This window comes from Triturus cristatus, chromosome 9 (genome assembly GCF_964204655.1).
Source record: "Triturus cristatus chromosome 9, aTriCri1.1, whole genome shotgun sequence".
Classification (NCBI taxonomy): Eukaryota; Metazoa; Chordata; class Amphibia; order Caudata; family Salamandridae; genus Triturus; species Triturus cristatus.
Genome location: NC_140592.1, coordinates 310,777,353 through 310,842,359, shown reverse-complemented (window position 1 = coordinate 310,842,359; position 65,007 = coordinate 310,777,353). Strand labels below are relative to the sequence as shown.

Below are 65,007 nucleotides of genomic sequence, written 5' to 3'. Positions count from 1 at the left end.
CAAACTAAAGAGATCAATGCAACAAAGGCTATTAGACCACTACCTTTCACTTGAAATGATGATTCCTCCAAAATGGATTGTAAGACCATTACCTCCTGCCAACACTGAGAGACCAACCCAAGAGGGGATGTACGGGTATATTGTGCATCGACAATAATAGGACAAACCCAGCAGGGAACATAAAAGTATTGCTTTCTCTGGTGATAGGGAGTGTCTGTGTATGCATGAGCTCTGTGCACATGTTTTGGAATGTTGAATGTGGTCTGATAATGTAATGATGCATTAAATAGTGGGATTGTTGTCCCTAAGCTAGCCTGACCCTTAATTACAGTGGAGTTAGGTGGAAGCCTGACCAGAGCTAGGATGATGATACTTTTTCTAAAAGCATAATATGCCACCAGTAATTTACCTTTCAGCCTCCCGACTTATTAGTATGAAGACCCGGTCATCCAGCAACATGTAGCAGTCATCCCATGCACACCACTTAGAAGAAATGCTCTTCTCTGTGTCACTGTAGAATCAAACAGCTAAGAATGTACAGACACTACATTCATTGTTACCAATTCAACTAACCCAGAGTGGATTTTAAGAGCACTAGCCCCTCGCAAACCTACAGAACTTTGAAAGGGCCGGAAGAGTGCTACCCTACACTACCACCCATAGAACAGTATGCAGGAAGACTGCCCCTGGAAAAATGAACCCAACATTAACTGTATGGGCAATACTTATCGGCCTATTGATTTTACATGTAATGGAAGTGTGCTATAGTCCACAGATATCTTGACACCTACGCCCCCCCAAAGGTACCATAGGGAATCAGAGTCTACCTAGGACCGGTCCAGCTGGACGTCTGATTGTGGCACCTATCAACAATCTATGCAGAGTAAAATTGTGTGAGCTGTAAAAAGCACTAGCTATCAAAACCTGGTGAGGAACACAAAGGAAAACTACACAAATACTAGCTCTTATTGACATTGATACCTTCAGACTCTCAACCCACTGGCAAATGTAAAAACATCAATTATTGCAGATTTTTATAGAGCCATTCAATTCGAGATTATAGCAGCATTCCTGAATGGGACTCTTAAGACATCACCGATACACCACCTCTAGAACAACCTCACTGGAATTGATAAGAACACTACCTCGGGCACACAACTTCAAAAGTAATGAAGATCTGTCCGTTACAGCAAGTCAGTTATATCGTCAACCCCATAGGGATGTAAGAACAAGAGCACGCCCTATCTTTCGTCGATACCTACAGAAACACACATTAAAATCACAAGATACGAGTAAAACAATATGAATCTTTCCTAAAAGGCACTATAAATACACTAAATCATCTGGGAACTAATGAACAACACGAGATAGGGTTCTAACAGCTTTCTTTTCAACGCAAAATAGGACAAGATTCCATCAGTGAACAAGTAACCACTTATTCCCCTTGAGATCACCGCAATGCAATATTAAGCACACTAGGTATAAAAAAATATCCAAACAAGACCCCAAAAAACCTGTTAGTGTGGTAATCCCCACCAATAGTATCAAAACATTTTGGTAGTGAGTGTAGGACAATTATTATCCACTACCCACCAACCAGACCACTGGAAATGAGCCTGAAATTACCGTAGATCTTCCCTATGCAAGGCAACTGTTCTGCCAGGTCCACATTGAGGTATATATCCAAGTCCCGTCTGACTGCTTCTGCAACAAGACTATTGTACCAGTGAAATCTACACAGCTGTCAGTGATAAGTTCCTGAGATGGGTCTACCGACACAACTAGACACTCTTTGTAATGATGACCCTAAACACCTAGCTCTACACACTATGTCGGAAAGACCCTATTATTGGTGAATTTAAGCAATTCATTTCTCTTACAATTTATATATGGGACTCGATCAGTGGAAAAAGTAAGAGCTGTATTCTTCCTGTAGCAGCATTGCCCTGCTGCTGGTAAATGTAACAGCTCCATATCTACCATGTATTCCTAGCACAGCTTCCGTGGTAAATAGAAGACCACGACTCGAGTGAAGTAAGAGGACTGTGTCCATAGAAAATAGAAGAGCTCTATCTCCCCTGGATATATATGACTGTTGTGACTGTGTGAGCTCTACCTCTCCATGCCTACAAGAAGACTGTAAGAGCTCTACCTCTCCTGTGCCTACAAAACAACTTTATGATCTCTACCTAACCTGTGCCTACACAACTGTATAAGCGCTACCTCGTGTGTGCCTACAAGAAGACTGCATGAGCTCTACCCCGTTTGTGCCTACAGGGAGACTGTAAGAGGTCTACCTCTGCTGTGCCTCCAACATGTCTGTGGGAGCTCTTCCTCTGCTGTGTCTACAAGAAAGCTGTATGAGCTCTACCTCCAGGGACGTTTCTAGGTTTTTTGCCGCCCTAGGCAAGAATTGAAAAATGCTGCCCCCTCCCTTTTACTACTATCACTCTCTCCCCCTGTCATCCAGGCTAGAAGAATTAATGCATTAGATATTCCCAAACTCATGTTTTTTGCCGCCCTAGGCGGCTGCCTAGTCTTGTCCAATGGTAGACACAGCCCTGTCTACCTCTGCTGTATCTACAAGATGTCTGTATGAGCTCTACATCTCCTGTGCCTACAAGAAGATTGTATGAGCTCAACCTCTGCTGTGCCAAAAATTTGGCTGTAAGAGCTCTACCTCGTGTGCCTACAAGACGACTTTAAGACCGGTACTTCTTCTTCATCCACGAAACCTGTCAGAAGCAACTGGAACAGCTCTATCTATCCTATACCTAGAAGGACCCCTAAATGCCAACATTTCAGAACAGGAAATTTGAGATTTTGAAAATGAATTGGGCAATAGATTTCCCCTATGACTTCTAGTGGAGCAGAGGCAACTTTAGACGGGAGACAGCTAAAATAAATCAAGTTTTGCCTTAAAAATTCGGAAGACTTCTGCCTGAACCGGGTCTGTTGGCATGTCCACGCCCCAGGCCGGTTCTAGGATTTTTGGGGTCCCGGGCGAAGGAGAATGTGAGAGGCCCCTCTAATTTACATAAGTGACACCATCAGGGCTCTGGATGGTGCTTTGTGCAGACTCCTCCTGGGCCTGCAGCTCCCCTCTCTGCTGCCTACAAGCACCTCTTTCACAGCTCATATCCAGCTGAAGGTGTGAGAATAGCTTGGGGGCTGAGAGTTAAAACAGTGCAGACTGTAAAGTGCTGACAATGGGTGACCCAGGGTGTCTCTCGATGGGCAGCCAGGCAAGAGGCCTAATTGCAGGGCACACCTGCAAAATGCATCTCCTTGCAACTGGCACAAGATGAAATGTCCCCCACACCATCCCTGAGAGGCCCAGGGAGGGGTCCCCCTCCTGTAAACCCAATAGAAAACAGAAGCCTTTCTTCAAAGGGCTCGGCAGGGGCACAAGAGGTTTGGTGGTATGTTGCGCTGATGCGGGCCCCATGCTGGTGGGCAGAGAGCGACGCCCTGGGCAGACAGCGACGCCCTGGGCAGCTGGCCATGCTTAGCGACGGCCCTGACCCTCCCACTCAAGCAGTGTCGCATCAGAGATCATTTTATGCCTGACGTATGGTTGCCTCCCCAGATTATGGCCTTGCAGAGATCTGCTGCAGATATTATGGCTCGTGCTCCCCGCACAGTTTGCTGTTATTGCTTTTATAGACGGAAAATACTACCCTTGCGCCTTCTATACGAATTAACGGGGTGCTAGCTGGGCATTCTAAAAGGGCAATAGCGCCCTCCAGCGCTGAGGCATTGTGGTGCTCTACTGGGCGTAGGCCCCAATGCTAGGTTCTGACTTGCGGCATAATAAAACATCATAGCTCTAGCAGGGTTTGTGTACCCCATTCCTCCCCTCGAATCCCTTCCGGCTGAGCCTCCAAATTCTATTCCTCGGCTACATTCTTGTGCTGGAACTTTGCCTTTTCTAGGTACTCGGTGCCCTCCAATGTTCTCCGTTCGGTCTGTGCCGGAGACCCTTGAGACTCCGCGATATTCCTTGTTTCGTTACCAGGGCAACCGGCCTTCCATGTCTGCCAGAGCCTGAGGTAAATTTAGACGTGGAAGTAGGGCGACGTGCAGAGCTCAATCATGGGGGGGGGGGGGGGGGGGGGGGGCAGGGGGAGAAGTTCCTCCTATTCCCCCTTTAGTTTACTGCTGACCCACCCTAACCTGACACAAAAAGTTCTCCGCCATCCAAGTTTCAGTCAGAGCAAAAAAGAGAAATTATAATAAGTCAAAAAACACGCGACCGCTGCTGGCTGGCGGCAGGACGCGGCTCCATTACTGATCTGTGAGGACGGCTCGCTCCACAGAGCAGGCCAGGCGAGGATTAGAGGAAAGACCCTAGAGTCGTTCGAGGAGTGTATTGAAAGGTACGAGGAATGTCCTGTTATCCTCAATAAATATATATCCACACCAACGCACACCTGAGTGGCGCTGATAATGGTATTGATTTGTGAATTAATCATTTTATTTTGCTTCTTTTCTTTATTGAATTTAAGAAAGCTGAAGCTCTTGGCCTTTACTCCCCTGCCCATCCGTCGCCCCCAACTGTAGGCCTCTCGACAACACTTAGGTTCAGGAGGGGCGAGTTGAGACGTGCCAATGAAATACATGGATGAGCATGGATTTAAAGTGGTACAAACCCTAATAAATGCACAAGAAAATGGACACCCAAGCCTTGAAAATAAGTGCTGCCCCTGCTGAACCGGAATCTGGGGGGTGTCTGGCAAGGGTGCTATGTGGCCTGAAGCAAGCTGGGAACATGCGCCCCTCCCCTCGCCTGCGGTAGCAAAAGGAATCCTTTACTTGGGGTGCAGAGGGCCCCTAACACTCCACCCGTGCCACTCCACCTGCTAAACCAGTGACAGCTGCCATACCGTTCAACCACAGGAAGGAATCTGCCATACCTTTCAACCCCAGGAAGGAAGCTTTCATACCTTTAAACCACAGGAAGGAATGTGCCATACCTTTCAACCCCAGGAAGGAAGCTTTCTGGGGTTGAAAATAAGTGCTGCCCCTGCTGAACCGGAATCTGGGGGGTGTCTGGCAAGGGTGCTATGTGGCCTGAAGCAAGCTGGGAAAATGCGCCCCTCCCGTCGCCTGCGGTAGCAAAAGGAATCCTTTACTTGGGGTGCAGCGGGCCCCTAACACTCCACCCGTGCCACTACACCTGCTAAACCAGTGACAGCTGCCATGCCGTTCAACCACAGGAAGGAATCTGCCATACCTTTCAACCCCAGGAAGGAAGCTTTCATACCTTTCAACCCCAGGAAGGAAGCTGCCATACCTTTCAACCCCAGGAAGGAAGCTGCCATACCTTTCAACCCCAGGAAGGAAGCTGCCATTCCTTTCAAACCAGCCAACCAACAGATGCCTTTTTGAGAACACATCACAACCAAGAGAACAATTGAGTGAATGATACAAAAAAGCTTTTGTCTCCCCCCACCCCCCATTTTCCAAAGTCATATCAGTGTTTCACTAAAATCGAGTAGACCCCCCCCAACCTCTATACCCCAAAGCCATCCACGGATTGGGGAGTGGCCTTTGGGGAAGGTATAGAGTGATTAAGAGTTTATAGTTTTCAGTGCAAAACAATTTCCCCCGAATGGAAAGCCTCCTTAGGGTGCTTTATGCAGACTCCACCCCCGCGGAGCGCTGGGATGGGTGATACGTCGCAGTCCCAAGAGACCCTGATCCTGCAAGCGGCAAAGGGTTCATACACACACAGACGGTGCGCGCGACACCAGGCCTAGGTGATGCGTCTATGGAAACATAAAAAAACAGTGCATTGCCAGTAGAGAAAAGGAAAGTGCAAGGAGCTCTTAAAAGGAGGAAAAACGAGGTGACAAGTGTATCGACAGGAGGTTTTCGGCACTCGGGGTTTGAGCCCCGGGGACTTGCCCTGCCAGGAGTCAACCCCTGTGCAGCTCTCGCAGTTTCTCTGCCGCCTTTTTCAGCTCATATTCGATGTCTTCAAGGTTCTCTAGCTCCCGACCCTGTGAAAGAAGAAGAAAGAGCGTTCAGAAAAGTAGGGAAGCACCAACGTTCCAACCAGAGGGCGAACACTGGAATCGGCTCCTCCCTCCCCGGGACAGCACTTGGAGGGTCATCGCATAACCATGGTAACATCATATGACCGTTGACTCAGTGGAAATCCAAAGAGGCTATCTTCATCAAAATACAACTAAAACAAATTACCAGTGTAAAACTAATAAAATATTTAAAATGGATTTCATGCAAATAAAATCTATTTTATTTGTCAATGGTGCATTAGCAAGGATTCTAGCATTATATAATACAGGTGCAATATAAGATGCAAGGGGCACAGCTATCATAAAAATAAATAATCTTGTATTGGTGAAGCACGTATTAATCCCGCATAAGGGTCTCAAGGCGCTGGGGGCTTTCAGGGAGATTAAGTGAGCTATTGCCCAGAGTCACATGGTGCTGAGCTGATCTGCCTCTGGCGCTGGGGATTGAACCATGAACCAGAGTCAACCACCCTGGCCGCTGTGCCACACCTCTCCTATTAAAATCTAGATACAGCCATCATCTGCCAAGCTCACTTTTAATACTACGATCCACCTTCGAAACCCAATTGCAGCTATTTAATTATTTTGCATTGATTCAAACATATCAAAGCGCTTGGAGTTCTAAAAGAAGCAGGCTGCAAGAAGAAACTGTGGTTAGCAGAAGAACAAAGGCTTCAGGCATTTGCAAAAAAAAAAAAAGCGAAATCGGTGGTGTGCCAAACCAGAACCGAGAAAGCTCGACCACCACAACATATCCACACGAAGCAAAACGGAGCCTGATCTCCGGGCCCCTGCATGGGTCTTTGGAACTAGCAGATCAGAAAGGAAGACAGGACTCCTATGTATAGAAGTGGTAGACGAAAGAACTCTGGACCTTATGCTCTGCTTGACTGGTCACCTGCAAAAGGGATTGAAAGTAGGAAACACACAGTCATGCCCACACAGGCCCAACACAGGTCTTTTGGACATATTTTGTAGCATTATAGTCAATTTGTTGATTAATGCTGCAGGAATCCCTATGTAGATAGTATTACACTAAGACGTAAGCGTCCACCACCAAGGATTGAGCAGAAGAAAGCAGAAAAGGGAGAATGTTGTGCAGCAGCCTAAGCAGCAGAAAGGCTGCAGACTTCATTGTCTGAACTTGTGTATGAAAGGAGAGAGCCTGATCAAACATAATGGCCATGTTTTTGGTATCGTAAAATAGAGTTGGCAGGGGACCATGTTCTAACTCTCCACAGCGGTCTACCTGATTCTGTAACTCTTATCACCAACTCTCTGCAAACGAAATTTCAGAGATGTCACATTTTAACGGCTTTGTTTCAACCTGAATCGAAATTCTAGTTTTCCGTTCACAAATGAAAACAAGTGCCCCAGGTGTGTCCCAGGTCACATGGACACTGCCACGGCCTAAATGAGGGGTCTCCAACCAGTAGCTCGTGAGCTACTGTAGCTCTCCAGTGACCTCTGAGTAGTTCACCTGTGTGCAGCCCGGCTTATTAAATTAGGAAGGTTATGCTTGGTAGAATTATTATACATATAAAAAGATGGAGATTATACAACACTAATAATATTAGTAGCTCTAAATGGATTTCATTGAACATAAGTAGCTCTCAGTACAGAAAAGGTTTGAGACCCTTGAGTTTATAAAATACGTGCCCGAACATTTGGTAGACTGAAGACCTACTCATGGTGCTAGTCCATTTCCACCACCACAAGTCCTCCTCGTTAGCCCATTGAACCCCTCTGATCTCTTACATCTTGCATCAAAGGCACGTAAGAAACTAAGACAAAGAGCGGATGTAGCACAGCTTACTTGCTAAATTTGTATCAGGCTTCCAAGGTCAATCAAGAACTCACAAGTGTTTCGTTCACAGCTAACACTGACACGTAGACGTCAGTGTTATCCTGAATTATAATGCCTTACCATCCACTCACTATTACCTTATTTGGGATAGTCTTTGAGCTCAGGGGGTTATGAATGTTGTAATTCAAGACCAATAATCTTTTAATGACAGAGGGGCAAATGTTCAAAATAGTTACTCATGAAGCCTTTTCTGCCTTTGTCTTGTCAACTTGCCTTGCATGAGGGATGTCACTGCACCTCTTCTGTACATACAAAACTACATAGAGATTGTTAGGAGGTATATTTGAAAGTGGTGGACCCACCAGAGTGTAATGAACAATAATAAAATGGCTCATAATAAAATCAAAAGGGCTTCAATTATCATTGCCTGAGCAGTATGGAGACTTCATGACAGTTAGCAATATTTTCACCTTCACTCATAAATGGAAATTACTTTTATCGCAGTTCTCATGCCTTTTACTGACCTCTTTTTTAGCTGCTTCCTTCTCTTCCATCTCTTCCTCACCCTCCTCTCGTTCCTCCTCGTCTTCAAGGTGCTTTTTAAGGTAGGGATCCTCCTCGTGGTGCCTTTTCCTCAACTCCTCTTCACTGTCGCTCTCATGATTGTGAAAGTGCCTCTTATCCTCCCATGGCTTCTCGCTCAGATGCCCCCCTCCGTGACTGCCATGCAAGTGACTCTTCATGTTGGAGATCTTTACTCCTTTTTCTTCAGCCTCAAATTGTGCTGTTTCTTCATCGCTGGCTTTCTCATCTACCCTCTTCCTGACACTCCTCTGTTGGGGTCCAGATTTCTTCTCCTCCTCTTCTTCGTCTTCCCAGTTCTCATGATCTCTGTGGTGGCCTCCATGATGACCCTCATGGAAACCGCCATGATGGAAATTGTCTTCCTCTGAGCTATCTTCGTCGCTGAAGTGTTTCTTAACGTCGGCCATCTTTTTGTTGGCATGATGGGCATCCTTGCTAAGCCTCTCTAGGATTTCATTTAGGGCTGCTCCATGGTTATCCTTCTCATGCTCTCTCCTTTTCTCATCTTCAAAATATTCCCTTGACCTTTTACCAGGGGCATTCCTCTTCTTCTTGTCCTCATCCTCTTCGTCTTCATCCTCCAAGAGTTCTTTGGCCTCCTCCATTCGGACTTTGGTGTCATCCTCTGCATGCAATACTTTTTCCTCTTTCACTTTCTCTTCTATCTTCTCGGTCTTCTCAAACTCCTTGACATCTTCATGTTCCCGTTTACTCTTGCCGCCTTCCCTCTTTACCTCTTTTCCGCTACTGTCAGTCCCCCTCTTCTCGGGGTCTCTTTGGTGAGCTGCTCCTGCCTCCTGGTTCCGCTTCTTTAGTTCCTCTTCATCACTGTCCTCTCCCTGCTCCTCCCATCCACCGTGGCCTCCTTCCTGGCCAAATCTGTGTTTAGAATTCTCTGCAGAGCAAAATATTACAATTATTATCAGTGGCAGAAAATTCACTATACATGTTTGCCTATTGTGTGGAAAGAAGTCGAAGCTGGGTCTTGAACTGCATCTCCTAACAACTGTTTCACTTTAGGGCTCACTTAGAGATGGCGATTTTGTCATAGTAATTGCACAATTCTGTAAATGCATCATACAAACAAAAAATGGAAAGCTAGCACCAGGTTTTAGCAGGTGCAAAATTTGACATGGTTTCTATTCAGTGCTGTGGCATTACCTCATTTGTTGATAAGGTATGCCATCAGAAAGTTTGGCTTTTTTAGTTACTCTTCACGAGGCAAATTTTGCACAGGTACGTTGGGATATGCTAGGAAGTGTTACGGAAAGGTTTCCAATAGCCAAAGGGGTACGCCAAGGGTGCGTTTTAGCACCAACCCTTTTTCATTATACATCAATAGGGTAGTCCAGTATTTCCAGAATTTCCCTACTGACGCTCCCACTCTAGCAGGCTTGAAGATCCCCCTCCTTATGTTTGTAGATGACACCCTAATACTCTCCAAGACTCGGAAGGGTTTACAATCTGCTCTGGGGAGATTTGAGGAGTTTTGCCAGGACCATGATCTCCTTGGGAATGTGGAAAAAACAAAATTTATGGTCTTACACAGGCATAGGGTGATAAATGGAGTGGAAATGAAAGGAGGTATTCTGGAACAGACCCAGAATTTTACTTATTTAGGGGTAACTATTGATAGTAAACTCTATAAGCTCAACTACATTTACATATGCATATACAGCACATGAAACACAATTTTTTTCCCTTGCAATCTTCTGCAAATGACTGACTACATTAGTACACAGATGGATGAATTTGCTGTTTGTATGGCATTACTGGAGGTTGCTTAGTCGCAGCGACGTGCAGATGTGAAAGGTAGCCATCGCTAATTATAAGGTTATGCATTATTTTAACCACTTAGGAGTATATTTACAAGAAGATAGTGCCACCAGAATGTCACTTTTTTCGACGTTCTGGTGGCGCTATCTCCTTCTCCATATTTACAAAGCTAACGCGCCTTGTAAATATGGCCCCTTTACATGCATCACTTAGCGTGAAAGGGGCGTGCAATGGGTGTTGCTGTTGGCATTCCACTTCAAAACCCATTGATTTTTGACCCTGCCACAGATTTACACAGATGTGTAAATCTGAGACAGCGCCCAAAACTAACACCATGCAAGAGCAGGCATTAGAATGATGTAACAAGGAGAAATACTTTTATTTCTCCTCGTTTTAGCTTTTTCTCGCAAGAGCAAAACACCATTAATGATTGTTAATGTGCAGGAAGATGTCCCTTCCCGCACATAAACAATCATCAAATAATGAAGCTTTGCTACTTCTATGTGTGCGAATTCAGCACATATAGAAGTAACAAATTACCATTGTGGATTGTTTATGTGCAGGGAGGAGCACCTTATTGCACATAAACAATAATTCCCTGCAATGCATGCACCCTTGCACTATGGTGTTGGTGCTAGGCAGCTAATTGTAGCGCCAGCCCTAGGGAATATACAGGGGTGAACTGTATTGTTGTAAATATGGCGCATTCGTGCGTTTTGGAAATGTCAGTGCATGGCGCTGCCAAATTTGTCGCAGCTTTGCACGCTCACATTTCGTTGTAAATATGCCCCTCAGTTTCTGCAGACCCCTGGGAGGGTTGAAAGAGGGATGCAATAACCACCGATCACTTCCAAGGGGGTATGCTGCTGAAATAAAATGGATAGTGGACTCACATTTTTGTGCTGTTTTATATAGCACAAACTTGACCCAAAGCCATGAGAGCACCAGATTGCTTTACACATTTTTAGGTCGGGTAGATGAACTGATTTGCCTAGAACCACAGGATGTTAAGCCAAGGCCAGGACTCAAACCTGGATTCCCTGTTCCAAAGTTGGCAGCTCTGGCCTTAAGCCACATCTCCTCCCTACTATCACCACATGTCCTGGTCTCCTGCTGAAAGAGGAAGACCGATACTTTGTAGACATTCAGAACTTTGGACACTTGCTTACTGTATGTGTAAAGAACCTGTTTTAAGAAAAAAAAAATCTTTATTCTGTCGAAATAAAATGTTGCTGACCATAAAATGCCAGGCTAGTTAGGCCACCATTGAAATTTAAAGATTAAAATGCCTATGAAGAATATATGTGAAGAAAATAAAGGGAGAGGGGCCAGTAAATCGAAGATACTTTAGACTCCACTGAAGGTGACAACGGAAATTGGCATAAATAAATTTAGGAAAGTATTGTTTGATTATTTGTGAAAACATTTTTCCACGAAATGTATTTTCTTGTAGAAAATGTGCATTTGTCCCAAAAGATGTGGACACAATTGATATCTGCTAGAAAATAAATGCCAAACTGATGATACTGATTTTCCATTTTAAAAAAAATTCTAATTCATCATTTTGAACTGCTGTCTTGATTGATTTATTTCCAGGTTGAAAATGCCCATTAAGAATGCCCCAACTAATTATCCTATCCACTACTAAAATGTAATTGTGGGAGGCTTTCTTGTCACAAAGCCTGTTGCCCTGTATTTTTGTTTATAATGTTGGGGAGTAGTGTACAACATTTAGAGACAGATTTCAAAAGATGTCAACCAAATGTGAAGCACTGCGCAGTGTTGCAGGAGAGGGAGAGAGTAGGAAAGCACAATAACAGATTTGGCTCTGACCTGCTCTCTCCCTAGTGCTGGTGCACAATCAGGTTGCCTAGTGTCACACATACACACCTTTGCACTATAGGTCTAGCATAGGTTTTGTACTGGAAAGCTACTCTTGGAAAATGCGGAGAAATAAAAGCATTTCTCCAAGTTAACGCCAGTGTCAAAGAGGCATTATCTTTGGCCAAAAAACCCGCCCTACTACTGATAGTACATACAGCCCTTCGTCATAAACCCATGGGTGGTTGCATGGGAACGCCCATGTACCACTCATGGAACGCCCCTGATTCAAATTAATGCAAACCAGTGTTTAGCAATGCTTTGAATTACTTTGGAGCAACTTTCCAGCTCTAAACTTATTTTGCACTGAAAGGATTCAAAGTAAACATTTGCACTGGTGTGTGTCAATTTTGTGATGCAAACTCAGTGCAAAATATTAGTATATCTGCCCCCTAGTCTGGGTCTTGTGTCCTTGAATCTACTAGAATTTCAGTAGGTGTTAATGTAGGTCTTAACAGTTTGTGCTATTTGTCAATATGTTGCATTGAGCGAACTAGGAATTAGAGAAAGTAACTCCAGGGCCTCTTTCTGAAACATAAGCATGTAGGTATTTAGTGGATTTTTGTCTTTACTCTTGTTCAGGGGACATCCTACAGTGCAATGTTCCTGGGAAATGTCTTCCCCGCCCTCACAGCAACTTTTCTAACTATCCTTAATCACAACTCCCTGCCCCCATTTTGATGGGTCTAGCCATTCGATACCTTCATCTTGGCCCCCCATTTTGGCTTCTATTCTTCTGTATAACAGTTACTTTGATGGAAATATCAGTGATAGATTTGTGGATAACGTTTGCCTTGGAATAGTGTCTTATCTTTAAGAAGCATTACCTCGATGATTAAGGTCTTCCAGTTCCCTCATAAGGTGTTGATGGTGAAGCATTGACACAATTCTTTCATCTGTAAAACAAAATCATTGAAATTGTGAAAGGTTTAAACTCAGATCAGTATTCTCAACTGGTCCAAATTTACTTGAATTTAGGCCTTAATCCAGATGATGGTCTATTTGCCACAAAATATCAGCAGCACCTACCACTGACCTCTGTCTGTACATGCCCCATTTAGAAAATGGGTATAAGCTTGTGAATGATCACGAAGCCGTAATTGGCTTCAGCATGAGGGAAGACAGTCGATAGTCGTGGAGGTACTGAAAATGGTGTCAGACCAGCAGCTCCATTTAGAGTAACACATCTGCCACTATTTGCAGTGTTGCCCCACCCATGAAAGATCAGCATAACCCATTGTGCAAGACCACCTTTCTCCCAGTATGTCAGGCAAACTTATAATGTGGGTACCATAAGCGTTGCCTTCATTTGTGGGTACCTTTCCATTACTCATATTCTGGGCATCAGTTCCGCTTTGCCGCTAGGAAATGAAGGGCCTTCCACAGTTGAGATTTTATATGTTGGGGCTCATAGAAGAGCTCTGCCTCCACAGTAGAATGCCCAAAACACAGGTGTGGTGATGATTTCTATGCTGCACCAATAGGAGGTTTGAGTACCAAAGAATAAAGAAGTCCTTTAAAGTTTGCGAGCTAAATTAAACAAAAATATACATCTATCTCATCTGGTCCACGGTCCAGAATGTATAAAGCCATTTACATGGGTTCAAAATCATTTTTAAACAACAGTTATTGCAAATAAGCAAGTTCAGTGGGTTGCGCTGAACGAACTAAAATATATAGATAAGTTAAAATGAACAATAATACATTATAAAAAGTATTTAATGAGTAAGGCAATGAGAAATGATGATGAATGTCAAATGATAATGATATGAATCGTTGAGACCAAAAGAATTTCAGGGGTCACAGCACTCCTTGTGGCTAGAGTATATTCATTGCAGAGGGGGATCAGCAATTCTGCACTTATCGCAGTAGTTTTGAGCTGACATTTTCATTGATCACCCAGTGCAACATTTTGTTTTCAGCAAAAGTTGTTCCAATATTTGTCAGTCTGTGCAAATTTCATATGGCTCTAATCTGACCGTGCAAATGTCAGTGCAAAATTGCCTTGTCACAAGTGCAATTTGCTCAGTTACCAGAGCAATTCCTGTAATCCAGCTGGTGAAAGCCTAGGCATATCAGACTGTATACATAACTACTTCCACCAGGTTGAGAATTCTGGTCCTTTTGCCTTGCATAGCCTGATTTTCTTAGTGTGTACCATACTTACAGCTCTTACGCAAGCAAATCAATTCTTCTGCTACAGTCTTCAACATTTTCTTTGAAAGGGGGCCTATCCCGCGAGAAGGCCCAAGGGCAGCTCTTCCGTTTAAGCCTAGGATCATTACCCCTCAGGCCAGAGTTAAATCTTATTTATTATACTTTTATTTTTCAACAACTGACCCGTCCTGAACTGAGTGACAGGACGGGGCAGAGCCAGTGCTGCTGAGTGGCAGCAGTAAGTAGTGCACTTTAAAATGCGCATGTCTCTTTGGCCGGCAATCTTGGAACGGCCAGCCAGACATGTGCCTTTTAAGGTTCTCTAACCTAGTTTTCTTAGACAGCTGGGTTAGAGAAACTGCAGGCCTCCAGTGCTCTTAGGAGCGCTGAGAGAGCCTGCTCATGCTGTGAGAGCAGTGCTAGGATTGGTTAGTGCAGTTTCCTTGTCCCGCATTGGTGCCTGCCTGGAAGGGAGACGGCTGGTGGAGGAGGACATCGGATTGCGCCTCAAGGTAAGTGTTTTATTATTTTTTTTAAATGTTTGCGCCATACCCCCCTCGGTACATGGCAGCCGCCACTGGTAGGTCTGGTATGGCATGCTGCAAAAGAATTGGAATATTCATGCTTGCCCTTTCAGAATTTCCAGGTATTACCCAATTTATGTGAAAATTATGCTGCTATGTAAAATGCACTATTTGGCCCTATATGTGTCAAGATTTTCTTCGGAGGCAAAATCCCTTCCTGAACCCTCTGAAAGGACAAATGGCTCATTTGCTTTGCTTGCTCAGCCTATTTTGAGAAATGTATTTGTATTCAACCAATTTCAAAGTCAACCAACCATTTCTGGAAATCAGTACAGTTCCTGTGTAGGTTGAGAATGGAGTCTGGCTGTCTTTTTGATGGCGAAGCCTCCAAAGGGTACGCTGATGAGAATGTTATATTTCTGCTCCTCTGATTTTAATTCTGTTTGTTAATGGAAGTCTCTTAAGTATATTCAGTTCCAACGTGAAGTCTTGATTCTTACATGACCTAGGCGATTACTCGTAGTAACAGTGGTCATGAATAGTATGTACACACAGCGTCCGCAGAGTTTCATGGCGACTGCTGCATATGTGGGCATGGATTATGTCCATCACAAACGACCTTGTAGGATTTAATTGATGGATCCGTGCCAGCCTCTTTCTGGGTGTCCTTTGTAAACTGGTTTACTACCCATGTTGGGAGTGACATTACACATGCCCTTGGCCTAATATGTATTTTCCAAAACCTTACATTACTTGTGAGGAATGATTTCTTGTAGAACACACCATGACTCACTGGGGGCAGTGAGTAACATGGTAACTTGAGTCTAGAGACTGTTTTTAATGTTCCGATTGATGACTCTGTGGCAAATGTAGTCTTAGCAGTGAAAAACGTTGACTACCATTATGGAGTTTACACATGTACTGTATGCCTTTAGAATGGCGCTGACACATTCCCATTGAAGCATTCGCCAAAATGATCTGACACCTTTACTTCTGCTTTATGTCCATACACCTAGCATTCCTTGTGGCACCAGTAGTATTATTAGGGACAGTGTTTAGGTGACACACTTCCATTCCTTTAGCTAGGACTAGTAGCAAGGTAAAGCATTTAGGTTAGTGCAGGGGTTCCCAAACTGGGGTCCGGGGACCCCTGGGGTCCCCGAAGCCTCCTCAGGGGGTCCACGACTACTTTGAAAATCAAATAATAATAACAGATCAATAAAGTGTAGGTATATAAAGAGGCTAAATGTACAATTGAACATTTTAAAACATACTGTAAATGTGAAGGAATTTGAAACTGGAGGCTAAAAATTAAATTGGTATCCTCAGATTGATTTGCAGGAGCAGTGCAAGGGCATCAAACTGAATATAGCATGGATGATGAGCGGCCTCAATTGAATTTAGAAAAGCTCCAACAATTCTATTAAAATTACATTTTGATTTCTGCTTTAATTCTATGTTATCTAATTAAATAAAATGTGTTATGTATGTATTTGTTTGATGAATGCTTTTTTTGTATTTTTGTGTATTGTTTTGAGTTTCAAATCATCAACATTGCTTAGGCCAGGGTCCCCGACTTCCAGTAATGACTTGTGGGCCCCCCGGATTCGAATATTGATTCAGTTGGGGTCCCCGGGTTCCAATAATGATTAAGTGCGTGTCCCCAGAAGTCAAAAGTTTGGGAACCACTGGGTTAGTGCACCCACGGTGACCTTGCCACCTTCCAAGGACCCTCAAAAGATATGAAGCCTGGATGGTGTTCCTATCTTGACATGAAACCCCTCCACCTCCACTCGACAATAGTCTTCCTGTGAAGTGTATTGTTTACGTTTTTTCACAACACCACATGTGTGGCACGGTTTGGCCTTCTAGAAACCATTCCTATTCCCCTGATACCTTTATAGTTGAAGGATTCTCCTAATGTGTTACCTTTTCCTTAGAGGTAGGTTTATGCCTTGACACACCCGCTTGACTGTACTGTGTCATTTTTGAAGAATGTTTTGTGCTTACCTTCCTTCAGTATTCTTCTGCAGTCACTGCTGATTTGGGCTGGAATCGGGTTGGACAGGGTATCCGCCAGTACCTCCATGATGCACTTACTGACCTGGCAGGCGAAAAGACAAAAGAGACACTTCTGTAATTATGTGTTGTGGATGACTGGACACACTGAGAACTGTGTTTTATCACACAAGGGTCTTGAATACATTTGACCAAGCCCCTTTGCAACAGGGTATCATTTTCGCTATGCTGCAAAGCCTTTCTCATTTACAGCTGGGCGGACCATGGGTATGTTAAGGGAGGAGACTACCCCGTCTCTGCACTGACATACTCTTCCAACTGCCCGACAGAGTAAAAGTCAACTGAGGTTTTGCCATTTGTCCATCCTCGCCATTTAGAGTGATCAGACAAATGGCAAGTTTTCACCATCACTTACCGGCATCCAAAATGTGAATAAGTGAAAGTAAAAAGAATCCAACCCCCCCATGCCTATGGAGAAAACTCCCATTGGGAAGGGTGAATGTTTTTTTTATTTTCAAAAAGAAAATCCCTCTTTGGGATTTTTCTTTTGAAAATGAAAAACGAAATTGAAAGTGTGCTTTACAACATGACAGAGCTGAATGGCATGCTTTCAACGTATTGACATGAACCGCAGTGATAGCAGTTCCTGTAAATGTAAGAAGTGTTTGCTAGGGCAGCAGACATCTCTAAATTTGGAGTGTGGTTACTTCATCAGGGCCATGGAGTAAAATGGACTAACAGTACTGTAAAATAGGCCCTAAATCCGGCCCTATGTGCCTGTGCTCAAGCAGCAGAACCTATGTTTGATAACAAAATGGCAGACTGAGGAATAGTTAAGTGGGCAGAGGTGCCACGGAATGAGCCCCTGATGACAAAGAAGAGTTTGGATTATGGAAATGAAGGTCATCCGTTTAAATATGGGGCAAGGGTTACCAACCCACTGCTAAAGACTCATCAGTGACAGAGGAGTGACAGTGAACGTAAAGCCAACTTGACAGGATTTAGCCCCCTAGATGTGGACACGGATCTCGGTGGCCTATTTGAAGCCCTCCAATGATGATGCAATGACCTTGCAGCTAGGATAGATGCCTCAGTTATAGTCAAAACTGGCTACAGTGAACGAATTTACAAATCTACCATTGTTAAATAATCTCCCGCTTTTCTCACTTACCTTCTCCTCTTCTTCGGAGAGCTGGGTGGAGAGTGGTAGGGAGTTGGCTGGAGAGAAAAAAAGAATATATTCAAAGTATATCCAGGAATCGAATTTCACATTCTACATCCAACAGATTTTGGAATCAGACTGGGGACAAAAGGTCCACCTATCAGTGTGGCCTGGGGTTTTGCTGACCCCATTGTTTTGTACATCACAAGTACACATAACGTTCAAAGGCAAGTGAAGATTTTCTGAGAAGCGATGACAACTGTTTAAGGGGCATATTATCAAGCACGGCGTTAAAATTATCGCCGCTTTAGCTGCAGAAAACTGCCACTAAAGAGGCGATAATGGGCTTGATAATATGCCGCAGAGAATTCCAATAGAAGCCCATGTTCACACCAGAACATGGGCTTCTATGGAAATTCTCAAGGGCATATTATCAAGCCCATTATCGCCGCCTTAGCGGCAGTTTTCTCCCGCTAAGGCGGCGATAATTTTAACGCCATGTCTTGATAATATGCCCCTAAGTTCCTATGGACTTGCATTTGAGATTCAACATTCGGTTAAGAGTTTAACCTCTCCGTCAGACAGCAGCCTCCCCTATGCAAACCTGTGCGCTCACGGTGCCCCCTTGACTGAGGAACACCCGAGCCTTCATCGGCAGGAGTTCTATCAACCAATAGCACGTGGTTTCCAATGGGTGCCCCTGCTGTCGTGGATCTTCTATTAGAGTACAACCACATTTTCAGACTCGACACTCATTACTAATGTTGTCTTTTGATTTCACTTAGGATTTGTTTTTTAGCCAGTAGAATTTCCTATATTTTTCTGGTCGACCTACAAGACCCAATGTCAAGTGCTTGAAATGGAAAAATAGAAGTGCAGGTACTCTGTAACAGAGTACCCGTTTGTTTCTGAGAAGTGCAGGTACTCTGTAACAGAGTACCCGTTTGTTTCTGAGAAGTGCAGGTACTCTCCGAATAAAAGTATTACATTTCTCTTGAGAAGTGCCGGTACTCTCCCTCTCAAAATAAAAAAAAGTGCCGGTACTCTGTACCGGACAGTACCGGCCCATTTAAAGCTCTGCCAATGTCCAGAACTCCTAATGCAGAGACAGACAGACACACACACGCACCCACGCGCACACACACACACACAAACACCTCCACACCCTCCGCACATACACAAACACCTCCACACCCTCCCCAGTAGGGTTGACTTTGCATAGAATTGCACTGTCCCTGCAGTACTATAGACATGTAATAATAATGAGCTAGCTAGAATTGTGTTTCATTTTGTAGTAGCTTGGTTTTTCAATCTTTGGTATTAGTTTAAAGCAGCTATTTGATATTTAATAAGCTGTTCGAAGGCAGAGGAGTTTAATATTGGCATTTGTTACCGGAGGATGGTGTTATTTTTCTTATAACACAATATTCAGGAATAGTTCTATCTGTAATGAAACACTTAGAATGGGCATACATTGAAGGTCTGCTGTAGCCACTGAGTCCAATGGCACACCAGAAGTCAAATGATATCACCTGACATCACATCCTGAATACTTGACTTTTCAATGAACCAACCTACCCTAGGCAGCGCTAGGTACACACACCTGCTCAGCGCGAGCACAGGCTCGCGGGTGATAGTGCGCTTTACAAATACACATAACATAATATGACCCATGCTGTCAGTTATATCCCAGGGAGTGACGCCCGAAGAACCCTTTCTGTGGCGGGTAGCCACACAATTCGTTTTCTTACAAACTGGTATGGTAGCTGCACACTGGTGCAACAAAGACTGTGCGCATGAGAAAGTGGAGCCAAGCCACACTGGCTGCTCAGGGTCCTTGGCATGGAGGCCAGTGTGATTTAGCATGAACTCTGCTCTGCACTCTTTTCAGGCCCCCTACCAAATCCTTTGCTAACCTTGCTATATATAAGCAAGTCTTGCTGCTTGTAGTTATTGGCAGCAGAAAAGGCATGCATGTCTGGCAGTGCCAAAAGACACCATTTATTTTATGACCCCCAGTTTGGCCCCAGACTTTCTCCAGTTCATTTTCAAATACGGACAAACATCCTTGACCTGCTTAAGTGACCTCTGTTTGCAATAAGTTGTAGCAAGAGTTGACTTTCAAGGTCAAAAGAGCTCCCCCACACTCTTTTAGCACATCAGTAAATGCATCAGCTTCTTTTAACCAGCTTAGATGCACAATGTTCCTTGTTAACTTTAGTTTTAATTGAAGAGGGCTGGGCAGTAAGCAAGGAGCAAAGTACAGGACCGAGCTGCATGCTTTGCATCTCGGAGGCTGCTAGTCAGTTTCTGGCAGCCGGTCGTGTTTTTCAAAATTTGGCTAGCCATATTTTATACAGTCCCTTCTCGAATTGCACGTGTTTGTAATTCATCATAAGGGATTGCTTTGCAGGCCGGCAGAGCTGAATTCCACAGCCGTCCAGCATTGTAAGTTAAAGCTCCCTGTCTTAGAAGGAGGATGATTCATACTAGTTCTTCACAGAAACCTTAGGAGGGAAGCAGTGCAGACCAAACTGAATCGTTTGCATTTCATCCTTATAAAAAAAAACAATATTATATTATCATTTTAATGGATTGCATGAGAATCCTTTCGTGGAATTTCTATAGCCAAAACAGGCAAGCTGCTAAGAAGTTTGTATCCGCCCAAAGGAAGGTCTGAATACATGTCATTTTGTATGCAGGTCTGTCATCTAGACTGTTACCCAGTGGCGGTTCCTCGGCTAAGGCGTAGGAGCGTTGCCCCACTGCACAGAAAGGAAAAATAAAATGACAATAACGTATCCCTATTGTCAATTTATTTTTCCTATTGCATGCAGTCAGCAGTGGCGGCTGGTGACATTTGAAAGTGGTGAGGCGTAAAAAGTTCAGGTAAGTATCTGGTGGCAAAAGGGCCAGGGTTCTTCCCCTGAGCGAATTTTCAAAAATTAGTTGGCAAATGGTGCATTTTCAAGCATAATTGAGGAAGCAAAAGGTGAATAAAGCAGTTGTTAAAGTGTTTGCCTGCAGATATGTATCCCAGCAACTGACAAACATTTTAAACCAGACATGACTTTTGGCTTTGTCAATGGAGAGTAACAATGATTTTGTTGTAAATAATATCGAAAATATGTTTCAGTTCTGAAATTGTGAGACTGTGAATAAAACATTACTGAGGCATGTGGAAGGGGTAGTGGTCTTCAAAATGCCTCATTCAAGCCTGTTATGCTCGTACCACATTAGACATTTGCACCCATATCTCGTCCATATGCATATCTTATCTCCCATAGCTTCTTTTCACAGACTCCCGGATGCGCTTCCTCACCAATTAAGTCGGATGGAGTGTGTGAGCCAATATATGTGGGAGTGGAAAGAAGTGCGCCTGAGTGACTAGTCGGTGAGTGTGTAAGTTTGAGGAGTTTTTTAGGGTGTGTGGATAAGTGTGATATTGTGTGCAAGTATGCGTGAGTCACCTGATCCTGCTCTCCTTTTTTAACAGGAGTTATAGCATATTAGATATTGTTAACTAATGCATACTGTGTATTGGTCTAAGCACGCTGTTCAACAATGTGTGGCTGTGTGTTCGCTTTATTATTTAATGGAAAAAATATGTATGAAAACAATTCTCCCTTGCGTGAACCAAGCGTGCAGTATTTCTTCACACTTTACATAGTGGACATGCACTCTGCACGTCCCACATACTTCACTATGCACCAAAGAACAGCATTGAAAGAAAGCTCCTTAATGCGCAATATAGCAACTCTCAAAAATAAAATGTAATTATTGTGATGGCAACTCGTCTGTCGCGGCTCGCTTGGTTAATGCAAGAGGTCAGAGTGTGACCTAATACTTAGGTTCGAATCCCAGCATGGCCAGATCAGACATTGTTTTCATCCTTCCGACCCAGTGGCAGCTGGTTACATTCGCGGGGGGAGGTGTCGGGTGGGGGGCGGGGGGGGTGTCGCGCGTGGGTGCAGGGGAGTTTTAAAATAAAATAAAAATCCATTCCTAAGTGACCAGGCAGGTCCACGCCGCCTCGCCGGGTCCGTTGGCGCCTACCTACACCCAGGAACAGCCACATCACTGCTGGCAAGTGGGTGGCAACCCCTCTCAGCCAATCCTGGCGCTTCCAGCAGCGCCAGGATTGGCTGAGGGCACGGTTACTCTCCGCCCGCCTGCCCATTAGGAGACTGAGGTTTGAGCCTTTGCTCAACCCTCGCTCTCCTAATGGGCATGCGCCAGCCTGTGCAGCCACTAGTGCGCATGACTGGGCACGGAGGAAAAAATTTCCGACCTTCCCCACTCATGCGCACTTGTGCATTGTGCACTGCTGCTGCATGCCCCTAGTGACGTCTGACTGACAATGCATGTCAGTCAACATGACGTCGGACCGCCCACGCCCTTCAGTTCTCCTTCGCGTCTCTGAACTGAAGTAAACTGAGAGTTTACTTAAGTTCAGAGACGCCGAGGGAGCAGCTGCGGGCAGGGGGGGCAACGCCCCAATGGACGCACTGCGCCTGTTCCGACCTCGTTCAATTATTGCTCTTAAGTTAGGTAGCAATACATGTCAGGGAATACCCGCAACAATTCTAAATCCACCGAAAAACCCATGGCATTGTGTTACTTGCACAACACAGCGCTCAGTGCACCCCACTGCCAACGCCGATCACACACCCTCAACCACATTGTACACGGCATCTGGCAGCATTCACAAAGCATCTCAATCTCAATGGAACCTGTGAAGAGCTCATAAGTACCCTCCTCCCGGTGCCGAATACAGGACAACAGGCACCCAAAAGACCTGCAGACCACGTCCCTTGAACAAATCCACTTTAGGCCCTGTGCAAGGAAGATGGAGATGGCCAGAATCCTCCATGTTTGTGCCACAGTGCCCAGAGCGCAAAAAAGTAAAGTGCCTAGAGATCTCGCGATGCCGCCATACTCTGTTGTACCTTTACCTGTCTGCAACCCCGCTGCCTGGTACCATCTCCCATTTACCAATAGATGAAACAGCCTTGAGTTAATACACACGCATTTTGCCAGAACACAGTTCATAATTACAAACAAAATCAGAGATTGCATGACAACTGGTGCTGTGTGTTATCTACACTATCAGCCCATTTTCAGCGTTTAATTATATGAAGGAATACACATTACGAATGCTGGTATACAGAAGGGTCCAGATAAACGCAAAAACTTGGTTCAACTCCACGTACAGCACACACTATGAAAATAAACCTCACATCACCTGAATCCCACTCCACAAACGCTCACAACAATCTCAGGTGGAGTGTGAGCGTGCAGCACGCACTCCTGAATCCCAATGAACTGCCCTCGCTGGATTTTAGCACACAAAATGCTACACAATCAGCACAGCTGCTCCGAACTCCCTCATCAGACATCACTGCATCGCCAAGAAATGAGTCAGTTTGTCTCACTGCTGCCTCTCTATCAAGCTCGGGAGAGTGAAATGTCGAGTGCACATCTGCAACCGTATTACTAATTTACTGGAAGTTAAAGATGCCCACCTGGGCCTTACCTGGGCTTGTGAACTTGAACTTACTGACCCGAGTTCGTTCAGACGACGTCAGCACTCAGCAGGCAGTGAGCGAGGCAAGCAAGCAATTCTGTGTAGTAATCAGTGCTGGCCTGGCACTGATGATTTGGAAATTCAGAGTCAGGACTCTGTCCAGGGCCGGACTGGGAACATAAACCGGCCCTGGCAAACTGATCAGCCGCCCCCCCTCTGGGGTGAGGGGGAGAGCAGCCGAGAAGTTTGCGAGGGCCGGTTTCGGCCGATTTTGTTACCGGGGGCCGCGATTGCCGACCCCCGGTAACAAAAACGGCCTCCCAGTGGCCTAAAACCGGCCCCCACCCTATCGGCCTACCGGGGAAACGCCCGGTACCCGCTATGGCCAGTCCGGCCCTGACTCCGTCCATGACGCAGTCAAAAATGTGACCGGCAACTTCCAAGTCAAGCGCGGGAAGCCTGAGGTGGTCGAGTCTGCGCAGACTGGATTCCTGCTTCCCACCTCCCACATCCTTTCCCAACTAGTCACAGGGAGGGGTCCCACCCACGCCCTGTAACGAGTTGGGAAAGGGTGTGGTGACAAGCTCCACTCTCTCTGATTGAAGTTGAGGGTTAGCGATCCCGGGCTTGTATTCAAAACGTCCCGGGGCTAACTTTACCTCCACACCATCAGGGGGTGGAGACTGCACCTTGCAGCTAGGTCTTTGCCGAGCTGATGACATCACAGTCTTCAGGGCTGTGAGGTTCTCAGCCGGCAAACATGTAGCCTTAGGCTAGGCTTGAGGGTGAGTCACGTGACGTGACCTCAATACATTTAGTGGTAATATGTGTAAAGGTAAGTGTGGGGCATACAGTGCCCTGCGTTCAAGTCATTTTCCATTTTGGTAGCTCATAAATCATTGATCATGGGTATTTTTTATAAATGATGACTGCAAAGCATATCCAGCAATGTAACAGGGGCGGAGCCCCGACGCCCTCATAGAGAAACCGCCACTGGCAGTCAGTGGCCTGTGTGCAGTGTGCGGCGGGTGTGGCTGGCCAGAGCAGGGGAAGAATGGTTTGCACTCCCAAAGTGTGCATGAACTGTTTGGCCGGCCCTCTTGGGCTGACCAAACAGTTTATGCGCACTTTGCATGTTCCTACCGGGCTGCATTCCACAGCCTGGTGAGAAACATGCACAGGCTCCCTTTTGACTCTGAGCGCCGATCCAACGTGCTCAGACCAATCACAATGCTGCATTGCAGCGTTTGTGATTGGCTTGGCTCGGGGGAGCATGTGTGCCAAGTGCTTCCTGCTGCCTGCCAGACTGCAGAGGAAGAAGGAATAGGATGCAGGGGAGGCGGCGGACGGCTGGCCGTTCTAAAGTGTTTTTTATTTTATATTTCATCCCCAGCCTCACCACCCCCGTCCTGTAGCAGCCGCTACCTCTGTCACCGCACATCCCACCACTGTCAGCTGTATCCTGCTCAGTCACAGTGAGTGTCTCATCAGCACCTACCACAGTGGGGATGGGAGCGGGCAGCACAACCGCCACCGACAAGAGGGCAAGCAGAGCATGTCGCTGCTGGCTGTGCACTGCCAGCACCCACATTGTGTGTGGCTGAGTAAAAGAGGATACACCGCTGCACCCCCCTTCTGCCAATACTCGTGTGAATCCACTTCATACTCAAACGTTGTTGGCTAAGGGCCGGGGCGTAACGCAGGCCCCTGATCCCTGCTATGACAAAGGGCTCCCAACCCTTCTGGCAGTCCCAAATCCTCAGGGGCCCCCATTCAGCCCAAGGCCAATAAATATCTCTGAGATATGGAGACTCAGGGTCCCACATCACATTCTGCAGGGGGCCCTATCATTTTCCATTATGCAGCTGTCTGAGAGCCATCGTCGTATAGATGCACAGAGAATCTGACTGACAATGTTATGTTATGTTGTGTTGTGTTATGCTAAAGGCATTTGATATGGCACAAATGACTCACATCCTTGTAAATATGCCCCTGTCTGGCATGTATTCAGAAGCAACGGAGGCCCATCCTCTGGAAATCCTGTTCAGTAACCAGCGAACAGACTGTATGGCATGAACCTCAACCCAGAAAGGAAACAGCGTTTACAACACTGTTTCCACAACACAAAGCTATTACAACGCGGTTGTTACAACGACCGTGTTGTTAGTACACAATACCTTTACATCGCAAGTCATTACAACGACTTGCTGTAGGGGGCGCAAAGGTATTAGATAATAAATCCAACATCTTCCCTGCATCTTCCCTGCATCTTCCCTGTTGTTGCGCAAACTGGAGTAGGAATAGTAAATAATACTATTCCTAAGTCCAGCGTGCCACCTACAGCAAGTCGGTGTAATGACTTGCGATGTAAAGGCATTTAAAGATTGTTTATGTGCAGGAAGTGGGACCTTCCTGCACATAAACAATCTTCTCCTCAACACAGGCACCCTTGCTCTATTCTAGTAAATATGGTGCCTTCTTGGCTTAAAGATATGCTCTGCTACTTTACTGTTAATATGCCCTATAGTCTGTTCACTGGTTGCTGAACAGCGCCTCCAGAGGATGGGTCTCTGTTGCTTCTGGGTGTCTGTCATTCAGTCTCTTCACTGGTTGCTGAACAGGATTTCCAGAACTTGAGCCTCTGTTGCTTTTGGGCGTGTACCATACAGTCTGCTCACTTGTTGCTGAACAGGATTCCAGAGGATGGGGCTCTATTGCTTCTGGGCATTTGCCATACAGTCTGCTTACTGGTTGCTGAACAGGATTCTAAAAGATGGACTTCTATTGCTTCTGGGCCGGCACCACAATGCCTGTTCACTGGTTGCTGAACAGCACTTTCTGAGGATTGGCCATTGTAGCTTCTGGGTTCGTGCCATAGAGCCTGTTCACTGGTTGCTGAACAGGATTTCCAGGGGATGGGCCTCTGTTGCTTCTGGGCGCGTGCCATACAGTCTTGTCACTCATTGCTGGACAGGATTTCCGGAGGATGGGCCTCCGTTGCTTCTGTGTGCATGCCACACAGTGTCTGTTCACTGGTTGCTGAACAGGATTTCCGGAGTTTGGGCCTCCGTTGCTTCGGAGCACATGCCACACAGGGGCATATTTACAAGCCCCTATCACCACCACAACATCACTTTAGTGATGCTGTGATGGCGATAGAAGTCTCACCTTATTTACAAGGCAGCGTTAAGCCACTTAACGTGGCTTAATGCTGCCTTGTAAATAAGGCACCCTTTCACGCTGTGTTTCGCGGGAGGGGAATGGGTGTTGCGGTGGGCGTTCCACCGAAATATCTATTAATTTTGAAGCTGCCCCCTATTAACAAGTGCAGCGTAAATACGAGGAAACGCTAAAATTAAGACCAGGGAAAACCTGGTCTTAAACCGGCGAAACTAGGAGAACTGCTTTATTTCTCCTTGTGCAGCACAGATACAAACAGCACATTACCTATGATTGCTTGTGTGCAGGAAGGTCCCCCTTCCTGCACATAAACAATCGTTTGAAAAAAATGCTGTTTTGCAACTTCTATGTGTGCTGCATTAAGCATTACACATAGGAGTCACAAAACAGCATTTAAAGATTGTTAATGTAAGGAAGGGGGACCTTCCTGCACATAAACAATCTTCCCCTCAACACAGGCACCCTTGCTCTATGGTGCAATGCTGCCTGCGTTGGCGCTGGGTAGCTTAATTTAGTGCCAGCGCAGGGTGAAACAAAGGGCTGCACCATATTCTAGTAAATATGGTGCAGCCCTGGGTTTCTAGTGACAAAGCGTGTTGTTAGCCTTCTTGGCTTAATGACACGCTTCATCACTTTACTGTAAATATGCCCCACAGTTTGTTCACTAGATGCTGAACAGGATTTCCAGAGGATGGGTCTCTGTTGCTTCTGGGTGCGTGCCATATAGTTTGTTCACTGGTTGAATATGAGGATTTTCAGAGGATGGGTCTCTCTTGCTTCTGAGCACATGCCCCACAGTCTGTTCACTGGTTGCTGAATAGCTTTTCCAGAGGATGGGTCTCTGTTGCTTCTGGGTGTGTGTCATTCAGTCTCTTTACTGGATGAATGTCAGGATTTCCAGAGGATGGGCCTCTGTTGCTTCTGGGTGTGTGTCATTCAGTCTCTTCAATGGTTGCTGAACAGGATTTCCAGAGAATGGGCCTCTGTTGCTTCCGAGCACATGCCACACAGTCTTTTCAGTAGTTGCTGAACAGGATTTTTGGAGGATGGGCCTCCGTTGCTTCTGGGCGCGTGCCATACAGTCTGTTTACTGGTTACTGAACAGGATTTCCAGAGTTTGGACCTCCGTTGCTTCGGAGCACATGCCACAAAGGGGCATATTTACAAGCCCCTATCACCACCACAACGTCACGCTGCCTTGTAAATAAGGCACCCTTTCACGCTGTGTTTAGATGGAGGGCAATAGGTGTTGCAGTGGGCGTTCCACCGCAACACCTATTGATTTTGATGCTGCCTCCTATTTACAAGTGCAGCGTAAATAGGAGGCAGCGCTAAAATTAAGACCAGGGAAAACCTGATCTTAAACAGGCAAATCAAGGAGAACTGCTTTAATTCTCCTAGTTTTTGCTGTTTCCATGTGTGCTGCCTTGTGCAGCACAGATAGAAACAGCAAATTGCCAATAATTGCTTGTGTGCAGGAAGGTCCCCCAGCCTGCACATAAACAATCGTTTAAAAAAAAATGCTGTTTTGCAACTTCTATGTGTGCAGCATTAAGCAGCACACATAGAAGTTACAAAACGGCATTTAAAGATTGTTTATGTGCAGGAAGTGGGACCTTCCTGCACATAAACAATGTACTGCTCAACACAGGCACTCTTGCTCTATGGTGCAAGGGTGCCTGCGTTGACGCTAGGCAGCTTAATTTAGTGCCAGCGCAGGGGGAAACTAAGGGCTGCGCCATATTCTAGTATATATGGTGCGGTCCTGAGTTTCTAAAGTACTGAAGCGTGTTGTTAGCCTTCTTGGCTTAACGACACGCTTCACCACTTTACTGTAGATATGCCCCACAGTTTGTTCACTAGTTGCTACACAGTGAAAAAAAAATATATAGTATATATACACACACATATACACACACAAAAACATGCTTCGGCATTTATAATCTTAATCTGGTTTGAAAAGTTATAATAAAAATTAAATATGATATAATATTAAAAATAACAAACTACTTTTAAATAATGAAATACAATTTGTAATAAAATGTTATTTCAGTTAATTAAACAAATGACTTTTACTTATATTTAGTAAGTATTAAATAAATATGAATATGCTGGTAGGGATGGGATTTGTTTATTTGCTGATTAAAAATCTTTATCAAATAAATTAATATATTTAAATTATTTGAATATTTAGGATTTAATTTGATGAGTTAAGGTGCTATACATTTTAATCGTTCTACGCTATTTATAATTATTTTAAATTAATTTACAATTTTCTTTTACATTAATATATACTTTATATTTTTTAAATATAATATTGAACTTGATTAATTTTCCCAAATACTTTGACATAGGGATATCTCTGCTCTGGTGCCAGAAGTAAACTTTACGGTCGTAATTGTACTCGCAGATATCGTCACCGCCCTAGATTCAGTTTGCAGTAAAACTACACTTCGAAATAGTGATTAACAGAAAAGGGTACATTTAAACCTAACCGCAAGAGTACATTTACACATGAGTAAATAAACATGTGTAAATTTACCTTTGTGAATAGAGCTCTGCACGTACTGAGTCCATTTATTGCACAGAATCTGCATACAATTGTATAGACAACTTGCCCAATTTCAAAAATTGTAAAAGTATGTTTTTTTATCCCAGTGGAAAATGTTTTGATTGTAACCCCTTCACACACTGTTGGATACACCCTTCCTTCACACACCCCAGAAAAATCAGTTAGATCATTCCCGTTGCCTAACTTTCAGCACCACTTACAACTATTTCAAATAAGTGTAAGTCTAGAAAACCAGATAAGCATCAGAAAGACTTTGAAAATGTTAGTGACACCCCACAAAATTATGACTGTGTCAATATTGGGCACATTTTTATAGTCCCCTATTCTCATACTCCCCAAAAGGCACTCACTTAACTTTGCCCACCTAAGCACTTCCGAATATGTACAAATCTGCATTCTTTGTGAGATTTTCTAGTTCGTAAATGCAACCTCCCCATGCAAAACTGGCTTTGTAAATCAGCTGTCAATTTCCCTGCAGAGATTTTCACTTTTCCATTCTACATTTTTATTTACACTCAGGAAAACGTTATCCATCTACCCGCTTGTGTCTCTAAGTGATGAAATCTTGGAGTATTCCATTTCCCATATACAGCAGGGCACATGAGAAGACGCATCTAAGTGTTGAGAAAACCAGTTGCCATTGCTAATACAGTTTAATGTACCATGGGAAAATGTTTTTTTGCTAACCCACTCATTGCACCTTCACCAAATGTTGCCCGTATATAAAGATCACAACAGGAGCTTAACTCCTTCCCGACATAGAGCTTGATAACCTAGAATCAGGGCCATTGGAATTATCTTGCAGGTGAGGAGACATTTTTGTGGCTCAATGCAGCTCATTTTGTCATTGTATTACATCATTATTTTGACATCTTTGCACGTTAACACTATCTTGGCAAAGGTTTTGCCTCATTAGAACCAGTCTGACACCCAAATACAGAAATAAGCAACAGAAAGATGACCAGTCAACCAGGGCCGGACTGGGAACCAAAACCGACCCTGGCAAAGTGCATCCCCCCCCCCCATTGGGGGGGGGGGGGGGCCGAGCTCTTTGCCAGGCCGGTTTTCGGCCGATTTTGTTTCAGGGCCGATTTTGCGGCCCAGTAACGAAAACGGCCGACAGGGGCCCAAAACTGGCCCCCACCCGTGCGGCCCAACAGGGGATTGCCTAGTGCCCGCTATGGCCAGTCCGGCCCTGCAGTCAATCTTTATGAAGGGCCTTCTACTGCGCATCTACACATGTTGCCCCGTTTTAGAAACCTTTTATCCATTTAAGCTATATAACGCTATATACAAAATAAATCTGCAGATTCTGCAGCAGGTAATAGATTGTGTGGCAAATGCAGCAAATCCATAATTAGTCGAAAAATGACACAGAGCCAAAATCCCATAATTCCATAGACCTTGACTGTAGCACGGCTATGGGGCATTGAGAGGTACGGAGATATAGGCTAGAAATAGAACTTAATGATCTTGCACTGGTGCAAAGCAAGTTATTGCACTTAATCAGGCTGTGGTGCCGCAAAGTGTACCCAGGTGGTTGAACTACCTGCGGTTTCGCCTGGCGTCCCTCTACGGATGCCACCACCCAGAGTTGTCTGACGAGAAATAAAACCAGAGACGTTTTATGGCAAGGGCAAAGTGGGCACTGGCCCAGGGCCCCAGCCTTTCAGGGTCCCCTGATAGAGCCACCGCTGTTCTGCAGAGTCTTGCCCTGATGACCTTGTATAATTCTTAAACAGATTATTTTAAGTACCCTTTTCCTTTCATTTATTTGTAGCATGGGTGAGGTGTGAGAGTCTGTTATATACATTTTGCAGAGAAATGTTGTGTTTGTGTTTCATGCTCCATCCATTAAAAAAGTTTCTTTTCGATCAAAACAGGACCTCACATATTCGAAATGGGAGGGTGAAACAGAGATTATTTTCAGTAATATTAGTGAGCTCAGCTGCTGCTGTGTTACAATATTGAAAACATCACTATCCCTGAATATTAAATGCAAACACATTTAGAATTTGGACGAATGTGCCTGTGCACTGTCAGTGACCTGGCCAAAGAGGGCATGAAAGAGATGAAACATGGATCATAAATAAAAAGCTGTTTCAAACTGGTGTCCCCAAAATACGTTTGGCCCAGGGCCCCAAACCCCTTAGGAAGTCCCTGAGTAAAACAACACTAGTTCAACTTCAAAGTAAAGACAACGTACGGTCTGCTTACAGCGTGCTGCGGTGGGAGAGCCGAACGACCCAGCGCACTGTTTGAGTCATATGCACGCAGATTACTAGACTCGGGTACTTTGAGTCCCAGTGGAAGCCGGTAGAGGGCGCGCCTGTCATTTGAATATCTTTGTACTGGTGAATATGGCCAAATCATAGTCTGTGACAAATTGGGAGATTGAACTAGACTGAAGCACCATTTACAATGAGTGCCCTTCACCCGAGAGTAGCAACAGGGCCCTTTTCAGGAAAGTACCCATCGGGTCAGTTATGATAATGAATGCTGGCTAACACCTGAACACCATGCAAGGAAATGCATACGGTCCTCTCGTTTGGAACTGTTATGATAGTTGGAAAAAGTTTCAAAATCGTAAAAATGTCATTCATAGAATTACACATGAAAGCTTTGCTCCAAAACACTAGTATACCCATACATAATTAATCTACTCAGGCTTTCTTCCTTAACAAATAAAACATAATCCTACATGAAACAATCCATATTCCACCTCATTTGTATCCATTAATATTTCTGACACTCTCTTAAGCATTGATTAGTTATCACATCATAATTAGATCTATAAATCAAAATATGTTCGCCCTTTATTATGGGGCCTTTGCAAACTTAGGGGCATATTTACAAGCCCCTGTCGCCACTGAAACGTCACTTTTTACGACATTCCTTTGGCGATAGGGGCTTCGTCTTATTTACAAGGCAGCATGAAGCCACTTAATGTGGTGTAATGCTGCCTTGTAAATAAGGCCCCCATTCACGCTATGCTTAGCATGGAAGGGGAGGCCAATGGGTGTTGCTGTGGGCTTTCCACCGCAACACCCACTGATTCTGACGCTGCCCTCTATTTACAAGGGAGGCGTAAATAGGAGGCAGCACCAGAATTAGTACCAAGGAAAACCTGGTCTTATCCTAGCACAGCGAGGAGAAATGTTTCATTTCTCCTAGTTTTTGCTGTTTCCATATGTGCTGCGTTGTGCAGCACACAAGAAAACAGCAAAAGGCCAATGATTGTTCCCCTTCCTGCAAATAAACAATCATATTCTAAAAATGACATTTTGTAACTTCTTTGTGTGCTGCATTAAGCAGCACACTTAGAAGTTACAAAATGGCACTTAAAGATTGTTTATGGGCAGGAAGGTGGACCTTCCTGCACATAAACAATCTTCCCCTGCACGCAGAAACCCTTACACTATGGTACAAGGGTGCCTGCGTTGGCGCTAGGCTGCTAAGTGTAGTGGCAGCGCAGGGGAAACGCAGGGCTGTACCATATTCTTGTATATATGGTGCAGCCCTACATTTCTGAACTGGCCGAGTGAGGCGTTAAGCCAGGAAGGCTAATGCCTCACTCCGTCACTTCCGTTGTAAATGTGACCCTTAATGTCCCTAACAGCACTTGCCACCCTACCTTTACTACATTCTCTGGCCCTCTTTTAACATGAGCGTCTTTATCTACGTAAAATGTAATCCACCTATATCCAACCTCTAACCATTTGATATCTCCTTTTGTATACATTTCTCACCCCTGCAATAAATCTGCCTGCCTTTCCTTTTACATGCTCAAACTCTTTTATGACATGGATGTCCCTTGCTTCATCCTCCAACCCTATGTAATATTTCCTATCGTCTCTTTAGCATGGCCAACCCCACTAATAACAGACTGTTTTTCCTTCTCTATCTCTCCTAACTGTACTATGTTCATTCACAGGGAAAAAAGTATTAGGACCTATATCGAATAACCAAAATTATTGAAAACTACTTAGTGAAAAAATGAATTAGACAGAAATACAGTGGGGTCAAATATAATATACCCAGAAGAACAGGTAAAAAAAGAGTAACAATGTTTATATTTTAAATAAAACAGTTAATAAATTGTGGACCACAAAAGATTACTGGCTAGGGAAAATTGTTGTAATGGCATAGGAGAAAAAAAAAGTAAGGAGGCAAAGCTAGAGAGATGTAGGGCAGGGGAAGGTTTAAGAGGTGAAATGCGGATTTGGAATAGTCCAACCCTACTAACAAAGCTGAAAAAATAGGAATGATGGAGTTTGGGGAGAAAAAAACGATTGTAAAAATGGGTGAAGGAGGAGATTTGGGAGATCCCCATCCCACCAAAAAGACAAGAGACAGGAGTGAGGAAGGAGGGAGGAGGAGGAGCATAAAGGACCATGGACAGAGGAGGGAAAATGGAATGCTTGAATGAGAGTTTTGGGGGATTATGAGGATCGGCAATATTTATAAAAAAAAGTATAATGCAAAACAGGGGGAAGGAGGAGTGGAGGGAAAAGGTAGCCATAAGATACTTGCCAACAAAAACAACAGAGAGAACCTATTTCCAAGAGTAACAACATTTTCACCTTTAAATGGAAGCATGGAGTTTTGAAAAAAAACAATATACTATTAGCTCATCTCTACTCCATGGTTAATGCCATTCCTCTTGAAAATCTCAATCAAATACTTTAAGTGAGATGTTTCCTCAGAAATTGTATTCTATGAACTTGCATACGACCCTGCAAATAAATACACTGCGTGTCCATCCATTACTAGATTAGTGAAAGCTTTACTAACATCACCATTTCCTTTTTCTCTACCCATAATTCCTTCGATAAAATTCTCTGTACTTTTTTGCACAATCTCTTAATTTTCTTTGGCAAAACCTTTAATTATATTTTACCAATGGGTCTTGCAGAGACATAGGGGCATATTTACTAATCTTTCTTTTAATGCAGGTAAACAAGCAAAGTTGCTGCAGTGCATGAAAGGGAGGGAGCAGAAGTGCTTCATATTTACAAAGATACAGAGCATTTCTGCCCTCTCCTTGCGATTGTGCACTGTGTGCTGCCTAGTGCCAATGCAGGGACCCTTGCACCATAATGCAAGGGTGTCTGCGTTACAGGCACGATTGTTTGAAGGGACAGCTTCCTGCACAAAAACAATACTTTGAGGCATTTTCCTCTTTTTATGTGTGCTACAGAGTACAGGAAAGAGGAAATAAAGAGGAGAAATAAAGGGATTTCTCCATGGTACGGATTACGGGAAGGCGTCGCATTTTGATGCATTCCCAGGTTTACAAGCTTTACCAAATCTGGCAATGCACCAAAATCCATGAGTGGATGCATGGAACGGCCATGCTCCACCCATGAAACACCTCCCAAGTTGTCCAAGCCGCTGCGTTACATTTCTTTACAAAGCCACACCAGTCTATGCAAATCGGGCCATGCGAGGCTTGTAAATTCCAAATTGGCCTTTGCGTTGCCCTGCGTCGCCTTCCGCGATGCAAGGGTGACATAAAAGGCTTAGCAAATTTAAGCCCCCAGTGTTGTTTTGCACTTCCTGTCTGGGACCCACCCCACAAAATGGGAACATGTTCAGTCAGAATTTGCTTAGAAAAGCAGAAACGTTAAACTAGTTGGTCACGTGCTTTGCTGATACACGGGTGCTGACTCAATTTATTGCTGCAATTCCTATGGAATTGTGGGATTGTGCACATTTGGAAGAGACCTGGACACTACCTTTGAATGGGTTTAGGGAAGGCTGGGGAGGGGTGACAGGGAATATACACTGCCTATAAGGAGAGATAGCGCGGACGATGACCTGTCTATTGAGAGTGTAAGGAGAGATGGTGTGGAGTGACATGCGATGTATTCAGAGTATAAGGAGAGATGACATGGGGTGAAAAGTAGTCTATTGAGAGTATAAGGAGAGACGTCATGTGGTGACAAGCAGTCTAACTCTGTATAAGAAGAGACATCTTGAGGTGAAGAGCAGTCTTTTCAGAGTATAACGAGATGACATTGGGTGAAGAGCAGTCTATTCAGAGTGTAAGGATAAATGACATGGGGTGAACAGAAGTCTAAAGAGAGATGACATGGGGTGAACAACAGTCTGTGAAGAGTATAAGGAGATATTACATGAGGTATAGGGCAGTCTATTCAGAGTGCAAGAAGAGATTGTGTGGAGTGACATGCACTCTATCCAGAATGTAAGGAGAGATGACATGGGGTGAACAGAAGTCTAAAGAGAGATGACATGGGGTGAACAACAGTCTGTTCCGAGTATGAGGAGAGATAACATGAGGTATAGGGCAGTATATTCAGAGTGCAAGAAGAGATTGTGTGGGGTGACATGCACTTTATTCAGAATGTAAGGAGAGATGACATGGCATGAAGAGCAGTCTATTCAGAGTAGAAGGAGAGACAATATGTAGTAAACAGCAGTCTATTCAGAGTGTAAGGAGAGATGACAGGGGATGAAGAGCACTCTGTTCAGAATATAAAGAGAGATGCCATGTGGTGAACAGCAGTCTAAGAAGAGATGACATGGGGTGAACAACAGTCTTTTCAGAGTATAAGGAGAAATTACATTTTGTAAAGAGCAGTCTATTCAGAGTACAAGGAGAGATGTCGTGGCTTAAGGAGCAGTCTATTGAGAATATAAGGAGAGATAACATGGGGTGACAAGCAATCTAGAGTACAAGGAGAGATGACAAGGGGAAGAGCAGTCTATTCAGAGTGTAAGGAGAGACGTCATATGGTGACACGCAATATATTCAGAGTATAAGGAGAGATGACATGAGTTTAAGAGCAGTCTATTCAGAGTGTAAGGAGAGACGACATGGGGTATAGGGCAGTCTATTCAGACTGTAAGGAGAGATGACATGGGGTGAAGAGTAGTTTATTCAGAGTATAAGGAGAGACATCATGCGGTGACAAGCAGTCTATTCAGAGTATAAGGAAAGATGACATGGGGTGAAAAGCAGTCTATTCAGAGTGTAAGGAGAGAATACATAAGGTAAGGAGTAGTCTATTCAGAGTATAAGGAGAGACGACAAGGGGTGAAGAGCAGTCTATTTAGAGAACAAGAAGAGATGACGGGAGTGAAGAACCGTCTATTCAGCATATAAGGAGAGATGTCATGTGGCGACAAGCAATCGATTCAGAGTATAAGGAGAGATGACATGGGGTGAACAGCAGCCCAAGGAGAGATGATATAGGGTGAAGAACAGTCTTTTCAGAGAAGAAGGAGAGATCACATGGTGTAAGAGCAGTCTATTGAGTGTAAGGAGAGGTGACATGGAGTATAGAGCAGTCTATTCAGGGTGAAAGAAAATATAACATGGGGTGACAAGCAGTCTATTCAGAGTGTAAGGAGAGGCGTCATAAGGTGACATGCAATCTATTCAGAGTATTAGGAGAGATGACATGGGGTTAAGAGCAGTCTATTCAGAGAGTAAGGAGAGATTACATGGGGGTAAAGAGCAGTTTATTCTGAGTCTAAGGAGAGTTGTCATGAGGTGAAGAGCAGTCTATTCAGAGTGTAAAGAGAGATGACATGGGGTGGCAAGCAGTCTATTCAGAGTATAAGGAGAGATGACGGTGTAAAGAGCAGTCTATGGATGGTATAAGGAGAGAAGAAATGGTGTGAATGACAGTCTATTCACAGTGTAAGTAGAGATGTCATGGGGTGAAGAGCAGTCTATTCAGAGTATAAGGAGAGACGTCATGTGATGACAAGCAGTCTATTGAGAGTATAAGGAGAGACGTCATGTGGTGACAAGCAGTCTATTCTCTGTATAAGAAGAGAAATCTTGAGGTGAAGAGCAGTCTATTCAGAGTATAAGGAGAGATGTCATGTGATGACAAGCAGTCTATTGAGAGTATAAGGAGAGACGTCATGTGATGACAAGCAGTCTATTCTCTGTATAAGAATAGACTTCTTGAGGTGAAGAGCAGTCTATTCAGAGTATAGGGAGAGATGTCATGCTGTAAGGAGCTGTGTATACTCCGAATAAGGAGACAGGATGGAGTGGCGACCAGTCTAGTCAGCATGGAAAGCTGACACGTGGGGCGCGGAGGGGAACCATCTATTCTCAATATGTGGGTAGATGGTGGTTGGGGGGAGGGGGCAATACTCAGTACAATGAGAGATGGCACAGAGGGCAGAGAAGTCTAGTGTTCGCATAGGGTGAGGGTGGCAAGCAGTCTATTCAGAGTATAAGGAGAGATGACGGTGTAAAGAGCAGTCTATGGATGGTATAAGGAGAGAAGAAATGGTGTGAATGACAGTCTATTCACAGTGTAAGTAGAGATGTCATGGGGTGAAGAGTAGTCTATTCAGAATATAAGGAGAGACGTCATGTGGTGACAAGCAGTCTATTCTCTGTATAAGAAGAGACACGTGGGGCGCGGAGGGGAACCATCTATTCTCAATATGTGGGTAGATGGGGGGGGGGGAGGGGGCAATACTCAGTACAATGAGAGATGGCACAGAGGGCAGAGAAGTCTAGTGTTCGCATAGGCTGAGGGTGCAAGGGAAGCACGAGGGGAGATGGCACTGATAGCAAGCAATCTACTCTCAGCATGGCGGGAGATGGCGGGAGATGGCCCAGAGGTAAGAGTCAGAGCTCAGTTCAAGGAGAGATGGCAGAGAGGCGAAATCGGCCTATTAACAGTATAAGGAGATACGGCATGACACGAGGGCCAGTCTGTTCTCTCGGCACTAGGAGAGACGGTACAGGGGGAAGAGCAGTCTGTTCTCAGTACAGGGAGAGATGGTACAGAGGGAAGAGGAGTCTGTTCTCAGTACAGGGAGAGATGGTACAGAGGGAAGAGCAGTCCGTTCTCAGTACAGGGAGAGATGGTACAGAGGGAAGAGCAGTCTGTTGTCAGTACAAGGAGAGATGGTACAGAGGGAAGAGGAGTCTGTTCTCAGTACAAGGAGAGATGGTACAGAGGGAAGAGGAGTCTGTTCTCAGTACAAGGAGAGATGGTACAGAGGGAAGAGGAGTCTGTTCTCAGTACAAGGAGAGATGGTACAGAGGCAAGAGCAGTCTGTTCTCAGTACAAGGAGAGATGGTACAGAGGGAAGAGCAGTCTGTTCTCTCAGCACTAGGAGAGATGGTACAGAGGTAAGAGCAGTCTGTTCTCAGTACAAGGAGAGATGGTACAGAGGGAAGAGCAGTCTGTTCTCAGTACAAGGAGAGATGGTACAGAGGCAAGAGCAGTCTGTTCTCAGTACAAGGAGAGATGGTACAGCGGGAAGAGGAGTCTGTTCTCTCAGCACTAGGAGAGATGGTACAGAGGTAAGAGCAGTCTGTTCTCTCAGCACTAGGAGAGATGGTACAGGGGTAAGAGCAGTCTGTTCTCAGTACAAGGAGAGATGGTACAGAGTGAAGAGGAGTCTGTTCTCAGTACAGGGAGAGATAGTACAGAGGGAAGAGCAGTCCGTTCTCAGTACAGGGAGAGATGGTACAGAGGGAAGAGGAGTCTGTTCTCAGTACAGGGAGAGATGGTACAGAGGGAAGAGCAGTCCGTTCTCAGTACAGGGAGAGATGGTACAGAGGGAAGAGCAGTCTGTTCTCAGTACAAGGAGAGATGGTACAGAGGGAAGAGGAGTCTGTTCTCAGTACAAGGAGAGATGGTACAGAGGGAAGAGGAGTCTGTTCTCAGTACAAGGAGAGATGGTACAGAGGCAAGAGCAGTCTGTTCTCAGTACAAGGAGAGATGGTACAGAGGGAAGAGCAGTCTGTTCTCTCAGCACTAGGAGAGATGGTACAGAGGTAAGAGCAGTCTGTTCTCAGTACAAGGAGAGATGGTACAGAGTGAAGAGGAGTCTGTTCTCTGTACAAGGAGAGATGGCACAGAGGGAAGAGGAGTCTGTTCTCTGTACAAGGATAGATGGTACAGAGAGAAGTGCAGTCTGTTCTCTGTGCAAGGAGAGATGGTACAGATGGAAGAGCAGTCTGTTCTCTGTACAAGGAGAGATGGTACAGAGGGAAGAGCGGTCTGTTCTCTGTACAAGGAGAGATGGTACAGAGGGAAGAGCAGTCTGTTCTCAGTACAAGGAGAGATGGTACAGGGGGAAGAGCAGTCTGTTCTCAGTACAAGGAGAGATGGTACAGGGGGAAGAACAGTCTGTTCTCAGTACAAGGAGAGATGGTACAGAGGGAAGAGCAGTCTGTTCTCTGTACAAGGAGAGATGGTACAGAGGGAAGAGAGTCTGTTCTCTGTACAAGGAGAGATGGTACAGAGGGAAGAGCAGTCTGTTCTCAGTACAAGGAGAGATGGTACAGGGGGAAGAGCAGTCTGTTCTCAGTACAAGGAGAGATGGTACAGAGGGAAGAGCAGTCTGTTCTCAGTACAAGAAGAGATGGTACAGAGGGAAGAGCAGTCTGTTCTCAGTACAAGGAGAGATGGTACAGAGGTAATAGCAGTCTGTTCTCAGTACAAGGAGAGATGGTACAGAGGGAAGAGCAGTCTGTTCTCAGTACAAGGAGAGACGGTACAGAGAGAAGTGCAGTCTGTTCTCAGTACAAGGAGAGATGGTACAGAGGGAATGACAGTCTGTTCTTAATATATGAAAAGAGATGTCAGAGAGGGCAGAGCAGTATGTTCACAGAATGAGGAGAGATGGCATAAGGTATGCAATTAATTTTTCTTCTCCCCCCACCATGACCAAATGTGCTAGTAAATAAAAATGAGTAGATCTTTCCCTAAGTATTTACTTTCCACAGCAAAACGTTTTTTTGCACTAGGCAGCTTGCTTGAGCTGGGGGAAAGAGGAGCGCAGAACCATGTTTACTAAATATAGTCTGGTGCTACTCCTGCTTTTTCCACTGCTCTAAGTGCAACTTCCCAGTAACCAAAATGTTTTATCCTGGAAAGTAAGGGGCATATCAGCAAGGGCCGGCAATCATTATCGCTAAGCGCACTTAGCGCTAGGATAATTATCGCCGGCTATCGCTGTTTTCTATCGCGGAGATAGCGTGCTATCAGCAACGCTTATCTCCAAAGCGATAGAAATGCAAGCGTTAGCTGGAAAACAGTGTGATTATCGCTGGAAATCCAGCGATAATCGCACTGTGACCGGCGATACCTTGATGATAGGGCAGGGTGGTCTTAGCCATGATATCCACCTCCCATTGGATTACATGGCTAAGTCAGAACTAAAGCAGGCGTAAGGAAAGTAGCGATTACCATGGTTAGCGCTACTTTTCTTATCGCTATGCTTGTTAGCGATTCCCTTGATAATTGGAGAAATGTCGGTCAGCGGCATTTCTCCAGTTATTTCGTGAGGGAACGCCCACTTTGCATCTCATTAGAGATCCAAAGCTGGGCGTTCTGTAAACAGGCGCTAAGGCAAGGATTCACGTGATAGCGTGACCTTGCTGATATAGCGATAAAATTATCGCAGCTTTTTGGCCGAAAAACGGCCGAAAAAGCGGCGATAATTTTTTATTGCCGCCTTGTAGATATGCCCCCAAATACTTGATCAGGATTTGGAGGAACTTTGTGGCAACGCAAAATCTTGATAAATCTATTCCTATCTGTCTCTCTGCCTGAGCCCGTAGTGTCATGCTTCATTTTTGAAGAACCAATGATTTCTGCTTCCCTTTAACATTAAACCACTCTGTCTTTCTGTCGCTTGCCCAACTGCCTGTTGTTCGACTCTCTTGCTCTCAAGTGTGCTCTGTCTGCCTGTCATGGTAATATGATCTCAGTCCACCTCTATGCCTTGATCTGAGTCTAGCTAGACTCCATCCCTTCCAATGAGCCCTGTCTGCCTGTCTGTCTGTCTCTTTACTCCAGTCTGTCTCACCTGCCACTTAATTAATCCAGCAAGCTCGTCAGTGATCCTTGCTCAGACCCCATCCTGTGCATTTGTGCCTTCATCTGATCCCATAGATATAGGAGAACAAGCGTAACCCCATAAATTCAGAGACCCTGGGGTAATTTTCTATGTTTACACAAACAATGGGACACAGGGAAAAACATCTCTTTGTATAGTTTTACCATCAGGGAAACAAACCTTGAATACACAACATAATTTTATATGGTTATGACACAGGGCCAAGGACAAAAGTTTCAGTAGCAAATAACTGAATTTATTGCACAAAGTTTCTCTGAATTTGTATTTACTAGAATGAACCAGAACAAGGGCTCATGCTTATCAGTTAAAGGAAGGTGCTGTGGAAAGTGATAGAAAAGGGAGGATAAAAACAATGCATCACTATTAAAAAGACATATGACTCCTGTTTCAAATTAGTTTAACATTATAAATGAAGTCTATATAAGTCTAGTAGTCTGTGGCGTTTCAACATCCGTTAGTCTGAGGTCATCATCAGGACTGAGCAAAAGCGCTCTGAATCTATAAGCAGGAATTGGATCACGGAAAATGCGATAAGATGCTCATCAAAGAAAGACCCGGCCGGTCACTTACAGCGGAACGAGACGAGGGTTGAAGGCCAGTCAGCTCAAGTCCAGCCGGCCTGAAGTAAAAACATCTGGATTACTTGATGCAGTGGTGTTGGGGCGATACAGATCTTGTGGATAGTCAGAGAGGAATTGAATCAAGTTGAAAAGGAGCAAGCGGTATCAGAAGCTCAATACCGCTATGGGACAAGGGTGAATCATATGGAGTGCACAGAGAAAGGTGAGGTTCAATCAACCGGGTTAGCGATAAGATGATAGCATACTTCTGGGCAGGAAGATAAGTTTAGAAAGGGATGCAAGTAATTCCAAGCTGTCTGGAAAAATGGTAGTTCCTCCGAGGTGTGGGAGCCAATATAAATCCAGGCGTACTTCAGGTCGGCTGGACTTGAGGTGACAGGCCCTCAACCCTCCTCCCGTTCCGCTGTGAGTGACCGGCCGGGTCTTTCTTTGATGAGCATCTTATCGCATTTTCCGTGAACCAATTCCTGCTTATAGATTCAGAGCGCTTTTGCTCAGTCCTGATGATGACCTCAGACTAACGGAGGTCGAAACACCACAGACTACCAGACTTATATAGACTCCATGTATAATGTTAAACGTATGTGAAACTGGAGTCATATGTCTTTTTAATAGTGATGCATTGTTTTTCTCCTCCCTTTTTTATCACGTCCCACCAGCACCTTCCCTTCACTGATAAGCATGAGCCCTTGTTCTGGTTCATTCTAGTAAATACAAATTCAAAGAAATGTTGTGCAATAAATTCAGTTATTTGCTATTGAATTGTTTGCCCTTGAACCTGTGTAAATTTACTGCCATAACTATCAAAAATAAAACTTCTTATGCAAGGTTTGTTTCCCCATGGTGAAACTACAGGAAGAGATGGATTTCCCTGTGAATCATTGTTTTATCTGACCCCAGCCTGGCTCTGACTCTTGTCCTGACACCAGCTCTGTCGCTTGATATGATCCCAGACAGTTCTCTGTCACTTCATTTGATTTCAGCCTGACTATGTCATTGATCTGATCACATCTCGTCTCTGTCACTTGATTTGATTCCAGCTCAGCTCTGTCACTTGATTAGATCCCTTACTTTAGACCGAGAGTTGAGTCTCTGTCAACGGTACAAATACCAAACAGATATCGTTCTAGTCAAATCACAAAAGAAAATCTCTCACAAAATGTAATAGAAAAGAAGCAATTCTAGTTTGTGATACATGGTCCCCCACAGATCTCTCCCCAGTACCTCCATGCTCCCTGACGAAATAGGCGCACACGCCCCAAATTCAGGCATTACATATTCCAGGGGCGAGCCCCCTTCGGACGGCTTCAGGGAATGTGACAGGCGGGGCTTGGGGGCGGTTCCTTGTCTTCTGTCCATGGTGCTGAAAGCCTTCAGCACACGCCGGGCAGGAGCAGGTCACGTGCAGGGTCAAGGACACGCTGCGCCCGGGTCGGACTGGGACAAACATCAAAAGTGTCACTCATTAACGAATCATGCATCTAAAAAAGGGGGCTACGTTTGCAATACGGATCAGTTTTAAACGTGTAAAGATAAGCTGTACAGGTGCAATGCAAGGTATATGGGAAACCATGCATGTGTACTTGCCGCAGGCGATGTTTGTGCTAATATCAGAGAAATAAACAGTAAAACCGGCCCGCCAGGCCATAATACAGGCTCATCTGTCAGGCCAGCCCTTTCAGCACTGCCAGATTGTCCTACTACGGTCAGTGCGACCATACGCTGGGAACACGCCACCATGTTCAGCATCCAAGCAAAGCAAGATGGAAGTACATGGGGGTCGCTGGTCGGGTCCTGTCATAAGGGGACGCATCCTAATTCGGAATCTCGTTTGTGTCACCTCCAGTATTTCTACAGTTCTCGGCCTCCGGGATAAAGACTCATTTCCCTTCGTTCCCACTGCTTCGCCTTCTGTTCGCTTCGCGTCGCCTTGAAGCGACTTAAGTTTGGAACAAGCGCTACACATATAGCATGCTCACATCGCGTCTCTTCCCTCTCTTCATAAACTCCTTCCCCTATTTTATTCACCCCATAGCGCCTCGAAATGGCCTCATCCTTCTCTTAATTGTATTCACCTCTTAGCGCCTGGAAGCGGCCTCACTGCTGTGTATGTGCCATACAGCAATCAACATGGCATTGAACCGTTCCCCCCCCGTCGCCTTTCGCGTTTCTTTATTTATTTTCCTTTAACACCATTCCTTCTCTCCACACATCGCAGTGTTTTGAAGCCGCGTCGAGCCCCATAAACGCTTTCGAACTAACATATGACATAACTCGACACAGCACCCAGGAAAGACAGTGGGCACTGGGTAAGGTACAGGAAACAGAGTACAATTCGCACACTAATGGGAAATAGGCGCGACGGTGTCCGCTGGATGTGAGTGACTCCTGTCTCAGCTCATCAAGCAGCGAGAGACATCTGTGGAAACCCAGGCACTAAGGGTTCTGTGTACAGTCTGAGCCGCAGCGCTTCACTGCACGCGCACACCCGGGAGAATTCCTGGAAGCAGGCTCCACGCGACCAGCATCTTTATGCACACACAGGTAGGCCGGGCATCAAACTGCTGCACACAGTCCGTGCAAGGACCAGTGGCAGGTCCTGTAGAGTGTTGGGGAGGGGCTAGGAAGGGCGGGGGTAACAAAGATGAGCTGAATTCAGTAGGGGCTTCCCAGAACGCACACTACCAGTGTGGGGGGGGGTTCTCTCTGAAAGACACACACACCCTGTATATCCCCTCCACACGTAGGTGGGCTCAGGCAGGCATGGGTGACCGGCAGCCGGCCCCACAGATAAGGCATAACTCAGAGGAGCAGGGGGCGGTGTTGCTGTCCCCTGGTACCCCTGGTCAGAGGCGCAACTAGAGCCAAATTTCAGGGGGGGCTGAGCAAAAATTTCGGGGGGGGCTGAGCAAAAATTTCGGGGGGGCTGAACTTTAAGCAATAGGCAGAGTGGAGCTGCAGGGGCTCTTAGAGGGGGTGAAACAACAGCAAGGCCTCATTAACATGCAAATGGTCTTTTAAAGACCTGTGAAGTGCTCGGGTGCGGCTGCTTTTTTGCCCGGGAAGGTGTCTCAGCCCGGGCTGCCACACACGACGGGGGGGGCTGAAGCCCTGTGAGTCCAATGGGTGTTGCGCGCCTGCCCCTGGTACACACAGCACTGCGTGAGGTTTCCCTGGCAGACACACAGCTCTTGGTTGACTCCATAAACAAAGCAGCCCACTGGGTGTGTGCCAGAGCATCCTATACAGACATGGGTAAGGTGAGATCGTTCCGGAAGACACACTGCTTCTTAACTAGCCTCACACGCAGAGCTCAGGCAGCCCTCTGTGCTGTATGCCCGTTAGAGATGTGTGCGGAGGGCAGACCCTTCAGGGAGAGAGACACACGAGGGAGACTAGAAAAATAGGTCCCCACTAGAAGACACACTGCTTCTTGACTCGCCTCACACATAGAGCTAAGGCCGCCCTCTCTGCTGTGGGTCTGTGCATCGGGCAGACCCTGCACGGGCGGATGGGGGGACATCTACGAAAGGGAGGTCTCCCTGGAAGACACACTGTTTCTTAACTAGCTAAAATAGCTGAGACAGCTGCTGTCCATGCAGAGATCTGTGCACTCAAGGAGGGGTAAGGACAGGTCTCCCGGGAAGACACACTGCTTCTTGACTGGCCTCATACACAGAGCCAAGGCAGCCCTTTCTGCTGTGGGTCTGTGCCACGAAGGGGTGGTCTGCCTGGAAGACACACTGCTTCTTAACTAGCTATAAGCAGAGCTGGGACAGCACGCCCAGCTGCTGCAGAGGGCACTTAAGGAGGGGTAAGGAGAGGTCTCCCTGGAAGACACACTGCTCCATAGCTGTCATCACAGGCAGAGCCCAGGCAGTGCTCTCTGCGGTGTGTCTGGGCAGAGGTGAGCTCCACTGTGGCTCGGGCCAAAATAACACAGAGGACCACAGACAGGCAGATGCTCAACCAGTACGTGAACACCCAGACTCTGCGGTGAGCCTGGGCAGGTGTGTGCTAGAGACCCTCCGAGCAGGGAACTCTCAAGGGGTGTCTCTTGAGAACACCCACCCTCCCCTCTGCCCCCTCCCCAACATGTCTTACCTCGAAAGCAGAACAGCATCAGGAAGACGCATCCGGCAAGGACCATTCTGGCTGCGGGGCAGGCCCAGGGCATTTGGATTATTGCTAGAAACGGAGGGGTGGGGTGGAAGGGACGTGCAGCCTAGCTGGGATGGATCCTCCGCTGGACGGACGGGGTGCTGAGGCTGGAGGTGGTGTGTCTACAGCCCAGGTGGGAGAGGCTGTGTCTGCAGCCAAACAGGCAGCAGGGGCCTTAAATACCAGGCGTGCTGCGGTGGACGCGAAGTCATCCGTACGCCCTTCCCATTGGATCTCACCTGCCTTTCACTGCCTTCGAGACCCTCCCCGTCTGACGTCACACACGGAATGGGGAGGGTCTTCCACGAATTCTCAAGGACTGCTTGACTTTCTGCCTCTTGCCATGTAATGTATCTGCTCCAAATACCCACGGGTACCAAGAAAGGATGGGTTGAAAGGGATGGGGGCGGGGCACAATAGCGTGAGCGTGCATTGGGTGCAGAAGCCCCGCTCTGGTAGAGCACCTCAATGCACTGCAAAGGGGCTCTCGTAATCCCATTCCTTGGACATGAACTCCGCTCTGCCAGTGCTTCTCCATCCACATAGGGCGAGCAGGCGTCCCGAATTTGCCAGGACAGTCCCGTTTTTAACCAGCTGTCAAGGCAGATTTCGGTGCATTTAGCTCAAGTCCCGGTTTTTAGAGACAGACGGACGACTAAAAACAGAGTGAAGTGCATTTTTATCATACACAAAGCAGGGGTAGTTAGTTATAAGCTGTTCTAAGGAAGCGGCAGTATTAACATGCATGATGCTGGCTTTAAAAACTGGAGTTTATTTTCTTAGTGCCACTTCTGTAGTTCTCTGCTGATGAGCGTGAGCGCCCTCATCCTCGTCTGATGTACAATTGTAGTCCTTCTTCTACTTTTTGCTAAATGCCCCTATTTTTGGTTTTAAGAATCTTGTCACCCTGGATCCATATCCTCAGTACAGTCTCGGATCCTGGTACTGGGGTATCGGGCGGCTCTGCTGACGCCCCTCATACTTTACACTCATCGGTCTTGGTAATTCTATTATTCAACTCACACCCGCAGCACAGCTCTGCCAGTGCACCTCAATCCGAACCAGTGCCGTCCTCTGCACATGCAGGGCTGAGAATTCCAAACAGCTCTGCCAGTGCATCTCCATCTGGGCTAGCGCCGTCCCCTGCACATCCAGCGCTAGGAATCTCAAACAGCTCTGCCAGTGCACCTCCATCCGGACCAGTGCCGTCCTCTGCACATCCAGTGCTGAGAATCCCAAACAGCTCTGCCAGTGCATCTCCATCTGGGCTAGCGCCGTCCCCTGCACATCCAGCGCTAGGAATCTCAAACAGCTCTGCCAGTGCACCTCCATCCGGACCAGCGCCACCCTCTGCACATCCAGCACTGAGAATCTCAAACAGCTCTGCCAGTGCACCTCCATCCGGACCAGCGCCGTCCTCTGCACATCCAGTGCTGAGAATCCCAAACAGCTCTGCCAGTGCACCTCCATCCGGACCAGCGCCCTCCTCTGCACATCCAGCGCTGAGCATGTCAAACAGCTCTGCCAGTGCACCTCCCTCCGGACCTGCGCCACCCTCTGCACATCCAGCACTGAGAATCTCAAACAGCTCTGCCAGTGCACCTCCATCCGGACCAGCGCCCTCCTCTGCACATCCAGCGCTGAGCATGTCAAACAGCTCTGCCAGTGCACCTCCATCCGGACCAGCGCCCTCCTCTGCACATCCAGCGCTGAGCATGTCAAACAGCTCTGCCAGTGCACCTCCATCCGGACCTGCGCCACCCTCTGCACATCCAGCGCTGAGAATCTCAAACAGCTCTGCCAGTGCACCTCCATCCGGACCAGCGCCGTCCTCTGCACATCCAGTGCTGAGAATCCCAAACAGCTCTGCCAGTGCACCTCCATCCGGACCAGCGCCCTCCTCTGCACATCCAGCGCTGAGCATGTCAAACAGCTCTGCCAGTGCACCTCCATCTGGACGAGCGCCGTTCTCTGCACTTCCAGTGCTGAGAATCTCAAAGAGCTCTGGCAATGCACCTCCATCCGCACCTGTGCCCTCCTCTGCACATCCAGCGCTGAGAATCTCAAACAGCTCTGCCAGTGCACCTCCATCTGGACCTACGCTGTCCTCTGCACGTCCAGCGCTGAGAAACCCTGGTGCACATCCAGCGCTGAGAATCTCAACCAGCTCTGCCAGTGCATCTCAATCCTGAACCAAAGTATCTAGTACCTGGGCCCTCACCATAGATCTGACAACCTCTCTACATTCGACTCCTAATCCTCGCTCTTCCAGTAGTCGCCCTGGCACACACTTATCTCTGACGATGTCCCTTAATCCAGATCTGCAGCGCCTTCTGTAAATCCAGGACTGGCTCCGCGTAGACATCTCTGCCAATGCACCCGGATTCAGGTCTGCGGCCAACTCTGCTAGCAGAGCCTCCCAGACACAGCCCAATGCAGCCCCACTGCCCTTCCCTTCTAGTCGAACAGACCACCCCCTGGCACTTGCACATGTTGCACCACCATTCAATTCTCAGGCACAGACCACTCCTCAGCAGTTACCGCACACTCTACTTACACACTGCTGTCAGGGATTAGGACAACTGCATGGGGTTCATTCAGAACCATGCATTACAGACTGCCAGAAGTCATCTCATCTAGAGCGCAAGCCATAAAACACCTGGGACCTCCTAACAGTGCCCGTGCCCCTGTATCCAGGACCCTTCAAATAAGCACCGGCAAAGCCAATCGGCCTGGAGGTGGCTGCCAGCCTTTTGGCTTTGTCCATGCTTGTTTTGTTGTGTCATGGTTTTCGTAGAAACTATGTTGTTGGGGAAGCCACCAGGTCCTCGTCAAGCTTAACAACAACAACAAAAAAACAGGGATTAAAAGCAAAAATATTTTTGGGTCTCAAAAAGCACACATTGTCTTGAAATTCCAAGGCACTGAAAGGAATTGTTTTTGTGTGAATGTGCCCCTCCTGAAAGGGCAGAACGTCGTCACTCACAGTGAAGTTACCCAATGGCTGAAGACGGCTGGCCCATCCCTCGGATGAATGTGGGACTGAGCAGAAGAAACATGTAAACGACACAATCAGAGACCAATGGCTGAAGACAGATGGCTGATAGAAAAACACAAGGGAGTGTAAGATACATATCATTTCAGTAAATCAAAAAGTCTTGGCTAATGCTACGCCCAAAAATGTACTTCCAATGTCTTCACCTGACCCTACAACATTGTCAAATAGTGCCCACGCTCCCATACCCCATGCTGAACGAGTTCTCGGTCTACGACACCCTGACTACCAAATGACAGGCCATGCCCAAATGATGTTTGTGCCACAACATCTGTCCTGCCATAAATTATGTATGTATCGTTCTCTATAAGCGGCCCTAGGAGTCCTCGAATCCCTAAGTACCCAGAACTGCCATTAAAGGTGTTTGACCCTCCCCCTCCCCTTCATTCTGTGGACTGCCCTAAATGATGTCCCTGCATCCCCAGCCTAAGTGAAGCATCAGCTGTGCCAATGAGCCTCTCTGCCCAAATGGTGCAAGTAGTCCCAATAGTGCTCTGTGCCAGAAGGTATTGGCCCTGCATGTCTGATACAGAGGAGGACTTGTTCCCATGGCCATGCATGTCTTGGACTTTTCCTTACTATATTTGAACAATCTTACAAAATGCCCCACCTGTTTTTTCTTGCCCCATACCAGACGTTTTGCAAAGGGTCGCTGCGGGCCCACAATAGGCTGCCCGTGAATGCGCTGCTGTAACTTTTAAATGGCCATTGCTGCCGCAAATAGCGCTATCGCATGACCCTATATCAGACTGGCATCTCACAGTATTCAAAGGACAGTGGGGATTTTCTAAGAGGTCCTTGGGAGAAACTCATAATTTGATTATTGACACCCAGTCATGGAAACACAAAAAAGTAAGCCAGTTTCCTTTCCCTTTTGTTCCTACTTCGCGAAGTCAAAAAAAAAAAAAATAGTGCCCACACAAGCGTTACAAATAAAAGGGTGATGAAACCTTAGCCTGCCTGAGGTATTTGCAGGCCCTGTGCCTCCTCCGACATGCAGGCTGGGTCACGTTGAACTGACAGAGATCAGGGGAGCCAATGGGGGCAGACTTGTGAGTCGGGTAGCAACTAGGATGCAGTACCTTAACCAGACTGATGGCTGGCATTGGTGGCTCCATATGGGACAGTCTGTAGGGGGATTGTGATGGAGGGAGCTTGGATTCCTAGGCATCAGGCTTGTAAAGAGCCCAACATGTGCAGACAAAAGCAGGGATGAAGCAGATCACCTCCTTTAAACAATGCACTTTAGAATCCGTGGTGAAACTGGACCATGGACAGGGAGGCATCCATTTCAGGGTGCTGGCTGTCCCATCAATGCTGCCTGGAAGGCCTGAACACGCGCTTTATGATCTACTGGGGCCGAGCATGGAGTGGTGAAAAAGCATTCTCATGCTCTTTAAAGTGCAGAAAGTATGGGGATATTTCTGGCCAAACGGTGCTGGTGGTAGAGCAGTTCGCAGATTGTAGGGAGTGGATACTACTGGTTGAGGTAACTTTGTTTTTCAGACCTGAACCCATTTACCATGAACATTAAATGATTGAACCTTGTTCTAGCAACAATTTGATTTACTTCTCAAAAAACAGTTTTACACCCAAAAGAGTGCAGGCCCATTGATTATGGCAACAAATTGTGCTCAAGAGCGCAAACCCATGGAGTATATAGTAATTGTGAAGGTCATCATCTCTAAACATAAACCCAAGTTCAAAGCTGGTGTCATCGAACAGGGTCAAGACTGATTTGCATATGGCTGGGTCCAAACTGGGGTGGTGTGGTGAGCAAAAGAATGATGGATTTAACCCAGATCCTTGTGACTGGGGGTGAATGCTTGCATTGTCCAGCATTCCGTCCATCAATTGTTTCTTTTGCATATGTCGCCCTAAGTGGGAAGGGTATGCCCAGACGTGGATCCCGTGCTCACTACACTACTGGATTCAAGCTAGCCTGGCTGATGACGGGTGATGCCCAGAAACCAGTCCCAGGGTGCTTGTTTCCGGTCCAGGGAGGACCTGGCTTGGCAGGTGGGCTGGACTGTTCCCGCAAGGAACAGTGTCAAGACTGATTTGCATATGGCTGGGTCCAAACTGGGGTGGTGTGGTGAGCAAAAGAATGATGGATTTAACCCAGATCCTTGTGACTGGGGGTGAATGCTTGCATTGTCCAGCATTCCGTCCATCAATTGTTTCTTTTGCATATGTCGCCCTAAGTGGGAAGGGTATGCCCAGACGTGGATCCCGTGCTCACTACACTACTGGATTCAAGCTAGCCTGGCTGATGACGGGTGATGCCCAGAAACCAGTCCCAGGATGCTTGTTTCAGGTCCAGGGAGGACCTGGCTTGGCAGTTTGGGCTTGACTGTTCCCACAAGGAACAGAGTCAAGACTGATTTGCATATGGCTGGGTCCAAACTGGGGTGGTGTGGTGAGCAAAATAATGATGGATTTAACTTACATTCTTGTAACCGGGGGTGCAAAGCGCACACAAAGATTTGGTGATTTCGTATCTTGTCTGCCTATGGCTTATGTCACAGTATGCAAAATGTGATAGATCAAATGCTTGAATTAATCTCAGCCCCTGGTAATCACTTGGGCCCCATCCCAGTCCATCGTTATGTTGCACATCATACTCCTCAGTTTGGACCCAGACACGTGCAAATCTGCCTTGACCCTCCTCCAATTGGAACACTCCAGCCTGAACTGCCAGGCCAGGTCCTCCCTGATCCGGAACACAAGCAACATAGGACCAGTTTTGCCCTTATATGGCTCATCAACCAGGTATAGCTTAGTTCCAATGGCACAGTGTGCCCTGGATCCACATCTGGGCATATCCTTCCCACTTAAGGTGACACTGTAATATGAAAATAGTGATGGATGAAATGCTTAAATGAATCTCAATCACTGGGAATCACTCGGGCCACATCCCAGTCCACCGTTATTTTGCACACCATGCCCTCTCCGTTTGTACCCAGCTATATGAAAATCAGCCCTGATCCTGCACCAATGGGAACAGTCCAGCCCAAACTGACAGGCCAGGTCCTCCCTGATCCGGAACACAAGCAGCACAGAACCAGTTTTGCCCTTATTGGGCTCATCAGCCAAGTTTAGCTTAGTTCCAGTGGCACAGTGTGCATGGAACCGATATATGGGCATACTCATCCCACTTAGGGCGACACACTGTATTATGAAAAAAAGTGATGGATGAAATGCTTAATTTAATCTCAGCCACTGGTAATCACTCAAGGCCGCATCCCAGTCCATCATTATTTTGCCCACCATGGCACCTCAGTTTGGACCCAGCCATGTGCAAATCAGGCTTCACCATGCTCCAATAGGAACAGTCCAGCCCAAACTGAGATGGCATGATGTGCAAAATAACGATGGCACAAGCGATTATCAGTGGCTGAGATTAATTCAAGAATTCCATCCCTCACTTTTTTGTATACTTTAGTATGGCTTGTCGGGTTGCACTTGGCACAAGCAGCACTCGCAGTGCTGGACTGACTTTGCTGGATAAAATGCAAATCTGTGATAGCTGTGTTGTAAATTAAAGCAGAATGTGATTAAGCATTTACTGAAAACATTAATGCTTCCCCTTTAGATCGTGTTTTCTTCGTTATGTTGACTGAAGTCCGGACTCCATTTTGTATTGACATGCTGCCACGTGTTCGTCACGAGGAGAGTCCGACCTCTGTGTTAGTTGCTCCTGTAATCTGCCTAGTAACAGTTTATAAATAGCTCTCTTGTCCATCTGGCGCATGCCCAGACTTGACCACATCTGTTATAATTAGCTTTGCTTGACCATGTGTTTTCGCGGGCTCAAAGAGTGTGTTAGCTCCGCCCATGTATTGATTCAGTATCGAGAATGACCATAAACGGTAATGTTCTTCGACCTCATGTTGTATCCACCCACTATGAGCCCCTCTGTTGTGTATAAAAGGGGACTGTGTACGCAAGTTCTGTGTGCTACTCCATGCAATACTGAAGAGTGTTGTGTGGATTGTAGGACCACCCTTAAGGGTTAATAAACGTTGTTTTTGTACTTTGCAGTTTCCGTGCCAACTTCCTTATAGATTCCGTTACAGGAGAGCGAACCCTTGTGCTTTGCGGGCCTAGCTGGGGCCTGTATTCATCAATTGGCGCCCGTCACGTGGGGCTCATCGGCGACTCGGATGCTCGAAGGACTGGTCGCGACGAAGGTGAGGAGTTTGGCCGGGGACGTGATCACTGCCAGTGGCGTCTTAGCCCTGGCATCCCGAGGTTTTTCTTCCTTCCCTTCCGAGCTGACCGTCTGGGTGGCGCCGGTCATCGACTGAGACCTCTTCTGTCGGTCCTGCCGTGAGAGCCGTTTGGGCGATTGTGGAGCTTGGCAGTTGGAACCTGGACTCTTGATTGGTAAGAACCGTTGTACGGTACTTGCTCCGAGTTTTGAAGCCTGGTCTGGCTATTTGCGTTTGATTGATGATGACTAGTCATATTTTGAATTTGTCTTTGTGAAAATATATGCGTTGCAACACATATAGGCAGGTAATGTGGAGAGATTTCTCCGGAGCTGTGTAAACTTTGAACGGCGCAACGATTAAGTGCCATTTTCTTTATAATATTGCATATTTTGCATTATTCCTAGCATGCCTGCTTTTAGCGCACTCCGTAAGTGGTGCTGCTGTTTTGGAAATCGGTTGAACCTCGAGGAATCTGCTCCAGCTCCCCCAGAGGGGACTCCTAATAGGGATATGTATGTGAAGCATGGTCTTTCTTCCATAATGTACAGCACGCTATGGAGGAAATACACGAAGAAGGATCCTGAGTTGCGATGGCCTTTGTATGGATCGTTTGATATACGTAAGATTGAGTATGTGGAACAGTGTATGTGTAAGCGACGTGCTCGGCAGGATATGTTTGAGTGTGTGCGATTATGGGTGAAGGAAGTGCGTGAGCGAGAGAAGCGTGAGAAAGCGCTGTTTGATAAAGAGCAACGAAAGAATGATCATGTGCGAGCGCAAGAAGCAAAGCGTCGGGAGGACAAAGAGCAGACGGATAGACAAGAGAAAGAGCGTAGGCTACAAGTTTCGGGTCAATATGTTGTTCGCCAGCCGCTTTATCCTGTCCTTAATAATCCTGATGATGATTTTTATTTGCTAGATCGCTCTCCGCCCCCTTATGTTGGCGCATCTGCTCCGCGGCCGCAAGATTCTGACCCGGCTTCGGGTAAGGTAGACACACGGTCCATGCTGTCGGCCGAGCAAATGGCTGAGCTTCGGACAATTTCCTTCCGTGCGCTTAAGGGCAAGGTATCCATGGAGGACTTATTTCAAACTTGGGGGCCGTGGCAGGAGAGAGATAAAGTGTATTTTCTGGGTCATTTCGCGGATGAAGTGATTACTGCTTTCCGAAAATATTCTCATGTCCTTGAGCCTGACGAAGTGTCTTCGGACGCTAGAGCAATACGTAACGGTGCTTTTTCTCCCTCTAAGGCTCCTGAGGCGGCTCGGCGGCTGTTCGCCTTGCGGGACGAGGTGCTGGCCCTTCGAGAGAAAGCACGCCAACAAGCGGAGGAGGAGAAGCAGTCGGATTCGGTTGCGGCAGGGGGTTACCCATCCACCTCTCAGTCAGATAAGGATAATGTAGTGCATGCTAAACCAATGCGAGAGGCGGCGCCTTTGTATGTTCCTCCTAAAGGAGCGGGGACTAGCCCGGACATTAATTCTGTCGATGCTAGGGGATATTTTGTGTATAATTGGGTTTATACTCCATGGCATAGAGCCGATGTTATGGCATTGAAGAATGCGTTGCCTGACCCCCGCAAGAATCCAGCGGCCTTCTATGAAGAAGTTGAGGGGGCCTTGAATTCTTGCATTATGACTTTAGCGGATATAGACCTGTTCTTTGGCCTTATTCTACCACCGGACACGTGGAGGTCTGTCCGAAAGGTAGATGATGTAGTTGCCTTTAAGGCTCGATGGTCTGACCTTGAGGATGAGGATAGGGAACGGAAGCCCGCACAGAAACCACCCCAGAATATTTTAGATCTCCCTGCTGCTATTGTGGCTAAATTGAAAACAATAATCCCCCCCAAAAAGATTGACTGGAATATGTTAGCAGCATGTAAACAGAAAGTTGACGAGTCAGTTGCAGATTTCTTCACGCGCTTTGAAGAAACGTTTCATGACTTTAGTGGCCAGTCGCTTACTGACGACACAGGCCGCCACCTTTTCGCGGACAAATATGTGGCTAATCTGCTGCCGGCAGTTGCGGCCCGGTTGAAAGCGAGTGAGAGTTCTTGGTCCTCCGCGACACCGACGGCCCTTCTGACCATCGCTCAGTATTATGAGCGTCAGGAGCACGAGGCGAAGGGCCAGGAGGAGAAGAAATCGAAAGATCTCAAAACCAAGGTGATGTTAGCACAAGTATATGGCCCGCCCCGACGGGGTAATAATAATAGAGGAAGGGGCGGATCTTATGGTCCCCCTTCGGGCCGATCTGATTTGAATAGGAACCAGTGTGCGTACTGCAAGCAGTTGGGCCATTGGGCCAGGGATTGCCCAGCGTTGCGTGCTTCGCGTCAGGGGCACACTCCGGGTGGCCCGAGAGGTAGAGGGGGCTTCTCGAACTTTAGAGGGAATTCTAACGATAATGTCCGTTTCGATACTGCCGGGCAGCACCGAGATAGCTCAAATGTTTTTGATCGCCAGCACCAGTATCATGTATCGGACATCGATCAATCGGGATATCATGATTCTCAGCATGCATAGGAATGCGTTGGATGGGGGTCCGAATCAGTTGAGGTGCCGGTCGATCAGACGGGTCCTTATGTATCGGCTGAGGTTTTAGGTTCTACTGATCAGTTCCTAGTGGATACAGGAGCGACACGTAGTGCATTGTCTAGGTACTTGGTTCCGGGGGCTCCCCCATCCGGCTCAATGGTTACATCGGTAGGGTTTGACGGTACACTCTCTCGAAGCCCCCTTTCACAGCCCCTTACATTTAAGGTTGATTGTTTTTCTGCGCCCTGTCCGTTTCTGCTTGCTCCGTATACACCGGATAACATTATGGGCCTTGACATGTTAAAACACTTTAGGGCTACAATCCGCTGTTCCCCTGAGGGTGTGAGGGTGATCTTAAATGACAACTATCCCAGGTCTGGGCGGATGTGTACGATATCAGAGGATGCATTGTTGGCTACCCTCCCCCGAGCTTTATGGGCGACTTCGGACACAGATGTGGGACAAATGGTGATTCCTCCGGTCCACATTAGTGTCCAGGAGGGGGCGGTGCTACCACGCCTCCCGCAGTATCGTATTTCCCAGGAGGGCGAGGAAGCTCTCATACAGATTGTGCAAGATTTGATCGCAGTAGGAGTAGTGGAAGAAGTTCCCTATAATATCTGTAACAGTCCGATTCTCCCTATTTTGAAAAAGGATACAGATGCAAAGGTCTATCGGTTCATAATTGATTTGAGGGAGGTAAATAAGATCGTGATACCTCAGTACCCGGTGGTCTCTGATATCACGACGTTGCTTACCTTGGTCCCGCCTACGGCGACCATGTTCTCAGTGATTGATTTGAAAAATGCCTTCTTTTCTATTCCCATTCACCCTGATAGCCGATTTCTTTTTGGGTTCACATTAAACAATAGATCTTATCGTTTTTGTAGAATTCCCCAGGGCTACACAGAAAGCCCTAGTATTTATAGTCAGGCTTTAAAACGACAGTTGGACTCCTTTGCCTTACTCGAGGGGGTCGCCCTCATTCAATATGTCGATGACATCCTGTTGGCGGCTGACACCCTGGAGTTGTGCGAGAAAAGCACGCTAGCCTTACTTTCCTTTTTAGCATCCCACAATCACAAGGTCTCTAGGAAGAAATTGCAATTCTGTAGACCAAAGGTGACTTATTTGGGTCACCTTTTGTCTAAGGAGGGGCGTGCACTCACACCAGATCGTATCCAAGTAATTTTGGACACACCGAGACCATCCACGCAGAAGGATGTGCGTGCATTTTTGGGTCTTGTTTCTTTTTGTAGACAGTGGATATTGGGATTTTCACACATAGCTAAGCCATTACTAGCTCTTTTGACAAAAGATACGCCTATCCCAATCCCTTGGTCAGATGAGTGTGACGCTGCTTTTCAGCAATTGAGACAGGCCCTTTGTTCAGCACCAGTGTTAGGGACCCCTGATTATACAAAACCCTTTTCGTTGTATGTGCATGAGAAAGATGGATGTGCATTATCAGTCTTAGTGCAGATGCACGGCGATAAGCAGCGCCCTTGTGCATATTTTTCGGCTGTACTTGATCCTGTCGCCCGAGCATTACCAGGGTGTTTTCGCTCGGTTGCGGCGACAGCTGTGTCAATACGGCAGAGTGAAGGAATTGTGTTGTCCCATAAACTGCTGGTGTTAGTCCCCCACGCTGTTGATGCCCTGCTTAATCAAACAAAGACGCAGCATTTGACCAGTGCCCGTTTAACGGGATATGAGTTGACGCTTTTGGCTCCTCATATTACGTTAAAAAGGTGCGTGACATTAAACCCGGCCACATTGTTGCCATACCCCGAGACCCAGCCTGAGGCGCAGAAAGCGCATGATTGTATTCTTGTGACTGAGGAACAAACAAAGGGTCGTATTGATCTCCAGGATACGCCCTTTTCAGAGGTAGATGGAGAGTTGTGGGTAGACGGATCATGCCTGAAGCTACCAGATGGTACGACTTCAGCAGCGTATGCAATTACCACGTTGCAAACGATAGTGGAGACTGCACGCATACCACAGAAATCAGCTCAAGCAGCGGAACTGATAGCATTAACACGAGCATGTGAGCTCAGTACAGGATTGTGTGTGAATGTTTACACAGATAGCCGCTATGCCTTCGGAGTAGCGCACGACTTCGGCCTACTCTGGAAGGAGAGAGGGTTCTTAACGTCACATGGGGTACAGATAATGCATGGGGAGTTAGTCCACAATCTCTTAACCGCATTGACATACCCGAAGAAAATTGCCATTGTTAAGTGTAGTGCCCATAGGAAAGTAGTTGATAAAGTTGGAGAAGGGAATGCGTTAGCAGACCGGGTAGCACGGGAGACTGCGATGCAGCCCGGCGCTACTGCCATGTATGTAGTAAAGTCACAGGTGGAAAGATGGCGTGATGCGAAGGAGGAAGTGCGAGAAATGCAAAGGACCGCTTCTGATAAAGAGCGGGAGCAATGGGCTAGCGAGGGAGAGTTGGATGATGAGGGTTGTTGGAGAAATAAGCAGATGGATAGATGGAAGTTACCCACGGCTTTCGTACAACCTATGGTTCAAATGGCACATGGGCTAGCACATGTTGGAGCTTCCGCAATTGTGAAATTGCTTACCCAAGTCTGGGAGCATCCAGAGATTGCTAGCACAGCAAAGAGGGTGGTGCAGACCTGTATGATCTGTCTGAAGTATAACCCAGGGAAAGGCACGCGAACTCCAGCAGGAGGATTTGCGACGCCCACTGCACCCTTTGAGGTTCTGCAGATGGACTATATCCAGCTTGAGCGCTGTAACAATTTGAAGTACGTTCTAGTAGTGGTTTGCGCCTTCAGTAAATGGGTTGAGGCGTACCCTACGAAAGACAATACTGCAATGACTACAGCGAAGCTACTGCTGAAAGAGTTTTTCCCTCGATACGGCGTCTGTAGACTTCTGTGGAGTGATAATGGCCCTCACTTTGTAGCGGATGTTATAAAGTATGTCTTGAAGGGCCTAGGTATCACCCAGAAGTTCCACGCCGTATTCCACCCTCAGTCCGCAGGACTAGTCGAGAAGTATAATGGTACACTGAAGCTTAAGATCGCCAAAATCCAAGCTTCAACATCTTTGACTTGGCCAGACGCCCTGCCACTGGCGTTATTGTCAATTAGGTCGGTGCCACACTCTCGAACCAGCCTTACGCCATATGAGATAGTATTTGGACGCCCAATGAATATTTGGGGTCCACCAAGGCCTAAGGCTGTGTATGATGTACCTTGTGTAATGATGAGCGATTATCTGGCACAGTTAACGGATAATTTGGTTTCCATTCATCAACAGGTCCGAGAGGCGCTCCCTGATCGGTCTACCGGCGAAGGACATGGTCTCCGGCCTGGGGATCATGTCATGGTGAAGGTCTTCGACAGAACGAACAGTTTGGAGCCGAGATGGGTCGGACCTGAGCAAGTCCTCCTTGCAACGAGGACGGCAGTGCGAGTCTCGAACAGGAAGAATTGGATCCATTCCTTGCACTGTCGAAAGGTACCGCCCGGATTGGTGGAGTCTGCCGTGCTGACCGATCAACGAGAAATCCTAGCAGCAGAGACAGGCCGTGCTGCGGAGCCGAACGACACTGAGGAGCTCTTTCCGGACCACACGACTTCTGGAGGAAGGCGATATCATCTGCGACCAAGGCAGTGAGGTTTCCAGTACCGGGACATACTGTCAGAACGGCCCTTGGGTTAGTGAAACGGAGAGCCGATGAGGCAAGGGGGGGGGATCAGCCCTGCATTAGTGTAGTGACACCCGTCTTGGCCCGCTGGTGAAGAAATCAACCGCTGCCCAAGGGGAAGAGTTCTGACAGACTTTTTAGTTTCAGGAAGATATCAGGGTATTGTTTCCTTTGACATGGAGAAGAAGAAAATTCTTTGTGCGTTGGGGTTCATGCTAACCGTAGCTATCGTTGGTATAACTACATGGTTTGTGGAGGAGGTAACCCCTGCTCGAAAAACACTTGTGTTGACGACTCCGGTGCCTGCGGAGCACTACTTTTATACATTACCGTATCAAGAGTTGAAGCATCGACAATCTTACTTGAACAACACTTTCATTCAGATGCTGCATCATACCCACGTTGCTACGAACGCTACGAACTGTTGGATATGTGGGATGATGCCGGCTCATCAGAAGAAAGGAGGTACGCCATTCATACCACTTCCTTTCTCTCATAACGGCTCTTGTAGAGCATGGTACACTTTGCTTTTTGCCACTCGGAAACCGACAGTGGGACGATTGCTTTTCAGACTTAATAAGGAATGTCATCAGGACAAAAATGGATATCCGCAAGCAAATGGGACAATTTGGGAATGGGAAGAGTACCGACCAGACAATGAATCCATTCCCTATATCTTCACGAACACCAGAGACACTGTGGGGAAGGACAAATTTGTGATCCAAGTGGCCCAAGCCCAAGCGGACCTGTGTGTCCAGAGTGTGGGTTTTATTCCTGTTGGTGTCAGTGATTGTATAACTGTATTGAACATTGACGGGTTGAACAACAGTACCTTCCTAGCATCCCATAATACCTACTTTGTATGTGGAAATAAAGGTTATTACCGTTTGCCGGCTGGGTGGTCTGGGGTATGCTATGTATCATTCCTATTACCTCCTGTATTCTTAGCACCCGCGTCATATCATAAGGATTTGAAACTGTTGAATAATGTGACTGTAAATAGATATAAACGTACTCTATCAATTGATGATGTGGATCAAACCGATACCAGCTTGCAACAGTATATTGATTTTAACTTAGGACTGTTTTTCTTTGTTGGAGCTGCTTTGAATAGTAGGAAGATCCGAAGATTGACAAGAGTGGTAGAAGCTGTGACAAATCAGACTGCTGCCGCTCTTGGGAATCTTACGGAAGAATTACAAATAACTAGGATTGTTGCATTACAGAATCGTATGGTATTGGATGTAATGCTAGCTGATCGAGGTGGAGCCTGTAAAATTATTGGAAGTAGCTGCTGTGTGTTCATCCCTGATCATACGCCATCCGTTTATAACGCCATTAACAAGCTGCATAAAATAGCAGCTGAAATCCACACAGAAAACGGCACTTGGTCCTTTTCTGGATGGTTTTGGGCGTTGGTTACTGCCTGGGGATGGAAGGTCTTAACTGGTCTCTGCATTATTATAGCAGTTCTGTTCCTTTTCTGTATGTGTATTCAATGTGGACCATTGTGCTGTTCCGTATGCATTTCATTCTGCATTCCCGATAAGAAAGCTATTGCCGATGTTGCTCGCCAGAAGGGTCTAGCTAAAGAGGTTAAGGGAATGATGATAATTGATATATATGATGATTATTCTTGGAAGCCGGATGTCTTCAGTAAATGCTGAAAGGGTCGTCTGTTGTAAATTAAAGCAGAATGTGATTAAGCATTTACTGAAAACATTAATGCTTCCCCTTTAGATCGTGTTTTCTTCGTTATGTTGACTGAAGTCCGGACTCCATTTTGTATTGACATGCTGCCACGTGTTCGTCACGAGGAGAGTCCGACCTCTGTGTTAGTTGCTCCTGTAATCTGCCTAGTAACAGTTTATAAATAGCTCTCTTGTCCATCTGGCGCATGCCCAGACTTGACCACATCTGTTATAATTAGCTTTGCTTGACCATGTGTTTTCGCGGGCTCAAAGAGTGTGTTAGCTCCGCCCATGTATTGATTCAGTATCGAGAATGACCATAAACGGTAATGTTCTTCGACCTCATGTTGTATCCACCCACTATGAGCCCCTCTGTTGTGTATAAAAGGGGACTGTGTACGCAAGTTCTGTGTGCTACTCCATGCAATACTGAAGAGTGTTGTGTGGATTGTAGGACCACCCTTAAGGGTTAATAAACGTTGTTTTTGTACTTTGCAGTTTCCGTGCCAACTTCCTTATAGATTCCGTTACAGGAGAGCGAACCCTTGTGCTTTGCGGGCCTAGCTGGGGCCTGTATTCATCAGCTGGTGGTATTTTCAGCGCACGCAATAACCTTTGTTGCTCCTAGACAGCCGAGTAACAGCCATGGCCTCACACTTGTGGAAAAATAGACCATTAAATCACTGCACAGGGGATATTAACAATCCTGCTGGTAGTTGGTGGGCTGTCATATTATGTTTCCTTCCTCTTGATTTTCTAATTTCCATACATCCTTTGCTTTCTCCTGTTAACCCCAAGTTACTCTTACCTTTGCTTTAGATATGATATGGCCTGGTCCGAATATAGCATGTTACTATGCGTGCTATTACCACGCTGTAGGTTACAACGCGGTTGTTACAATGACCGCGTTGTTGCCACGCGTGGCTTTACATCGCAAGTCGTTTCTACGACTTGCGCTCGGTTGCGCGCTGGACATAGGAATAGTATAAATTACTATTCCTACTCCAGTTAGCGCAACAGCAGGGAATGTGTTGGATTGTAAAATCCAACACATTCCTTGGAATGGCACGCCACCTAGCGCAAGTCGTAGAAATAACGCAGTCGTTGTAACGACTGCATTGTTACCTACCTGCGTGGTAACAGCAGCGTTGTAAACGCTGTTTCCTGGCTTGGCCTGTGGTCCTCTGCCCACAATGTTGAAGAGCGTGGATTTCAAATGTTGCAGTTGAGCAATTCTGTCCTTCGATGCTGGAGTGTTACAATGTGATCTGCTTGCAGAATAGATGACAGTCTTCCTGTGGACTCACAATTATCCTTCACTCTTTCTGTTTTTGGTCTTGTGCTCTAATCTGAAGTAGGTAATCTCGTCTTCTTGACTAACTCCACTGCATTTGCTGATGCCCCTTTTCTTGCTGTTCTTATCAAGTGTGTCTACCCTTCACCTTTATCTCATTTGACTTTATTCTTAAATCTATTACTTTCATCAGCCGCTGTCCCTTTTGCACCTGTCAGTGACTGACATTGCCTTTTGTCTAAGGACCAACCTATGTTTTTACTACCCTATCCATCAAAGTTTATGGAATGAATCGTTTATTTTCAATAATTTCATTTTTATTCAAAGTACATCTGACTTCCTTTTTCGTAGTGTGGTTTCCGCCCACTTCATTCTAATGAGAAAACACTTGCTGCAGTACATAACTTCATTCTTCACTCTCACAGCCAAAAACCGTAGGTAGTATTGGTATCCTTGCATCTTCTGCTGATTTTGAGATGATGGATCATGTTTTACTTGCGTCCACTTTGCATTTAGTAGGGTTTTCTCCTCCTGTTCTTTCTGGACTTTCTTCTTTTCTCCGTATCTTTCATTTTAAGTATGTAATATGGGTTTACTATCTACACCTCTACATAGTACCACGGTGTACCTCAAGGTTCTGTGTTTGGCTCATTAATATAAGCTTTCTACACAATTCGGTCATTGTCTCTTCCAACACTCAGTTTTTTCCATAATTTTCTACTTTTACATCCTATATCTTTCTGCCTGCTTGTCTGCCTTAAAACATCCTCAGTTTAAAATTGTGGAACAGAAATTCTCTTTTCGCCTGCAAAAAAATCAATTTCAGGCACCCCCTTTATTACTTTAAACTCCCGCTTGCATTACACTTACCGTGAGCCATTGTTAACCTCAGTATAACTTGTAACTCTAGTCTAAGTTTTCAGAAAGATGTTGTTTTCATATTCAATATTAAGAATGCACAATCCTTTCTACTTTCTCTGCAGTCATACTTTATTCAGAGTCTCTTGTTGCTTCATTTAGTTTACTGTTTTTATGTCGACCTTTCGCTGTATGCTTTACTTCCATTGCAATTGACTGTATTATTTGGTCTTGAAAATTCTGATCACGTTACATCTAATTTGGCCCGAATGCAATGGTTACCTACTATTTAACAATGTGGTAAGGGTCTTTCTCCGTCTTATCTGTGTGATTCCCTGCTTCATTTCAGCCTTCTGGATAACTATATTCGGTCATTCATGGTCTCCTGGATGCTCCAAGTCTCCATAATCTCCTCTCACTTTTAGATCATTTGCTTCGTAGGAACTTAAACTTTGGAATGGCCTGTCAGTTTTCTCTGAGATTCTTCTCTACTTGGTCTTTGTTTAAGACCCTTTCCAGAGCCATTGATTGAATTTGACATAGTACTCTTAATTGTTGCTTTGAAAACATTTCACAAAATGTTCCTCCCATCTTCAGTTTTAATTAGTGTACTGTACTTTTGTTATTTAAACAGCACTTTGGATAAAAGTGCTATAAAATTCCATATTTGAAAATAACTAAGATTCTAATACAGGGACTTCTTGCTCTCGTTGTAATATGATGGGAGCGGATATTGTACATGTTTTCGCAACCTGTCCCCAATTGTATACCTTGATAAAAGATATAGAGGTATTTATAAATAGATCTTTAGGTATACAACTTACACTTACGCCATTGTGGATTCTAATGGGGATTAGCCCAGACTCTGACTCACTGCAATGTGAATTTATGTTTATAGCCATGGCAGTTTTTAGACTAATGATAGCCAGAGCATGGCTGGATAAGAACCCCCCAGGCTGGCAAATATGGCTAGCTAATCTCTTGAAAGTATACAATTTAGAAAAGTCTATCTACGAAAGGAAGGGAAAGAGAAAAAGACAGCTTGGGTTAAAAATATGGGAACCTATTACCACGTGGAAGGCAGGTTTCAATTAATCCTAGGCAGTCGAGTAAGGTTGATTATAGTATATGTTTAAAATCTGATTTGATTTACTTGATTTGTAATTATATTGAATTTGTTGTGTATAGATGATGTTAAGGAATTCTATGAATTTGCTGAAATGTATGGTGATAAGATTTATTATATGTGCAAAATGGTAAAATAAAAAAGAGAATTAAAAAAAAAAAAAAATGAAAATAACTAATTCTATTTTTAGCCAGCCGTGCCTGTTCTGGCTTCCTAAACTGTTAACAAGAATAATGAAAAATCTCTCACTCTGGATCAAACCAGTCTTTTATGTTACTGGAGGTCAGGCACAGTGGTTCGCTCCTCTTGTGGAATCAATTTCTGCCATCCCTCCAAATAGCACATCACATTTAAATGATATATATGAATATAAAATGCGTAGTAGGAAGGACGTTTAGCAAAACCTTACAGGTGCAGTAAGAACATTTCTAAATCTTGGATGACTGAAATCAATATGAATGTTTTTGAGGCAATTGGCAAAGAGGGGGCTTTTATGAGAAAGTTTAGTTGCTAGAAGCATTAACAACATTTTCAAAGAAAGTGATTGTGGTTGCTCAACATACTCACTAGACGCTCTCAAATGCGACTTTCACGTTGCGGTATTTTCCTACCCACTTTTACCAAAGTAAGTTTTGAGAAGGTGCTAGGTAATAAAATTGAGAAGTTTAACAAACCTAACAGTTTAGCAGCAGA

The 65,007-nt window shown here is 45.9% G+C and overlaps 1 protein-coding gene across 1 annotated transcript; it reads right to left on the bottom strand.

Moving 5' to 3' along the window:
- Window positions 1-4,499: 4,499 nt before the first annotated feature.
- Window positions 4,500-46,000, bottom strand: CCER2 (coiled-coil glutamate rich protein 2). Its single transcript, XM_085624995.1, has 6 exons — window positions 45,791-46,000; window positions 17,962-18,008; window positions 16,782-16,875; window positions 12,918-12,986; window positions 8,373-9,328; window positions 4,500-6,005 (listed from the first exon to the last, which is right to left on the bottom strand). The coding sequence occupies exons 1-6, from the start codon at window positions 45,861-45,863 to the stop codon at window positions 5,922-5,924; spliced, it is 1,323 nt and encodes a 440-aa protein (XP_085481121.1). The 5' UTR covers window positions 45,864-46,000; the 3' UTR covers window positions 4,500-5,921.
- Window positions 46,001-65,007: the final 19,007 nt, after the last annotated feature.

Coding starts and splice junctions, on each gene's coding strand:
- CCER2 (XM_085624995.1), bottom strand. CDS start 45,863: ATGCCCTGGGCCTGCCCCGCAGCCAGAATGGTCCTTGCCGGATGCGTC. Junction 18,009..45,790: donor GATGCTGTTCTGCTTTCGAG/GTAAGACATGTT, acceptor TTTTCTCTCCAG/CCAACTCCCTACCACTCTCC. Junction 12,987..16,781: donor CAGAAGAATACTGAAGGAAG/GTAAGCACAAAA, acceptor TTTGTTTTACAG/ATGAAAGAATTGTGTCAATG.